Raw genomic sequence first — 51,110 nt, forward strand, 5'->3', positions numbered from 1 at the left:
GCCCTGGAGTCCGTTGTCTCTAAGGACCACAAGCTTTACACATTCTCTTAATAATTGAGATGCAGAATATCAGTTGTCAAGGCCCGGACAAAACCAGAGTTTAATCAAACAGGAGCCTGTGTGCTTTCATCTGCAGGGCTGTTTAACCAAACCATCCCCTCAGAGCGGAGAGCTGGGGCACATCTCTGTCTGCTGGAAGACCACCAAGCTCACCCACCTCCAGGCTGGGCCTTCATAACGAGCAGGCTACTTCCTAATTAGATCTGTGCAATGTATACCCCCATGCAGCCACCTCCTTCTTCCTCCCTAAAGGACCAACTCCTTCCACAGCTACGAGAAATCCTTGGAAATATCGAGGGGGGGGGGGGGGTGGATGCCTGGAACTGTCTCCCTGTGGAGGTGCTGGGGACAAGGACAGGGCACAGCCACAGGGGATCCCCCGAGGGAGCCACGGGGATGGTAAGGGCTGGATGCCCTGATAAAAGTATTTTTCAGCTGTTATGCTCCTGTATTTTCTATCCTGCAGTGTCTGTCTGCCTCCAATCCTTATGCACCCTGGGGTGGGGGGGATGGGATCAGTCCCAGGCTGCATCCCCTGCCCGTCTCCTACCTGCTGAGCAGAAAGCCCTGCAGCCATTCTCCTGCCCCTTCTCCAGTGCAGGATTTCCAGCCCCGGCTCCCTCCCTGCACGGTCCCTGGGGTGGGGGATGGGATCAGTCCCAGGCTGCATCCCCTGCCCCCCTCCTACCTGCTGAGCAGAAAGCCCTGCAGCCATTCTCCTGCCCCTTCTCCAGAGCAGGATTTCCAGCCCCGGCTCCCTCCCTGCACGGTCCCTGGGGTGGGGGGTGGGATCAGTCCCAGGCTGCATCCCCTGCCCCCCTCCTACCTGCTGAGCAGAAAGCCCTGCAGCCATCCTCCTGCCCCTTCTCCAGAGCAGGATTTCCAGCCCCGGCTCCCTCCCTGCACGGTCTCTGGGGTGGGGGATGGGAACAGTCCCAGGCTGCATCCCCTGCCCCCCTCCTACCTGCTGAGCAGAAAGCCCTGCAGCCATCCTCCTGCCCCTTCTCCAGAGCAGGATTTCCAGCCCCGGCTCCCTCCCAGCACGGTCCCTGGGGTGGGGGATGGGATCAGTCCCAGGCTGCATCCCCTGCCCCCCTCCTACCTGCTGAGCAGAAAGCCCTGCAGCCATTCTCCTGCCCCTTCTCCAGAGCAGGATTTCCAGCCCCGGCTCCCTCCCTGCACGGTCCCTGGGGTGGGGGGCGCTCCGCTTCTCTCCTGATGGCTACAAAAGAAAACAGGAGGGAGGGAGGGAGGGAGGGGAAGGGGAAGAGAGCAGGGAGAAGTGGAAGGGAGGGAGAGAGGCTCGGGGGTTGCGCCGGCTCTGTCTGCTGCCATCTCCTGCCCTCGCCCGGCACTGACAGCAGGAGCTCACGATCGCCAGCGATGGGACAGAGCAATGACAGGAAAGGAAAGCCTGGGTCGGGGGCTCATGAATGCGTTTGTGGAGCAGCTTGGAAGATCTGAAGCTCTGCCGAGACCCTGATGTCCCCGACCCTGGAGGAGATCAGCAGGAACGGGGAAGGATCGTGGATGTGAGGCCCGGGCAGGGCCAGGGGGCCCGCCTGGCCGATCAGAAGGGGCCAGCAGTACAGCTCTGGGTCCTAGCCTGGGTCGCTGCAGGCCGAGCCCCTCCGTATTGGTCTGGAGAGTGCATCTTTCACAGCAGCGCCCGGTGCTTAGCTCGGTGCCCGTGAGACTGTGCCGGGAAGCTGCGCTGCAGGGGCAGAGTCCCCTTCCCGTGGGGTCCCCACGCAGGATCTTCCTTTCTTTATTCCGCTGACTTTGCATGGGTGAGAGGGGAGAGCCGGGGAGCAGTGGGTGATCCCCAGGGGCTCCGAGCCACGTTCAGTGCTTCTTATAAATATTCTAACGTGCTTGGGCGACAGGAAGGCACGGCACTGTTTTTTTGGCATTTTATTCTGTTCTCCAGCCGGGCTACCTCCTCCCTCCTCTCCATTTCTCCATTTCCTTGCAGGAATTTCACCGCCTTTAATCGAAAGTGAGCCCTGTTTATCAGTTAAGTACCATTTCCACCTTTCCTCTGGTAACCGAGGAAGCAGGGGAGCACATCTGGATGGCAGGGTCAGCTCCAGAGGTGGGGGTGGGGGGAGGGTCCCTGTAAACAAGGAGCTCATCCCCCCCCCCCCCGTCCGGCTGGAGCTCATAGTAACATTTTGGAATAAGGGCAGGCAAAGACCATCAATGGTCCGGTCCAGTCTGCCCAGCAATTTATTTATTTATTTTAGGGAGAGCAGCAACTGCTGCTGCGCTCAGTGCAGGCCACAGCCCCCCATGCAGAAATGTATTTATTTATTATGTTATGCACCAGTCAGGTTTTGTGCCTATAGAAAAGTCTTCCGTGCACATTACAAGGTGAGTTTTGTGTGCACACATCCAGTCTGGGAGATTGCTCTGGCCGCCCCGGCCGTGATGTGTGAGCAGCCTGCGCCGCAGGCTCCTGTTTCCCTCGGGACGGTGGGCACATTATCTGCGGCTTGCCCATTTCGCCTCATTTCCAGGGCCATTGCCAGAGATAAGGCATGGCGGGCGGGCGATACCCGAGGAACTGCTCTCAGGGGGGGGGCCGTGCAGTAAGCCGTGGGTCTGAACCGCGCGCTCGGTCTCTTAACGCGCGGGTTAAGCGTTGGGTTTTTTCGTGAGCGCCCGCCGCAGGAAGCTAAAGATACGCAGACGTATCGGGGGAGGGTCGATGCAATACAGTGCACGCGGCCGAGCGCACCGTTTAACCCGTAGATGGACGCGGGCTGCCTCGGCGCGTCCACCGCGGCGGAATAGCACCCCGTATTTACGCGGGGTGTAGGTGCCGGGGGGGGGTGGGGGTTACAGCCCTCAGACGGAGGAGCCGTGTCAGTGTGGATTCCGCTGCCAGTTGCTTGAGCTGGGAGGGGCGAGGTGAGAGCGTGAACCCGAGCCAAGGGATGCCGCGAAAATTCTTGTAGGGTGTCCAGTGCTCGTTGGTCCGACACGATCTGGACCCACCGCTGGTAGAAGAGGAAACGTCGACTCCCCCCGTCTCCTCTTGCCGCGGATGGGTCGGCCCAACTTCACTGGGAAGCTCAGGTGGAGCCCGGGCCCGACCCTGTTCCTCTTTCGGGGTGCCGGTTTCCCAAAAGGACGGAGGTCTCCCCCAAGGGCCGAGGAGACTGGCACGACGGGTTTCTGGAGGGCCGGAAGCGCTGGGAGGCCCCTGGCCCAACCCCCTCATGGGTGAGGGGCGCTGTGACCTCTTTTTTTTCCTGTCGTCCGGTAGCCGCGGCAGTGGAGATTCGCCCCACTTACTGGCCAGCTTCTCCGAATAGGAGGGATGCCTTACAGGGCAGCTTTGTGAGGTTCGCCTTGGAGGTCGCGTCCGCTGACCAGTTCCGCAACCCTAGCTGTCCTCCGGCTGCCGCCACTGAGGCTACTCCTCTGGCCGAGGTAGGCACCAGGTCCGAGCTTGCGTCTGCCAGGAAGAGCGGCGGCGGGTTCAGTCGCCCCCCTCCGGAGTGCACCCCAGAGCTATCTGCCTTGATCTATCAGGGGGCTTGATCTTCCTTTATAAGTGAAGGTAACAAATTTCTCCCTTTGGATTAGTGCTGCGGTCCCGCCAACACCATGCTAGCGTGGGGACAGCGTCCACATCTGCTGGGAGACGGAGAGATACTGGATGGCTGAGGTCACTGCAGGGGTGTATCTAGGGTGACGTCAGTTTTTGAAACCTGACTCCGTCTCCCATCTGCTGGCAGGGAAGCACAGAAGCCACTGGTCCCGAGTCCATCTGGCTACCCGCTAGGAAATTTAAGATTGAAACTATTGTTAGTACAATCTTGATCATTATGGCCCCAGTCTGGGCTAAAGATCTATCGGCCCTGCTAGCCATGATCTCTTAGAGGTGCCCCATTTTAAATTCACTCATTTGGCTGAGGCTCGCGAGAGAGCTGTTTTCAGTTATGGCTCCTATGTAATCTAGAGCATGCCACACCGTGTTCAAGAAAGAACTAAAAGCTTATTTCTCTGATTTTCAGGGCTGCTAAATCTAACATTTCATTTATCTCCAGGCTTTTCCATATCACACATTCAGAAAAACTGGTTAGAGTGGTTCACAACAGCACAAACAAAAATCAACCTAATAAATGAAGGTTGACCGACGTGCCGCAAATGCGCAGTAGAGAGCAGCTCTACCGCGCATGTGCGGGCGAGCACGTCGGTCACGCAGAGCGTCAGCTGTTGAAAAACATGGCGGCGGTGAGGAGCGGCGGTGGCGACAGCGAGGAGCGGCGGCAAACTCGGTGGTGAGGGAGGGGGGCGGCGGCGGCAGCGGGGAGCGGCGAACTCGGTGGTGAGGGAGGGAGGGAGGTGGCGGCAGCAGCGAGGAGCAGCGAACTCGGTGGTGAGGGAGGGGGGCAGCGGCAGCGGGGAGCGGCGAACTCGGTGGTGAGGGAGGGAGGGAGGTGGCGGCAGCAGCGAGGAGCAGCGAGCTCGGTGGTGAGGGGAGGGGGGTGGCGAGGAGCAGCGAACTCGGTGGTGAGGGAGGGAGGGAGGGTGAGAGTGAGGGTCGGGGAGGAGCTGTGAACTTGGTGGTGAGAGTTAGAGAGGGTGAGAGTGGGAGAGGGAGGTGAGGAGAGGGAGGGTGAGAGTGGGAGAGGGAGGTGAGAGGGAGGGGAGGAGAGAGGGAGGTGAGAGAGGGGGGAAGAAAGAGGGAGGTGAGAGGGGAGGGGAGGGAGAGAGGGGGAGGGGAGAGAGGGGGGAGGGGAGAGAGAGGGGAGGGGAGGTGAGAGGTGCTGTGTTTGAAAATGTAATGTAGCCCGTTTTAATGGGCTTAACGGCTTGTAAAATCATAAACCAGATCGCTCTCCTATGCCCTAGGTTTAACCCCCAGTGCTATTTCTACCACCTAACTTGCTTCTCCCCCTCTCCTCTACCCCAGGCTCCACCCCATCGCAGCTCCCTCTCCCATCCATCAGACTAAATCGCCAGCACTCTCTCACTCACCCCATGCTCAAGCCCCAACAGTTCACTCCCCTTCCCTCCAGCATCGCAGGATCAGCACCCAGCTCCCAGCACTCTCTCTATAACCCCTCCCATCTCAGGATCAACACCCAGCTCCCAGCACTCTCTCTATAACCCCTCCCACCTCAGGATCAGCACCCAGCTCCCAGCACTCTCTCTATAACCCCTCCCACCTCAGGATCAACACCCAGCTCCAGCACTCTCTCTATAACCCCTCCCACCTCAGGATCAACACCCAGCTCCCAGCACTCTCTCTATAACCCCTCCCACCTCAGGATCAACACCCAGCTCCCTTCACCTCTCTCACCTCAGGATCAACACCCAGCTCCCAGCAGTCTCTCTTCTATCCCTCCTACCTCAGGATCAATACCCAGCTCCCAGCACTCTCTCTATAACCGCTCTCACCTCAGGATCAACACCCAGCTCCCAGCACTCTCTCTATAACCCCTCCCACCTCAGGATCAACACCCAGCTCCCAGCACTCTCTCTATAACCCCTCCCACCTCAGGATCAACACCCAGCTCCCAGCACTCTCTCTATAACCCCTCCCACCTCAGGATCAGCACCCAGCTCCCAGCACTCTCTCTATAACCCCTCCCACCTCAGGATCAACACCCAGCTCCCAGCACTCTCTCTATAACCCCTCCCACCTCAGGATCAACACCCAGCTCCCAGCACTCTCTCTATAACCCCTCCCACCTCAGGATCAACACCCAGCTCCCAGCACTCTCTCTATAACCCCTCCCACCTCAGGATCAACACCCAGCTCCCAGCACTCTCTCTATAGCCCCTCCCACCTCAGGATGAACACCCAGCTCCCAGCACTCTCTCTATAACCCCTCCCACCTCAGGATCAACACCCAGCTCCCAGCACTCTCTCTATATCCTCACCCACCTCAGGATCAACACCCAGCTCCCTGCACTCTCTCTATATCCCCTCCCACCTCAGGATCAGCACCCAGCTCCCTGCACTCTCTCTATAACCCCTCCTACCTCAGGATCAGCACCCAGCTCCCAGCACTCTCTCTATAACCCCTCCCACCTCAGGATCAGCACCCAGCTCTCTCTCTATAACCCCTCTCACCTCAGGATCAGCACCCAGCTCCCTGCACTCTCTATAACCCCTCCCACCTCAGGATCAGCACCCACCTCCCAGCACTCTCTCTATAACCCCTCCCACCTCAGGATCAACACCCAGCTCCCAGCACTCTCTCTGTAACCCCTCCCACCTCAGGATCAACACCCAGCTCCCAGCACTCTCTCCATAACCCCTCCCACCTCAGGATCAGCATCCAGCTCCCAGCACTCTCTCTATAACCCCTCTCACCTCAGGATCAGCATCCAGCTCCCTGCACTCTCTCTATAACCCCTCCCACCTCAGGATCAGCACCCACCTCCCAGCACTCTCTCTTCTACCCCTCCCACCTCAGGATCAACACCAAGCTCCCAGCTCTCTCTCACTCATTTTCGCCCACATCAGACCCAATACTCACCTCTTAGAACTTTTACTCTCTTTTTATTCCCCCTACAAGCCTTTCTCTCACTACCCCTCCCTACCCCAAGTTCAACAGCTACCCTCATATCACTCTCTCCCTGACCCCAGGCTTAATACCATTTCCAAGATGGTGAAAGAAATTTAATTATTCTCTCCCATCAAACCTCTCATGGGGTAATGTCTCAATCTGAGTTGATTTTACACATAGGTTGACAGGAATGATCCTCACTAGTAAGGCAGGGAATGCTGTGACTGAACTCAGCCTTTCAAATTCACTGCTAGTACCCTTCTGACACATGCATTTTTCCAAAGATGTCATAGGGAGGAACATGCACAGGTAGCGTGTCTAGTTGCTCCTGAAAATTCTTTTTAACCAAACCAGTGGCACCCAATACAAATAGGATTTTTTCTGTATCTTTCTGCTACATTTTCTTTTTTTTTTTAAATTTTTTATTTATCAGCTTTTAAATGAATATACAACAAAAAATATTGTATCAGAATATACAGAAATTATAATCTTGCTCTCTGATTGCATCTCTTGGTACTTAAGGATCTTTGCTTTCTACATACAGTCCACAGAATAATCACTGGTTAGTGACACTTCTATCAACAATGCCATTCTTCTGTTTTTCTCCTTCACCACAAAAACTCTTATCAGTGTGCAGTTTTTCATGTTTTCTGAGGACTCTTTTAGAGGAAAAAGTTTTACCACACTTAGAACATATAATTGGTCTTGCACCAGTGTGTCTTCTCTGGTGTGATATTAGCTTATTCCTACGACTAAAGCTTTTCTCACATTCAGAACATGAAAATGGTCTCTCACCAGTGTGTTTTCTTTGGTGTAATATTAGCATATCCTTACGAATAAAGCTTTTCTCACATTCAGAACATGAAAATGGTTTCTCACCAGTGTGTACTTTTTGGTGTTGCCTGAGGTCTGATTTGTAAATAAAGCTTTTACTACATTCAGTACATGCAAATGGTCTTTCTCCTGTGTGGATTTTCTGGTGTTGTGAGAGGTTGTCCTTCCTAATGAAGCTTTTTCCACATTTAGTACATGAAAATGGTCTCTCTCCTGTGTGGATTCTTTGGTGAGCTATTAGCAAATACTTAGCAATAAAGCTTTTCTCACATTCTGAACAAGAAAATGGTTTATCATGGGGACAACGTCTCCAAATGGATTTCTTTTGCACATAATGTCACTCGAATGAATCTCTTACAATCGTGTATATCTTGGTGTCTCATGAACTTTCTCTTCTGGAAGAAGCTTTCTCCACACTCAGTACATGAAAATGGTTTGTTGCCTGTGTGGATTTTCTGGTGTCGTGAGAGGCCTGCCTTGCTACGGAAACATTTGCCGCATTTAGTACATGAGAATGGTCTCTCTCCTGTGTGGATTTTTTGATGCAATATTAGTTTAGACTTCTTAATGAAACTTTTCCCACACTCAGCACATGAAAATGGTTTGTTGCCTGTGTGAATTTTCTGGTGTTGTGAGAGGCTTGTCTTCCTAAGGAAACATTTGCCACATTTGGTACATGAGAATGGTCTCTCTCCTGTGTGGATTTTCTGGTGCAATATTAATTTAGACGTGTTAATGAAACTTTTCCCACATTCGGAACATATAAAGGGTTTGTTGCCTATGTGTATATTCTGATGTTTTGAGAGGTCTCCCTGCCTAATGAAACATTTTCCACATTTAGTACATGAGAATGGTCTCTCTCCTGTGTGGATTTTTTTGATGCAATATTAGTTTAGACTTATGAATGAAGCTTTTCCCACATTCAGAACATGTAAATGGTTTGTTGCCTGTGTGTATTTTCTGATGTTGTGAGAGGTATCCCTTCCTAATAAAGCATTTTCCACATTTAGTACATGAGAATGGTCTCTCTTCTGTGTGGATTCTCTTGTGAGATATTAGCAAATACTTAGCAATGAAGCTTTTCCCACACTCATTACATATGAATGGTTTGTGATCTGTATGGATTTTTTGATGTTGTGACAGATATGTCTTCATAACAAAATATTTTCCACACTCAGTACATGAGAATGGTCCTTCTCCTGTGTGGATTTTCTGGTGTTGGGAGAGGTTGTGCTTCCTATTGAAACTTTTTCCACATTTAGTACATGAGAATGGTCTCTCCCCTGTGTGGATTTTTTGATGCCATATTAGTTTAGACTTATAAATGAAGCTATTGCCACATTCAGAACAAGAAAATGGTTTCTCCCTTGTGTGCATTTCTTGATTTTGTGCTAGGGCATCCTTGTGCATGATACTTTTGCTGCTGTCACTAGATGGAATGTCTCTCTCTTTTGTGTGCATTCTCAGGTGTACTTTTAGATTGCTTCTCTGTCTGAAACTTTTCCCACCTTCAGTGCATGGAAATGGTATCTTCACGGCATGGGATTTCTGGTGTAATATAAAATTTGATTTCCTACCAAAGTTTTTTCCACAGGTTTCACTCACATAGGATTTCTTCTCTTTCCTATTGCTCGGACGTAGGTCAGAAGTCAGGTAATTACTGTTATTATTTTGGAAGTGTGACTCTGCTCTCAGGTGTGTCTGATGCTCAGGGATGTCTGTGAGCTCCCTGTCAGTTCTCTCACACTCAGTAACTCCAGCTGGTGAGTCTCCTCCAGGGTCTCTCTGCTTCTTCTCTGACTCCTGCTGACTATTCCTTGTGTTTCTCCTCTCAGTCCCCTGGGAAACATTAGGACAGGATTTTCCTGATTCCCTTTGGATCAGTCCCAGTTTCATAGGACATTCTTCTTGATTCTCCTCCTTTTTTATATCTGGTGAGATCTCATCATTTGCTGGTGATAGAAGAAAGCATTAATCATGTATTAGTGACCATGCAATATTAATTTCTAGGTTTCAGATCCTATAATCACAGCTCTGGAAATGTGATACAGTGATAGAGCTGCTCCTCTCTGACCAGCCACTCATGACCATGGAAAGCTACCAGTGATGTGCAGTCTGCTCCAAAGTCCCTATGAGATAGGACTGAAGGAGCTAAACATGTACACCCATGAGAAGGGGGGATAAGATAGACATTTAAATACTTAAAATGCTTTAATAATGCACAAGCAGCAAACCTTTTTGAGTGGAAAAGAAGTTGCAGAACTAGGGGGGTCCAGATATAAACCTTGAAAGAGGGTGGACTTAGAAATGTAAATGAGATCTGTAATTCCTAAAGCACAGTTGATTAGGGATTTGATGGAGAATCCAAAGCTTCTCATCTTAAGTTTGAGGGAAACATGGGAGGGACAAGGGGATGTTATGTTGAAGGCTACCGATTTTTTTAAATGGCTGGAGACTTAAAAAAGGCGGGGATGGGAATTTCTATTGTTTTGTTTTTTTTTATCATGGTCTGAATCTAGAACAGGTGGCTGTTTGGCAGTGCAAGCTGGTGAGGGCCTGGTGGTTAAAGGCAGTCGTATTCAGTAGGGCTTAATTTGTAGACAGAAAGGAAGTGGAACTGTGCAGAGGGCGAGATGAGCGGGGCCAGGTTTGAATTTTCTCTCACAAACATATACCTGACACATTGCTCGCACGCTTAACCTACTCGTTGAGCACGGAGGATAACGTTCAAACATGCACACCTGCAACCATATATACGTTTATGTGTACACACCCCTGTATTTTACATCATCCAGGCCCATGTGCATGCCTGAAGTACAATACTCCTAAATGGATGCTAAAGCTCTCACACACATTGGAAAGATACAAAAGGACTGCGTTTTCAACCGGGGGTGAAGAGGCAGATGGAGGGGGGCCTCAAAGGAAGAAAAGGAGCGAGACAGATGGAGGAAGAAGGGGCTAAAACCTGCAGGAGGAGGAGGAGAGAAGCAGCTCGATCCTATCCTGGTGTTCTGCTGAGGAGAGGAGATAACCTTCATGACTGAGAGCAACAACTGAGGCAGAGTCCTCAGGGGGAAAGCCAAGTCTCAGAGAGAGAAGATGGAGAGAATGAGAGTTAAGAGGTCAGGAACGTAGGCGAGCTTGCTGGAAACAGAGCGGATACTCCATCGATAAAACCTGAGAGGGAGAGAAGAGGGAGGAGAGTGGGGGTGTAGTATAAGCTGGGAGGGGAAGGCTGAGAGTTACCAAGGAGGGACAGGACTGAGACTGATACTCCCAGCTGCCATGAGGAGGCCAGTAAGAGCAGAGAGGAAGAAAGTAAAGGTGTGATGACAGGAATGAAGATAAGAAGTGATATGTGAGTCTGAGACCAACATGGAGACTGTGATTGACCCAGAATCCTCTGCTGCCTTGGCCTGCTTACAGTTCTGGCCATGTGAACCCTAAATGCACTATTGAGCCTGACCTGGAGAAATTACAGGAGACATCTGGACAGCAGCCGGAGCTGCCTAAACTTGTGAGGAAGGTCAGAGGGTCACAAAAAAGCCGAAGGGTCAGAATCTCAGCTAAAATCTCAACTACACTGGCACCAGCCTAAGCCATGTAGATCTCCCTGAGGGTGAAAAAAATGACAGGACAAAGGACTAATGAAAGATTAATGTGACCACCAGGCAATTAGGCCCCAATTTGGGAAGGGGGATCAGGCTAACATAAGTCTAATTTGCCTCTTTTTGACATGAGAAACTGTGTACGTGATACTCCCATAGGTTCATGCAATTCAGGGACTTGTTTTCTTCAGATTGATTATTTCATCTATAAAAAGAAGAGGTAGCTAATGTACAAACTGAGACAGAGGGTAGTGCTTCTCCTGAGCATTTTGCCAGAGAACTGCTGCGACTCTGTACCTCCCAAGGGTACCTGTATTGCTTACTGATAGACAATAAAATAAATTGATATTTGTTTCTACAGATTTTGGTCTGGTATCCTCATGTCCGTGGAGAAGCGCCTTAAGCGTGTTTGGCGCTTAACAGAAGCTATAAGGATGGGGCCGTAGGAAGCAAAGAGAAGAGAAAGCTTGTCCTCAGGAGACCACAGCTGAGAGAGCTAGGAGAGGGATGGAGCTGAGCGGCAACCTAACCAGCACCAGGCCTGCTGGTCACAGGAGCCCAAGTTCCAAGCCATCACTGTGTCCAAAGGAGTCCACGTCTTAGACAACTAGAAAGTGCCGAGAAGCTGCAGCCTCCCAGGTGTGAATGTGCAGGGCCAAACTCAGTATGCTGCAGGTATAGAGGACGCTCAGACCTCCTGTAAGAGATGCAAACAACTAATCTTGGATCTGCAGTCAGGAAAAAGTCACAAACGACCTTCAGTAAATCAGGCCCTGTGCCTGCTAAAAATGAAAATCATGCAGTCCTTACCCAGGGAGCTCAGGGTCTCGTAATTCTCCTTCATCACCTCCCTGTAAAGCTCCTTCTGGCCTTCATCTAAATACCCCCACTCCTCCTGGGAGAAAGAGACAGCGATGTCCTCAAACGTCACCGGCACCTGAAACACAAACCAGAAACACTCAGAGACACGAGGAGGGGCTCAGCATGCATGAGATCTCAGTTTCCTCTATAGACCCCAAGATTTACAAGTCTCACTGTGTCACCAGAGACACAGAAAATCAAATGTCACTGCCCGGATAAATCAGCGACTGTTAATATTATTTAACTCAGCACTATCCAAAATATTGGGAACATCTGGCATTTTTTTTTAACAGGAGATCTGCTGTGCTAAACCTTAACAGAGCAGTAAGAGGTTTTGTGTCCTGGGCAGTAGTTCATCTCCCGTTTCTAGCGGTTTTCGCTGCCCCCATGTTTGTTGAGTTACGTAGTAACTTGACTTTTACGCATTCATTTTCTTATGGGTGGATGTGGATTGGAGGTCTTGAACGAGTAGATGTGACTCGATTATTTACACTTTCGAATAATAGAAGGACTGGGGGCATTCCATGAAGTTAGCAAGTAGCACATTTAAGACTAATCGGAGAAAATTATTTTTCACTCAACGCACAACAAAGCTCTGGAATTTGTTTCCAGAGGATGTGGTTAGTGCAGTTAGTGTAGCTGGGTTCAAAAAAGGTTTGGATAAGTTCTTGGAGGAGAAGTCCATTAATGGCTATTAATCAAGTTTACTTAGGGAATAGCCACTGCTATTAATTGCATCAGTAGCATGGGATCTTCTTAGTGTTTGGGTAATTGCCAGGTTCCTGTGGCCTGGATTGGCCTCTGTTGGAAACAGGATGCCTTAGTCTGACCCAGCATGGCAATTTCTTATGTTCTTATGTTACCCACCTTTCCAATCCTGAGCTACATACCAGTTGCATTGCTGGTAGAGTTGGGAGCTCCCTGTCCCCAGAGACCTCACGGGCTAAGGGCCCGGGTAGCTACGTTTCACCTCCACGGACAGAGAATGGGAGAAAAGCTGCAGCAAATCAGGCCCAGAGTTTGTACCCGAGGCCGGGTGGAGCATCAGCGGGAGAAGCCGCGTTCGAATTCTCACTTCCCCGGCTCTCACCCCCGCTTGCTTTCAGCGCGAAGCCAGTGGCTCCCCACCCGGTCCTTGGCACACTCACGGCCGGTCAGGATGGCAGGAAATCCACACATGGATATGCAGGAGATAGATCTGCATACAATGGAGGCAGCGCAGGCCAATCTCTCTCAGGCCTATGCGTTGTAGATATCCCGAAAAGCAGAATGGCCAGGTGTGGCTCGAAGGCGGGGCTACTTCACCACTCAACAAAAAACCAAGGAGGTAGGCAGCAGCCTTTTTTTTAAAAGTATCCTGAGCTCGGAATCAGCCCCCCTTGATACAGCAGCAGGTGAAGCTGGAAAGGGCCCACAGGGCACCGGGAGCAGCCCACAACAACAGGCTCAGAGCATAGTAGTTTTTCGCAAAAAGAAGAAATAGCCAGGTCGGCACGAAGATCTGGATTGATTATGTGGCAGGGCCATAAAGTGGAAATTTGCCAAGATCTGGCACTTTCCATTATGCACAAGAGAAGGGAACTCAAGAGATGCAGTAACTACGAGCTTTTCTCTAAAGCTGATAGCATTTTCATTTCGATTTTGGTTGCATTTCAATGTCTGCTCTTTAGTTTAATTGATTATTTGTTTGTTATTTTTCAATTTAAATTCATGTTTGTTCTATACTTGAATGCCATATTATCTGTTTATACTTAACCCATGTATTTATCTTCCTGGATCCCAGTTCCTTGTAACCCATTCCATGTGATGCTTTTATGCAATATCCATTTCATTGTAAACCGATGTGATATGTATATAAAAGTTCAAAATAAGTAAATAAATTACCGCCCTTCGTAATAACAATGTCAAGTGCGGATGGCTTTTCCCTTTTGGACTGAGCTTCACCATAGCAGGAGCGACCTCTGGGATTTCCACAAGTCGAGGAAGCGGTAGAAATTTGTGCAAGCAGCAGGCTCGACATCAGATGGTTCTTTGACATCTGGTGATCATGCTCGACCTCGCTGTGGTACCCCTCGACGGTAACGTGTGGAGAAAGGAGGCAGGCGGCTACGTCGCCACTCAAGCGGATCACAGCAGCTCGGTAACCATTCTGCATGAACTGGCTATCCTTTTCCGTTTTGTGTGTCATGGGAAGACAAGATCTGCAGGAGGACTTACTGTGTTGTTATTTGTTACAGGATGCACTTAGGGGAGGGCCGGGTGGGTGTGGGTCAGAGTGGCCGGGAGTAGAGATGATTTCACCCCCCCCCAGAAGGGGATCCACGTGAATGGGGTGTAGATCCGGCTCTGGAAAATAACGGGAGGGGAAGGTGGGCACAGGATCTTGTATTTGATGTAGCACGTTACAATAACTTGGATAGCATGTACACAAGTGCAGAGTGGCGCAGGGGGATATATTTAAGTTGTTAAACAGAAAGCAAGATGGAAGGGTTACGCATAATCTCTATTAACGCCAAGGGACTCAACACCCCAACTAAGAGGAAGTTATTATTTCAGGAGGCGAGAAATGGGCGGGCGAACGTTATCTTCTGTCAGGAGACACGTCTGCTAAAGCGTGCAGAGCGTTTGCTGTGGGATAGATTTTTTTTCCTCAGCAATACCTAGCCTCGGCTTCTGTTAATAGGAAGTACTGTGGGGGTGGAGATCCTGTTCGCTCACTCTATAGTAATAGATGTAAAAGACGTTAAACGAGATGCCGAGGGCAGATATATAGACCTTAAAGTTCTGGTGGGTACTTCATTGTTCACACTTCTCACACTATATGGTCCAAATGTTAAGAACATAAGCACATAAGAAATTGCCATGCTGGGTCAGACTAAGGCATCCTGTTTCCAACAGAGACCAAACCAGGCCACAAGAACCTGGCAAGTACCCAAACACTAAGATGATCCCATGCTACTGATGCAATTAATAGCAGAGGCCATTCCCTAAGTCAACTTGATAGCATTTAACATTGACCAGAAATCATTCTTTCTCCACGTCTTTTCCTTGTTAGAGACGTGGGCTGAGGGATAAGTTATTGTCGGGGTGACTTTAACATAACCAGGTACCCTTATTTAGACAACACAGCTCTAATGGGGGCTGGCTGAGGTCTCACAGACAGGCCTTAAAAAATACTTGTTTGCAGCACGGGGTTTGGTTGATATTTGGCGGCTGCGGTATCCAACACAGCGCAACTATATGTTCTTCTCTCATGCCACAAGTCATATTCTCGTATAGATTCGTTTTCAGTCGACAAGGCTCTAGTTGATCAAACCTGGTCAGACTACGCCCCAATTTGGTTAGAGGTCTGGCTCCTTACCAGGGATGCCGGTAAACATTATTGGCAACTAAACGATAGCCTATTAAATGACAAGACCTTTGTGGAATCCCTGATGGGTGACATTCAGGAATATTTAGATCTCAATTGAAGAGAGGGGATTTCTCCAGGTACAATCTGGGACTGCTTAAAGGCGGTCGTTAGAGGGAAATTAATTTCCAAGAGTTAGTTTCCTTAAAAGAGAAAGAAGGGCCAAACGATTACATCTCCTACGGCGTAGCGCAAATCTAGCTCTCAGCCATAAACGTTCCTTAGGCCTAAGGAGGCCACAAGGAGAGAGCTTCAAGCTTCAGATTTGGCAAAGGTAAGCATTCCACCTTGACCTGCTGCGACAGCAACACTTCGAATTGGGCAATAAGGCTGGACGCATGCTTGCTCGAGAGCTAAACGAGAGGGCGGCTTGGTCTTATGTTGCCCAGGATCAGGGATTCCACGGGGACAATTTTATATGAAGTCGGTGAAACGTGTTCTCGTTTTACTAAATTTCTATGCGGAATTACATGCATCTGACGATAATGTGGAAACCCAAGATATTGACGGATTACCCTGCAGGGGGTGGGATTTACCGTCTCTCCCAGACAAAGCGCGAGAGGTCCTGAATGCTGAGATCAGCCACAGCGAGATTTTTCAGACGATTCAGGGCCCGGGTTCACGGCTTAAGTTCTATAAAGTGTTCCAGGTGGTAGTAATTCCCCCCCCCCCTTACTTGAGATGTTTAATGCCTTGAGTTCGGAGGGTCCGCTATCTCTTGAATCTAAATTTGGCTGGCATTACTATCTTGGTTAAGAGTGGGGAGAGATCCCACACACTTTGTGGCTGTCGCCCTATATCACTGATAAATATTGATCTAAAACTCCGAGCCAAGATATTAGCTACCAGACTGGGGAAAGCAACCAATCGGGTTTTGTTCTGGGCTATCCAGCCGACTGGTTGGTGGGGCCCCAGGACAGGGTTGGGGACCACTGATCTATAGGGGATATCTTATGAAAGAAATATATTGTTATAGAGGTGATATTTCTCATACTAAATTGTTGTATACTAGTAGCGAAATGAGATTGGATTGTGTATCTTGTTGTTTGTCTTCTTATAAAAGAAGAAGAAGAAAAAAAAAAGAACAGGACCAACTCGATTACAAAAAAAAGAAATAAAATAAAATGCACAGACAGCAAAGGTAAAAAAAAAAATATATTATTTTAAGTTTTGTGATTGGGAGATGTTAGCATTGGGAAATGTGCGTTGCTGACAGGATTGTGCAAGATGCAAAGGCAACAGGAAACCCTCCCCTTCAAACAGGCTGATGCGATATCCTTGCATAAAAAAAGTGCCTGCAAACTGGATGCCCGTTTTTGGTTTTTTTGAACGGACCTCTCCTGGGTGCTCCATGCAACAGGCAAAGGAAGTGCTGTGCTAATAGGGCCATGCAATGGATAGTTTGGGTGTCCCTAGGGCTCTGCCTTGAAGAACAGCCTTCTGAAAAGGGACCGCACCTTTCACGGACATGTGACGGTGAATGGTCCAAGTGGCAGCAACCGAAGGGAGTGCACGACCCTTAATATTAAATGTATTCATGCCTTCAAAATCGGGCCAGAACCTGGGGACGAGGCTGTCTGCGGATCCTCCTACTGTAGTATCGCTAAGAGGAGGAATCTCAGAAAGCAGGAGGGGTTTTTTTTGGTATTTTTTCATGAGCCTTTGAGCGCAGCATGCTTTAACGCCTGGCTCCTGGCCGCATGGCAATTGGGTTTTTTTGGCGCTGTGGGGTAATAGCTAACAGCCTCACTTACGTGGAAATTGCATGTGCTGAGCGCCATTAGCTATGCAACCCAACCGGACGCGCGTTCTGGACGCCCTAATTCCCGTGGTGCATGGGGTGCGAGTCTAGCGCGTCCGACTGCGTGGAAACAGACGCGCTGACCCGGGCGCCCAAGATTACATCGGCCCGAAAGTGAATGCAAGGCAACCTCCGCCAGAACAATCACTTTCGGGCCGATACAGTACAATTGAGGGAGAGCGGGCGAGCGTCGCTCTCCTGTGCGTGCGATACAGTAATTTAATTTATTTAAATTAGGGCCGGTAGTAAAAAGAAGTGCTAGGGACAATAGCACGTCCCTAGCGCCTCTTTTTTGATGGAAGCGGCGGCTGTCAGCGGGTTTGACAGCCGATGCTCAATTTTGCCTGCGTCGGTTGTCAAGCCCACTGACAGCCACGGGTTCGGAAACCGGACACCGGCAAAATTGAGCGTCCGGTTTTCAACCCTGGAGCCGCGGGCCTATTTCAAATTTTTTTCTTTTTACCCTTCTGGACCTCCGACTTAATATTGGCATGATATTAAGCTGGAGGGTGCACAGAAAAGCAGTTTTTACTACTTTTCTGTGCACTTCCCGTCGGCAGAAATTAACGCCTACCTTTGAGTAGGCGCTAATTTCTTAAAGTAAAATGTGCGGCTTGGCTGCACATTTTATTTTCTGTATCGCGCGGGAATGACTAATAGGGCCACCAACATGTTGCGGGTGCTATTAGGTTCGGGAGGGTTGGATGCGTGTTTTCGGCACACTATTACCCCTTACTTAATACGGGATAAAGCTAGCGCATCAAAAACGCGTGTCCAATCGCAGGTTAACGGTGTGCTCCGCCGAACTGTACTGTACTGTATGGGCCTGTTTGATGTTTATCAATCACTGCATGCATAAACTTGTACAGCAATGAGATCAAAGAGAGAAGGGGAGCTTTTCATGTTTGGCTGCCGTTCAAACCGTCACAATGGATGCGCCCAGGTAGAATCCCCCCTCTGATAAATCCATTCTTTTTTTTTTTTTTCTTTTACGACTGCAATTACAATTACTCAACTGGCAGAGCTGTGGCACAAAGTCCACCGTCTGGCCACCGTGATCCCCGAGCTGAAAGCAAACGCGTCTCCTGATCCTTCCTCATCAAGGCTTAACCTGTTAACACTCGGCTACTTTGCTTGAGCTGTTCTGTGAGGGGAGGAGAAGCAGGAAGAAGAGCCTGAGGGAAGCGCAGGGATTAAAGTGCGCAACTTTCTTTCCTATAACCCAAGGATTGGATTCAGCGCGTGGAAAGGATAGGAGCAGTGCCAGGCTCATTTCTTCATCTATTATATCAGAGGCTGGAAGGCATCCCCTGCCCCCCTCCTACCTGCTGAGCAGAAAGCCCTGCAGCCATTCTCCTGCCCCTTCTCCAGAGCAGGATTTCCAGCCCGGGCTCCCTCCCTGCACGGTCCCTGGGGTGGGGGCAGCTTTGGGCTCTGCTGGGCGAGCAAGATCTCTTTACGGCCACAAAGGGAAACAAAATGGAGGGAGGAAGAATGGAGTAGAGGAGCAGGGAGAAGTGTAACTTAGAGAAAAGGAGGGAGACTGGGAAGGATCAGGGAGAGGGTAAGGAAGAGAGAGGATGTGAGAGAGAGAGAGCCCCCTCTGACTGCTGCCCTCTGCCTCCCCCGCCCAGCACTGACAGCAGGAGCTGAGGCTGCACACAAGGCTGCAGGATTCAGGATCAGCTGGGACTGCGCTCTCAGGAATATTGGGACTGGCAGACTGGGAGCTCAGATTCATACATTATACCTGGAAGGAGAGCATCAGCTTGATGAGGAAGGAAGCAATCCTGGAGCTAGGACCTGCCCTCAGGATGATGTGGTATCCTCTAGCACTGAGAATAGTTCTCCAGGAGCAGGGACCCAGGAGGGAAGACTGGGAGCTCAGATTCATACATTATACCTGGAAGGAGAGCATCAGCTGATGAGGAAGGAAGCAATCCTGGAGCTAGGACCTGCCCTCAGGATGATGTGGTATCCTCTAGCACTGAGAATAGTTCTCCAGGAGCAGGGACCCAGGAGGGCAGACTGGGAGCTCAGATTCATACATTATACCTGGAAGGAGAGCATCAACTGATGAGGAAGGAAGCAATCCTGGAGCTAGGACCTGCCCTCAGGATGATGTAGTATCCTCTAGCACTGAGAATAGTTCTCCAGGAGCAGGGACCCAGGAGGGAAGACTGGGAGCTCAGATTCATACATTATACCTGGAAGGAGAGCATCAGCTGATGAGGAAGGAAGCAATCCTGGAGCTAGGACCTGCCCTCAGGATGATGTGGTATCCTCTAGCACTGAGAATAGTTCTCCAGGAGCACAGGCCCAGGAGGGAAGACTGAGAGCTCAGATTTATACATTATACCTGGAAGGAGAGCATCAGCTGATGAAGAAGGAAGCAATCCTGGAGCTAGGACCTGCCCTCAGGATGATGTGGTATCCTCTAGCACTGAGAATAGTTCTCCAGGAGCACGGGCCCAGGAGGGAAGACTGGGAGCTCAGATTCATACATTATACCTGGAAGGAGAGCATCAGCTGATGAGGAAGGAAGCAATCCTGGAGCTAGGACCTGCCCTCAGGATGATGTGGTATCCTCTAGCACTGAGAATAGTTCTCCAGGAGCACGGGCCCAGGAGGGAAGACTGGGAGCTCAGATTCATACATTATACCTGGAAGGAGAGCATCAGCTGATGAGGAAGGAAGCAATCCTGGAGCTAGGACCTGCCCTCAGGATGATGTGGTATCCTCTAGCACTGAGAATAGTTCTCCAGGAGCACAGGCCCAGGAGGGCAGACTGGGAGCTCAGATTCATACATTATACCTGGAAGGAGAGCATCAGCTGATGAGGAAGGAAGCAATCCTGGAGCTAGGACCTGCCCTCAAGATGATGTGGTATCCTCTAGCACTGAGAATAGTTCTCCAGGAGGGAAGACTGGGAGCTCAGATTCATACATTATACCTGGAAGGAGAGCATCAGCTGATGAGGAAGGAAGCAATCCTGGAGCTAGGGCCTGCCCTCAGGATGATGTGGTATCCTCTAGCACTGAGAATAGTTCTCCAGGAGCAGGGACCCAGGAGGGAAGACTGGGAGCTCAGATTCATACATTATACCTGGAAGGAGAGCATCAGCTGATGAGGAAGGAAGCAATCCTGGAGCTAGGACCTGCCCTCAGGATGATGTAGTATCCTCTAGCACTGAGAATAGTTCTCCAGGAGCAGGGGCCCAGGAGGGAAGACTGGGAGCTCAGATTCATACATTATACCTGGAAGGAGAGCATCAGCTGATGAGGAAGGAAGCAATCCTGGAGCTAGGACCTGCCCTCAGGATGATGTGGTATCCTCTAGCACTGAGAATAGTTCTCCAGGAGCACGGGCCCAGGAGGGAAGACTGGGAGCTCAGATTCATACATTATACCTGGAAGGAGAGCATCAGCTGATGAGGAAGGAAGCAATCCTGGAGCTAGGACCTGCCCTCAGGATGATGTGGTATCCTCTAGCACTGAGAATAGTTCTCCAGGAGCAGGGACCCAGGAGGGAAGACTGGGAGCTCAGATTCATACATTATACCTGGAAGGAGAGCATCAGCTGATGAGGAAGGAAGCAATCCTGGAGCTAGGACCTGCCCTCAGGATGATGTGGTATCCTCTAGCACTGAGAATAGTTCTCCAGGAGCAGGGACCCAGGAGGGAAGACTGGGAGCTCAGATTCATACATTATACCTGGAAGGAGAGCATCAGCTGATGAGGAAGGAAGCAATCCTGGAGCTAGGACCTGCCCTCAGGATGATGTGGTATCCTCTAGCACTGAGAATAGTTCTCCAGGAGCAGGGACCCAGGAGGGAAGACTGGGAGCTCAGATTCATACATTATACCTGGAAGGAGAGCATCAGCTGATGAGGAAGGAAGCAATCCTGGAGCTAGGACCTGCCCTCAGGATGATGTGGTATCCTCTAGCACTGAGAATAGTTCTCCAGGAGGGAAGACTGGGAGCTCAGATTTATACTTTATACAATGAGCAGGAGAAACTCTCTGTAATCTCATTGTATAACTATAAAGAAAAAAACAGCAGCTATAGCAGCAAAATATGAAATGTGACCACGGCCCAGTATTAAAAGGTGATAAATGGCCCTGATCCTGCAACTGCTTCATTTATTATATTTTTGTGATTTTTTAATTTCATTTCTAATCCTTTTATTGTAATATTTATTTAGGTTAGTTAAGCAATACAGGCACAGCTGTCATGCCAATAAAGAGATCTGAATCTGAAATACAGAAATAAAAATGCGTGGGATCTCGGTGCACTCCCAGCTGCTGCTGCCTTCCTTCTCCCAAGCTCACCCGTTTCCTCTCTCATGGGCCGATACCGTAAGGACGCGTAAGAAAAAGTGCGGCAGTGCCGGGCGCCCGCGCGTTTGACGCGCGTACATTTTGGTTTACAAGCCGCTCGATTCAGTATTCAAATTAGATGCAAATCCAAGCGGCGGCAAACGAGCGTCCAAACCGTGTTCGAAATCCATTTTACTGTATAGAGCGGTATACAACGCCTATACAGTATCCTGGGTGCGCTGGTACCTGTCATTTCAAATGACATTCCACCAGGTAAGTGGATGGTTCTTTTCTACAGACCCCGCATGGACCTTCCCGCCTGGATCCAGGCGTCCATGATCGGAGGTCCCGCTGCCCTGAGCGCCCGGCCGGACGTCCAAGGTCGTGGCTTCCATTCATGGACCTTCCCGCCTGTATCCGGGCGTCCATGATCGGAGGTCCCGCTGCCCTGAGCGCCCGGCCGGACGTCCAAGGTCGTGGCTTCCGTTCATGGACCTTCCCGCCTGTATCCGGGCGTCCATGATCGGAGGTCCCGCTGCTTTGAGCGCCCTGGCCGGACGTCCAAGGTCGTGGCTTCCGTTGATGGACCTTCCCGCCTGTATCCGGGCGTCCATGATCGGAGGTCCCGCTGCCTTGAGCACCCGGCCGGACGTCCAAGGTCGTGGCTTCCATTCATGGACCTTCCCGCCTGTATCCAGGCGTCCATGATCGGAGGGACCCGCTGCTTTGAGCGCCCGGCCGGATGTTCAAGGTCGTGGCTTCCATTCATGGACCTTCCCGCCTGTATCCAGGCGTCCATGATCCGAGGGACCCGCTGCTTTGAGCGCCCGGCCGGATGTTCAAGGTCGTGGCTTCCATTCATGGACCTTCCCGCCTGTATCCGGGCGTCCATGATCAGAGGTCCCGCTGCTTTGAGCGCCCGGCCGGACGTCCAAGGTCGTGGCTTCCTTTCATGGACCTTCCCGCCTGTATCCAGGCGTCCATGATCGGAGGTCCCGCTGCTTTGAGCGCCCGGCCGGACGTCCAAGGTCGTGGCTTCCATTCATGGACCTTCCCGCCTGTATCCAGGCGTCCATGATCGGAGGGACCTGCTGCTTTCAGCGCCCGGCCGGACGTCCAAGGTCGTGGCTTCCGTTCATGGACCTTCCCGCCTGTATCTGGGTGTCCATGATCGGAGGTCCCGCTGCTTTGAGCGCCCGGCCGGATGTTCAAGGTCGTGGCTTCCATTCATGGACCTTCCCGTCTGTATCCGGGCGTCCATGATCGGAGGTCCCACTGCTTTGAGCGCCCGGCCGGACGTCCAAGGTCGTGGCTTCCTTTCATGGACCTTCCCGCCTGTATCTGGGTGTCCATGATCGGAGGTCCCGCTGCTTTGAGCGCCCGGCCGGACGTCCAAGGTCGTGGCTTCCGTTGATGGACCTTCCCGCCTGTATCCGGGCGTCCATGATCGGAGGTCCCGCTGCTTTGAGCGCCCGGCCGGACGTCCAAGGTCGTGGCTTCCGTTCATGGACCTTCCCGCCTGTATCCAGGCGTCCATGATCGGAGGGACCTGCTGCTTTGAGCGCCCGGCCGGATGTTCAAGGTCGTGGCTTCCATTCATGGACCTTCCCGCCTGTATCTGGGCGTCCATGATCGGAGGTCCCGCTGCTTTGAGCGCCCGGCCGGACGTCCAAGGTCGTGGCTTCCTTTCATGGACCTTCCCGCCTGTATCCGGGCGTCCATGATCGGAGGGTCCCGCTGCTTTGAGTGCCCGGCCGGACGTCCAAGGTCGTGGCTTCCGTTGATGGACCTTCCCGCCTGTATCCGGGCGTCCATGATCGGAGGTCCCGCTGCTTTGAGCGCCCGGCCGGACGTCCAAGGTCGTGGCTTCCGTTCATGGACCTTCCCGCCTGTATCCAGGCGTCCATGATCGGAGGGACCTGCTGCTTTGAGCGCCCGGCCGGATGTTCAAGGTCGTGGCTTCCATTCATGGACCTTCCCGCCTGTATCCGGGCGTCCATGATCGGAGGTCCCGCTGCTTTGAGCGCCCGGCCGGACGTCCAAGGTCGTGGCTTCTTTCATGGACCTTCCCGCCTGTATCTGGGTGTCCATGATCGGAGGTCCCGCTGCTTTGAGCGCCCGGCCGGACGTCCAAGGTCGTGGCTTCCGTTGATGGACCTTCCCGCCTGTATCCGGGCGTCCATGATCGGAGGTCCCGCTGCTTTGAGCGCCCGGCCAGACGTCCAAGGTAGCGGCTTCCGTTCATGGACGTTCTTGTCTCTTTCTGGACATCCATGACTGAAATGCCCCGCTGCCTGTACGGGGCATTTCAGTCACGGTCAGGCACTTAGGATCCCTCCATCCCTCCTCCCCGTTTCCTCTGTACGTCTGTCTGGTCCATTTTACCTTGGTATTGATGAGGGCATCCGTATAGGCGTCGGTAGAGGCATCCATGCTTCCGCTGGACCCCAGAGCCTCAGGACGCCTAGAAGACGGATGAAGGCCTGGCACGCCTCCCATCTCTCCGGCGTCCGTAGAGGCGTCCATATCCGAAGCCTCAGAGACGCCCAGAGATGGATGGTACAGCTGAACCAAAACAGAACACATACGTCCTCCGGTCTTGCTGCTGGGTTCTCCGGTTGGATGGGTTTTCCTTGCCGCTGGGCTCCCCTGTTGGCCTCTCCAATCTGCTGAGCATTTCTCATTCTGCTTCTCAACTGAATGAAAAATAGCGCCAGAGCCAATATATACATGTACGAAGCTGACCGAGCACCACACTAACGCCAGGGTCAGGGTAGGCGGACGTCCAAGGTCGTGGCTTCCTTTCATGGACCTTCCCGCCTGTATCCAGGCGTCCATGATCGGAGGTCCCGCTGCTTTGAGCGCCCGGCCGGACGTCCAAGGTCGTGGCTTCCATTCATGGACCTTCCCGCCTGTATCCAGGCGTCCATGATCGGAGGGACCTGCTGCTTTCAGCGCCCGGCCGGACGTCCAAGGTCGTGGCTTCCGTTCATGGACCTTCCCGCCTGTATCTGGGTGTCCATGATCGGAGGTCCCGCTGCTTTGAGCGCCCGGCCGGATGTTCAAGGTCGTGGCTTCCATTCATGGACCTTCCCGTCTGTATCCGGGCGTCCATGATCGGAGGTCCCGCTGCTTTGAGCGCCCGGCCGGACGTCCAAGGTCGTGGCTTCCTTTCATGGACCTTCCCGCCTGTATCTGGGTGTCCATGATCGGAGGTCCCGCTGCTTTGAGCGCCCGGCCGGACGTCCAAGGTCGTGGCTTCCGTTGATGGACCTTCCCGCCTGTATCCGGGCGTCCATGATCGGAGGTCCCGCTGCTTTGAGCGCCCGGCCAGACGTCCAAGGTCGTGGCTTCCGTTCATGGACCTTCCCGCCTGTATCCAGGCGTCCATGATCGGAGGGACCTGCTGCTTTGAGCGCCCGGCCGGATGTTCAAGGTCGTGGCTTCCATTCATGGACCTTCCCGCCTGTATCTGGGCGTCCATGATCGGAGGTCCCGCTGCTTTGAGCGCCCGGCCGGACGTCCAAGGTCGTGGCTTCCTTTCATGGACCTTCCCGCCTGTATCCGGGCGTCCATGATCGGAGGTCCCGCTGCTTTGAGTGCCCGGCCGGACGTCCAAGGTCGTGGCTTCCGTTGATGGACCTTCCCGCCTGTATCCGGGCGTCCATGATCGGAGGTCCCGCTGCTTTCAGCGCCCGGCCGGACGTCCAAGGTCGTGGCTTCCGTTCATGGACCTTCCCGCCTGTATCCAGGCGTCCATGATCGGAGGGACCTGCTGCTTTGAGCGCCCGGCCGGATGTTCAAGGTCGTGGCTTCCATTCATGGACCTTCCCGCCTGTATCCGGGCGTCCATGATCGGAGGTCCCGCTGCTTTGAGCGCCCGGCCGGACGTCCAAGGTCGTGGCTTCTTTCATGGACCTTCCCGCCTGTATCTGGGTGTCCATGATCGGAGGTCCCGCTGCTTTGAGCGCCCGGCCGGACGTCCAAGGTCGTGGCTTCCGTTGATGGACCTTCCCGCCTGTATCCGGGCGTCCATGATCGGAGGTCCCGCTGCTTTGAGCGCCCGGCCAGACGTCCAAGGTAGCGGCTTCCGTTCATGGACGTTCTTGTCTCTTTCTGGACGTCCATGACTGAAATGCCCCGCTGCCTGTACGGGGCATTTCAGTCACGGTCAGGCACTTAGGATCCCTCCATCCCTCCTCCCCGTTTCCTCTGTACGTCTGTCTGGTCCATTTTACCTTGGTATTGATGAGGGCATCCGTATAGGCGTCGGTAGAGGCATCCATGCTTCCGCTGGACCCCAGAGCCTCAGGACGCCTAGAAGATGGATGAAGGCCTGGCACGCCTCCCATCTCTCCGGCGTCCGTAGAGGCGTCCATATCCGAAGCCTCAGAGACGCCCAGAGATGGATGGTACAGCTGAACCAAAACAGAACACATACGTCCTCCGGTCTTGCTGCTGGGTTCTCCGGTTGGATGGGTTTTCCTTGCCGCTGGGCTCCCCTGTTGGCCTCTCCAATCTGCTGAGCATTTCTCATTCTGCTTCTCAACTGAATGAAAAATAGCGCCAGAGCCAATATATACATGTACGAAGCTGACCGAGCACCACACTAACGCCAGGGTCAGGGTAGGCGGTAAATATTCAGGATAAAGACGTGGCAAATAAGCCGGTTAAAAATGCAATAATTTGGGCGCACGTTACTGTATTGGAGGGAATAGCTAAATCGATCATTAACATATCATATACATGCCGCGGGCGGAAAGGGATACGCGTCTTTTTCGGCAAGCGATAAGGACGCGTAAAAGCCGATACTGAATCGTGGGTCCGCCTTACGCGCTCAAAACGTCCATCCAAAGAGGGTTAAAATACGAGCACTCGCAGCCGCACTTTACTGTATCGGCCCCTCACTTAGGATCCCTCCCTCCCTCCTCCCCGTTTCCTCTCTCACTGAGGTTTTCCTCCTTTAGGACGGGCACTTAGGATCCCTCCCTCCCTCCTCCCCGTTTCCTCTCTCACTGAGGTTTTCTTCCTTTAGGACGGGCACTTAGGATCCCTCCCTCCCTCCTCCCCGTTTCCTCTCTCACTGAGGTTTTCAACCTTTAGAACAGGTACTTATGATCCTGCAGGTTCCTCCCTCCCTTTTTCCTTTTTTAGTTTTGTTTCTGGGGAGTTTGGTTTTTCCTCTATTTTTCCCCAGACTGAAGGAGTTTTCTCCAATGTGCTCGGAGGCCCATGAGGCCTGAGTTTAATCTCTCCTCCCTCTTTTATGGCCCTTCCATCCTCTCTCCCAGGTCTCTTTCCCCTCTTCCGATCCTCTTGTAATTTTAACAACTTTAATTAAATTTTGTGACATCAACAAATCTGATTGTTACTCATTGTTCCTATTGCCAGGTCATTTATAAATATATTAAAAAGCATTGGTCCCAGAATAGATCCCCGGGGCACTTCACTATTCACCTTTCTCCAATAGGATAATTTAGAATTTGGCCCTACTCAGTTGTCTATCTTTTAACCAGTTGGGTATCCACAAGGCCATGACTTTCTCCTTCCCCTGACTTTTTAATTTCGTAAAAAGTCTCTCCTGAGGGAGTTTGTCAAATGCTTTCTGGAAATTCAGATGCATTATATCAACTGGCTCACCTTTATCCATATGTTTATTTACACCCTCAAAAAAGATGTAGCAAATTTGTGACGAAAGATTTCCTTTGGCTAAATACACTTTGGCTTTGTCCCATTAAAGTATGACTATGGATAAGTTCAGGAATTTTGTTCTTTATCAATAGTTTCAACCATTTTTCCTCGCTCTGATATCTGGCTCACCAGGCTGTAGCTTCCTGGAACCCTTTGTAAAAACAGGCATGATGCTGGTCTTTCTCCAGTCTTCAGATACTATAGCTGACTTTAATAATAGTTTACAGATTACTAATAGTAGGTCTGTAATTTCATTTTTAATTTCTTTCAGCACACTGGGTTGTATGGCATCTGGTCCAGGTGATTTGCTACTCTTTAGTTTATCAATTTACCCTAGTATATCTTCCAGGTTCACTGTGGTTTGTTTCAGTTCCTCCGAATCATCATCTTTAAATAACATTTCTAGCATGCATAATTCTTACATCTTCTTTGAATACTGAAGCAAAGAATAAATTTAGGCTCTCTGTTATGGCTTTGTTATCCCGAAGTGCCCCTTTTATTCCTTAATCATCTAATGGTCCAGCTGACTACCTCGCAGGCTTTTTACTTGAATGTACCTGAAAACGTTTTTTTTTAATGAGTTTTTGCTTCCACAACAAGCTTCTTCTCAAATTCTGTCTTTGGGGCTATTTCTATAGCTATCGGCAACATTTTCGTGGTCTCTGAATCCCGTAAGGAGCTTTGCTTTCTCCTTATGAGCCACAGAGAGTCACTGGGACTGCCACCTCCATCAGCAATGACACTTTTGTGTTTTTCTCCTTCATCACAGTATCCAGTTTTCTAGCATCCATCTTTCCATCACTGGGAATAGGAATGTCCCAGGTGATTCTTTATTCTCTTCTATTCTTTTATTGTTGTGCTGCCCGTGTTTGTTTAGTACATCAATGTTATACTGCTTACAGTTTTCAATGAATAAGCCATGTTTTTTATTCGTGCAGTTCTCTATTACAGACCTTCTGATAGTAGCACATTACAGCCAGTGGTGGGATGTGTAATCCAATTCTGTTCTACACAATCTGTATTTATCTATTTTACCAGTCTTTTCTATACTGGCTATGAACCATCTTATCCGCATTCCACTATCCTGTGCTGCAATTATAAATCTCTCATCCATAGGTCTAAGTTCACCTCTCTTTAACCACTGCTGTGTCAAATTTTCTTGAGTAGCTCTCTGCACGTCCCACTGTATTTATGCTTCTGTCATTTATCCTTCCTTGTTTGCTGATCTGATTCTTTAAAAAAGCTTTTTCTCTTCTTTTGCTAATTTGCAGTTTCTTCCCCTTCATATGCTAGTGGATTTTCAATCATTCCCTCTATTCGCTGGAATGACTGTCCAAACCTAAGGACCAAGATCGAGGATACTTCAGCACTATTTGAGCATTTAGGGTCACTGATGCCATTAAGTACACCTGAAAAGCTATTATGGAGCTCTATGGGTGTAATAAATTTCTATATGACCCACATCACCTTCAGCTCTAGGAATGTATAACTTCTGAATACATTGGTTCTTACAGATCACCTGATGGGCATGGAGGGACTTTCCTGCTTTTACATTCTATTCTTCAAGATAGTTATGGGACCAGTCTACTATTCCAAAGCTGTATGATAGTGCAGGAATTGCAAACCGATTAATAGCTAGAATCTTATTTCATGCTGTTAAGGTACTTTTCAATAATCAACTTCACTCTTCTATAGTACTTTAATGATATTTTCTCTTAGTATTGTATGCCAAATTTTTCCATCTTCCTCTACTTCTAGATATTTATATATGCCTTCCTGCTCCAGTTTCTAGGGAGGTGTTTTCAGTTTCGCTTAATTTTCCTTTAAGAAAAGTCACCTTAGCACATTTGTCCAAACCAAATATCATCCTGATGTCATCTGTGAAACTATTCATTACATGGAGTTATTCTGCTAAATCAGCTTCACAGGCGCTGTAGAGTTTCAAATCATCTACAAACAGTAGGTGATATGTACTTGGTAGGGGATTGGTATCTCTAGAATTAAGGCTATTGATATAACCCAAGGAGAAAATTAGAGTACTCAGCGGATTTCATGCCAGACAAAAACAAAAGCAGTATCAGGTTATCTCCCTTAAATAGTCCTGGCTGGATCTTAATGTTAGGAATGACGAATTGTCCATTTTCATAATTCAAGTGGAGTGTAATCTGCCATATTTTCATTGTGAACTTGTACTAAATCAGTTCAAGGTTTGCATTGTACATTTCAAGACAATATTTTATCCAAGAGTGTGGGATGCTTATAGTCAATCCATGCTATACTGAGGTGTCAACTGGAGTTTCATATGTCTTGTGAGGTCACTCTTCAGAATGAAGCTTTTACTACATTCATTACAAGAATATGGTCTCTCTCCTGTGTGGATTTTCATATGCCTTGTAAGGTAATTCTTCAGAATAAAGCTTTTATTACATACACTACATGAAAATGGTCTCTCGTCTGTATGTGTTTTCATGTGCCTTGTGAGGTCGCTCTTCAGAACGAAGCTCTTATTACATTCACCACATGAAAATGGTTTCTCCCCCGTATGTATTTGTTGGTGCTTTTTGAGTTTTTTCTTATAACTGAAGCTTTCACCACATACACTACACGAAAATGGTCTCTCTCCTGTGTGGATTTTCTGATGCAATATTAGTGTATACTTAGCTGGGAAGCATTTCCCACATTCAGTACATGCAAATGGTCTCTCTCCTGTGTGGATTTTCTGGTGCGATATTAGTGAATACTTAGCAAGGAAGCTTTTCCCACATTCAGGACATGTAAATGGTTTGTTGCGGGGCAAATGAATTTTCTGGTGTTGTGAAAGATCTTGCTTCCTAATAAAGGTCCTTCCACATTTAATACATGAGAATGGTCTCTCCCCTGAGTGGGATTTCTCATGTCTTGTGAGGCCACTCTTATGAGTGAAGCTTTTATTACATTCAGTACACAAGAATGGTTTCTCTCTTGCATGGATTCTCTGGTGAGAAAGTAGCAAATATTTAGTAACAAAACTTTTCCCACACTCAGTGCATGTAAATGGTTTGTCACCTGTATGGTTTTTCTCATGTTGTGAGAGGTACGTCTTCCTAATGAAACGTTTTCCACATTTAGTACAAGAAAATGGTCTCTCATGGATTTTCTGGTGTTGTGACAGGTTTGTCTTCTTAATGAAACATTTTCCACATTCAGGACATGAGAATGGTCTCTCACCTGTGTGGATTCTCTGGTGAGATATTAGTAAATATTTAGTAACAAAACTTTTCCCACACTCAGTGCAGGTAAATGGTTTGTCGCCTGTATGGATTTTCTCATGTTGTGAGAGGTTTGTCTTCCTAATGAAACATTTTCCACATTGAGTACATGAGAATGGTCTCTCTCCTATGTGTATTTTCAGGTGTTCTAAGAGATTTGTCTTTCTAATGAAACATTTTCCACATTCAGGACATGAGAATGGTCTCTCTCCTGTGTGGATTTTCTGATGAGAGATTAATATATACTTAGTAATGAAACTTTTCCCACACTCAGTACATGTAAATGGTTTTTCTCCTGTGTGGATTTTCTGGTGTTGTGAGAGGTGCGTCTTCCTTATAAAACGTTTTCCACATTTAGTACATAAGAATGGTCTCTCTCCTGTGTGGATTATCTGATGTGATATTAGCTTATACTTACTAGCAAAGCTTTGCTCACATTGAGAACATGAAAATGGTCTCTCCTTAGTGTGTAGTTTTTTTTTATGTCTTAAGGCCTCCTTGCCTATGAAACTTTTGCTGCAGTCACTGCTTGAAAAGGGTCTCACTTTTGTGTGCTTATTGAAGTGTAGTTTTAGATTGCTTCTCTGCTTGAAACTTTTCCCACATTCAATGCAGGGAAATAGTGATTTGAGGGTGTGGGATTTCTGATCTAATAAGTATGATTCTTTTCCAAAGCTTGTTCCACGGGTGTTACACAGAAAGGATTTCCTCCCTTTCACCTCTCTCTGCAGATCAGAAATTATTTGATCACTGTTGTTATTTTGGAAGTGTGTTTCTGATCTCTGCTGCTCAGGGCTGTCTGTGAGGTCCCTGACATTTCTCTCACACTCAGTGACTCCTTCCAGTGAGTCTCCGGCATGGGCTTGCTGCTTCTTCTCTGATTCCTGCTGACTCCGCCTTGTGTTTCTCCTCTCAGTCCCTTTGGAAGCATTCTCACAAGCAGTTTCTGATTCTCTTAGGATCAGTTCTACTTCGAAAGGATATTCCACTTCATTCTCCTCCTTTATATTCTGTGTTATTTCAGCACTTGCTGGTGATAAAGAAGGCATTAATCACGCATTAGTGAGCACGCAAACATTTCTGGGTTTCTGATCTTTTTATTACTGTGCTGGAATTGTCACACAGTGATAAAAGTGCACATTTCTGACCAATTACTAGTAACCATGAAATGCTTATCAATGATGTAGGGTCTGCCCTAAAAGCCATATGAGATGAGATTTGAGAACTTAAATATGCATACTCTAGAAGAGAGGGGAGATAGGACAGATATTTAAATACCCATAAGTATTTATAATGTACACGAAGCAAATCTTTAAGAATGGAAAATAAATTGTAGAATTAGGGGTCATGATATAAAGCTGCAAGGGATTAGACTCAGGACCATCAAGAGACCTGTTTTCACAGAAAGGGTGGTGGATGCCTAAGTACTCCATGGAAGAGGTGTTGGAGACAAAAACAGAAATACCGCAATGGTGCCCCAAAGGAACAAAAAGGTTGCGGTAAATGAATAAATACATTTAAAAAATATTATATATTTGTATCCCACAAAAAGGTACTTAAACATATCTATTAAAAAGGCCTTTATTTATTAAAATGTAGAAAAATCCCAAAACATCTTAACAAAAACCAGACATGATCATTTTTCAGCATAATGCCTGCCTCAGGGGTATGGACAAGGATGCTGGTACACTGTGAGGGGGTTTAAAAAAAACAAGCCCAGTACAAATAATCAAAAAAACCTCACAACACACATCATACATTCAACAAAGCAACACAGAAGAAGAAATATATATTTCAGAACTGAGATGAGCCAACTTTACGTTAGTAAAGAAAACAGTATAAAATCTCCATGGCTCCATAACCAATAAAAAAAAATTATATACATAATAATAACACAAAAAAGTATAGCAAATGCCAATAAGAAGCATTTCTGACCTACCTTGCCATGCCAAGTGAGGCCAAAGTACCTTATCAAGGGCAAACCCTTGCAGCCCTCACAAGGGAGGCACAGAAGTGCCACAAGGCTAGGGACCCAAGGCTCTGGAGTTAGAATAAAGGAAAGATATAGATAGATATGTATGTGGAACCACTCTAGATCATCAAACCAATATATAAATACAAAATAGAGATGGCAACTTTCAGACCGGCGCGGAGGCGCACACTGGCACGTCTGTCCCCATGCGCACCCAGCAACGCAGCCTTTTTTTTTTTTTAACTTGCGCACTTCTATCTCGTAAGCGGGGGGCGTTTTAAGAGGGGTGCGCATTCACGCTATTGCCAGTTTCAGCAGCTCATCCAGCAGTTTTCCCAGTTGACTACTCCTCCACTCCCTGGCTGAACAGCTGACATGCTTCCCCCCCCCCCCCCCAGTTACTCCAGACCATTAAAACCCCTCAGTATTGAATACACTTTCATTTATTTATTTTTTTTAAACTTACACCTTGTTCCTAGCGGAAGTAAAAACCCCACGCGGCAGTGGGCCTGGCCACAAGGCAGTCGTGGAAGCAGATATACGGGCAAGACTCTGGGCCACGCCCAGGCCTTGCCACTTCTGAAATCTAAGTGAGATGGGCACATAGCCCGGCGGCTTCTAAAACTTTGGCGGGCGCGCATAAGCATGACTCTTGCGTGCGTCTCCTGATTTTGGCACTCGCCAAGCTTTCAAAATCTACCTCAGAGCATATAACAAAACATAGTAAAACAAATAAAAATGAAAAAATAAAAATGAATAAAAAGTACATTAAAAAATGAAGAAATTAAAGGGGCAGATATTAAAAGCTACGCGCGCATGTTATAAAATCCGGGGTCGGCGCGCGCAAGGGGGTGCACACTTGTGCAACTTGCGCGCCCCGAAGCCCTAGGGGAGCCCCGATGGCTTTCCTCGTTCCCTCCGCCCCCCCCCACCTTTCCCTCCCTTCCCCTATCTAACCCGCTCCCCAGCCCTACCTAAATCCCCCCCCTTACCTTTATTTTGTTTTTTTATGCCTGCGCACCTGTGCGCGCCGGCCGGCTGCGGGCGCGCGATCCCCCGGCATGGCCGCTGTGCCGGAGGCCTCGGTCCCGCCCCCGGACCGGCGCCCCGCCCATGCCCCCTTCCCACCCCTTTTTCAAAGCCCCGGGACATACGCGCATCGCCTGGCCTATGCAAAATAGGCTCGGCGTGCGTAACCCCCCAGTAACTACACCATAGAAGGTGTAGTTATTGGGCGCGAAATAGCCAGCGAAAAGGGCCTTATCTTTACGCTGTGCGCGCCGTCCTCGTGGAGTCGGCCCCGCAGACGCCCCCGACTCCTCCCCGATTTCAGTAGCGCAGGCCTGTGATAGCTTTGGAAAATGAGGCCCTTAGTCAGCTAAGTCTCAAATACCGCTACTTATCCGGCTATTTGAAAATACATTCCTGCATAGCTTTTCAATGCACGTGAATGTTTTAGCATACATGTATTTTGCATTTGCACACATGTAAATGGGTGTGCACGTGCATGTTTTTGAAATGTTTGGCCAGTTGTGGGGAGGTCCTGTGACCAGCCGCACTCATTCGAGCTCTCATCAGCCTGCCTCCTCCTGCCGGTGCTGCCTCTAGGCGCATGGCGACCTGTGAAAGCTCTGTGGCAGGAAAGTCCTGCTGGATCACAGAGGCACAGAGGGAAGCGCCTTGCTCCAGTTTTGTTCCTGACCAGCCTTGCCTCAGTCCTATCCTGGTTCCCTGGTACTGACCTCTGCTACGGACTCCTTGCTCGCTGCCTGCCTCGACCTCAGCTCTGGACTTACTCCTTCTGACTGACCTCAGGGACTCTCACCTAAGTCCTGCCGTCCCCTGGAACCCAAGGGCTCAACCTGTGAGGAACAGGGCAGGTATAGCTGAAGGTCCAGCTCAGGCCCAGCCAAGGGCTAGTCCGCCAGCTGTCACCATGTCCCTAGTGGGTTCGCCCACTAGGCTCAGGCAACCACGCCACAGCACAAGGGCTCACAACCATGATAGTTTCCTGAAGCCATTAACCCAGTGGATCCGCCCCTCAGGTCAGGCCATATCTGGATTAGTCCAGCGAATCCAGCAGCAGCAAGAGATGCTTAATCAAGTAAATGGCCGACTTGAGGGTCTTGCTGTATGGATGGATGCTATGCAGGCCCAACTTCCGGCGCTGGCTCCAGCCCCAGCTGCTCCTCCTCCAGCCATGCCTGTCTATGTTTTTCCGATTCATGCCGCACCTACCGCTGCTTCCCAGGTATCTCAGAGACCCCAGGGAATGCAGGAGTTTTAATAATCAATGCAAAATGCATTTTGAGCTCCAGGTAGCTCTTTTCCCATCAGGTCACACTAAGGTGACCTACATACTCTCCTTGATGGGTGGCCCTGCTCTTACTCGGGCCTCTTCTTTGTGGGAAAGAGAAGACCCACTCCTCGGGAACTTGGAAAGTTTCTTATGGCAGTTTTGTTTGGTATTCGACGAGTCTGGTTGTGCCTCATCCGCAGCCATGGAATTGTTGCAGATCTGCCAAAGTACTCACACTGTGGGCGAGCATGCAATACAGTCCCGCACCCTGGCTTCAGAGCTCCGCTGATGGGAGGACAGCCAGATGGACATTTTTTGGCAGGGTTTATCAGGGCGAATAAAGGATGATCTGGCAGGCCGGGATATTCCATCATACTGGAAGGCCTGATTGCCCTGGCCATCTTGGTGGACTTGAGGTTTCAGGAACATACACAGGAAAGTAGATCCTCCCGTTCCCCCATCCATCTGAGTTCCCGATTCCAGCGACCCCTGGCATCCTCACTTGTTCCTGAATTGGCAGATTCCCCTGAAAACCCATGCAGTTGGGCTACTCTAAGCTTACGGATGAAGAGAAAAGGAGACAGATGATTAAACCTATGTCTCTATTGTGCCAGCCAGGAGCATTTTGCTGGCCACTGCCTCGAGAAGTTGGGAAACTGGCAAACCTAGGGTTGGTCGGAGAGGCAACCCTAGGTCAAACTCTTCCTTCTCCACAACTATTGGTGCCTGTCTGCCTCACCATTGGGAAAACCATGGTTCACAGTTAAGCATTTTTGGACTCTGGGCAGGTGTAATTTATCGAGGAGTCACTGGCTCGCCAGCATAACTTGCCTTCACCATTTCCGTCTATGGTGAGCCTCTTCACAGTCATTTGACCATGGTCACTACCCCCCTCACCATGCACGCAGGGCTTCCTTCACACTGAAAGCAGTGATTTCTATGTCCTATCTAAGGCTGTATATCCTGTCATTCTCAGACTGCCCTGACTCAGACTTTACAGAGCATCCATAGACTGGAAGATGCTGCAAATTGCCCATTGAGATCTTTCCTGTGCTGAGAACTTCCTCACTCAGGTCCTGCTACCAGTCACTGTGGCTTGGGCTACTACCCTTGACCTGCTGGGCTTGCTACTCCAGTAATGCTGCCTTCATGGAAGTTCTTAGCAAACAGTAGGCTGAGACCCTATCGCCTCACTGATCATACAACTGCACGAAAGATGACCTACCTGGGAAGATGCCCCCAAGAGGTTGGGTGTACCCTTTATCAGCAGCAGAGATGGAGGCCATGTCCAAATATATTCAAGAAAATTTGGAGAGAGGGTTCATCTGGCCTTCTTCATCCTTGGCAGGAGCAGGCTTTTTCTTTCTAGGGAAAAAAGATGGCTCACTCTGACCCTGCATAGATTACAGGGGTCTCAATGCAATCACTTGGAAAAATCAGTACCCTCTGCCTCTCATCACCGAGTTATTTGATCATCTCAGGGGAGCACAGATCTTCACAAAACTCAATCTCCTTGAGGCCTATAATCTTATACATATACGAGAGGGTAACGAATGGAAGACAGCCTTCAACACCAGGGACAGCTATTATGAGTACTTCATCTTGCCATTTGGCCTTTATAATGCCCCATCTTCCAACATATGGTCAACGAAATCCTCCAAGATCTTCTGTACTCTCACATGGTGGTGAATCTAGATGATATTCTCCTCTTTCCACAATCCCTGACACAGCATCATGAGCACATAAAGCAAGTCTTACAGTGACTTTGGGAGCGCCACTTATACACCAAACTTGAAAAATGTACATTTGAACAGGAAGAATTGCTGTTTCTGGGTTACATCATTTCCCGGCATCGGCTTCAGATGGACCCTGAGAAGTTAAAGGCCATTCTGGAGTGGCCCTAAACTGTTAGATTCAAGGCCTTACAATGCTTCCTGGGCTTTGTGAATTACTAAAGGTAGTTCACGCACAGTAACTCCTCTTTGGTAGCTCCCCCCTCCACTCTTAATAAAAAGGGCTACAACACCAGGCACTGGCCAGAAGAGGCCATCCAAGCCTTTAATCATCTCAAACAAGAATTCCTGTGGGATCCTTGCCTCCACCACCCAGATCTGTCAAAACCCTTCATCTTGAGGTAGATGCCTCTGCCACTGAGGTAGGGACTGTCCTCACTCAACATAATGAACAAGAGTCTCTCGTGCCATGCTCTTACTTCTCCAAAAAATTCACCCCTGCTGAAAAGAACTATATGATCGGAGATCATGAACTTCTGGTGGTGAACTTGGCATTGGAGGAGTAGTGCCATCTATTAGAGCAAGTTAGACACCCAATCACCATTTATACAGATCAAAAGAACTTGGAGTATCTGCAACAGGCCCAGGAGTTAAATCCTCAACAGGCCCGCTGGTCGTCGTACTTCAACCATTTTGGCTTCGAACCATGCTACCACCCATTGAAAAAGAACCAATGGGCGGATGCCCTTTCTTGAACTTTTGAGACCGAAGATGCCCTGCAGCTCCCTTCGCTACATCATAGACCCAGCAAGGATCGTAGCCACTGCTGCTGTACCTGTACTGCCCACAAAAACAGTGGTTTCCAAATGACTTAGGGAAAACATATTCAAATGGGCTCATTACTCCCGTCTGGCAGGATACCCCGGCATCACCAGAACCTTGGAATTAATTATCTGCCATTATTGGTGGCCTCAAGTGAAACAAGATGTGAAGCACTTCATGGAATTGTGTCCCACTTGTGCATTACAGTTTTCTATCGCAGTTATTTTAAAGTTTTTATAATTGTATTATTCAATTTAATTTTCAGACTAATGCAACTCCCTCTTACTAGGCCTACATTCTAGCTTACTAAAACCACTACAATTACTCCAAAATGCCTCTGCTAGACTATTACTAGGGACAAGGAAATTTGACCACATCATCCCCTCACTGATGGCACTGAACTGGGCTTCCTGTGCAACTTTTGTTCAGGGGATATTTTTAAGGTTATTTTTGACTGGTAGGAAGCCTTAAATGTAGGAGACTTTTCTTTCTAACACATTTTCCCCCTGCTCTTATCTCTGTATGCTTTTAGTATTTGTAAAGAGAATGTAAGGTGACTGTATTGGTTTGGGTAGAAAGCTTTTTTTGCTTTGGTTGCAGCTGTGTAGTCAACAAACCGTGCAGACATAAGGTGATTTCTTTTCACTTTTAGAGTCATTTTCATTTAAATATTTTTCTGGAAGTTTTTTCACTCATGTTCATTATGAGCTTTTTATACATTTTTAATATATTATATATATATATATATATAATTTATTTTTAAATTTTTTATTATGTTTATGTATTAATTTTTATTTTTTTCATTAATTTTAATAAAACATTTATTAAAAGGGTACTATTATATTATATTTTTTATTATTATTTAAATATTGTGTTGATGATTTAAAATGGCTCACACACATTTTTCCTTTATTCTAACTCCAGAGCCTTGGGTTCCTAGCCTTGTGGCACTTCTGTGCCTCCCTTGTGAGGGCTTCAAATGCTTGTCCTTGGTAAGGTACTTTGCCCTCACTTGGTACGGCAAGGTAGGTCAGAAATGCTTTTTATTGGCATTTGCTAGATGCAGTTTTTATTTTAATACTTTTTACAAATTATTTAAATTATTTTTTTTATTGGTAATGGAGCCATGGAGATTTTATACTGTTTTCTTAAGGTTATACAAGTCTCCTCCTCTATACTAATGTAAAGCTGTCTCATCTCAGTTCTGTTATACATTTCTTCTCTGTTGCCTTGTTTAATGTATGAAGTGTATTATGAGGTTTTTTTGATTGTTTGAACTGTGCTTTTTTTTTTTTTTTTTTTTAAAGACACCCTCACATTGTACCAGCATTATTGTGATTTTATTGTCCATACCCCTGAGGCAAGCATTACGCTGAAACATAACCTTAGGATCCAGTCTGCTATGCAGCCTCCCTGCCTCCAGAGGTCTCCATCTGCTCTCGCTACAGCCATAGTCTCCAGGGGCTCATGACTCAGCAGGGCTTGTCTAGCCTAGTTCTGCGTGTGCCCAGCCCTTGTCTCCAAGTTCCAGCCTGCATCTTGATTCCAGCCGCAGCCTACGTCCTGCCAGCCGCCAGAACCCAAGGGCTCAACCTGCAGGGAGGTGGCTGACACAGGCGGAAGATCCTCTCTGCCCTGCCTTGAAGTCCTAAGCTGCCCCGTGGGAGCTCCCCAGCTCTAGCTGGACCCTCAGTTGTGACACCGGACCATGTAGGTTTCTGTTAAGAGGTATTTTTGTTTGTATTTTTATAAAGGCCTTTTTAATGTATTTATTTATTTTTAAGTATATATTTGTGGGATACATATATTTTATTTATTTTGTAAATGTATTTATTTATTTACTCTTTGTTGTACTGCTCCTTTTGTTCCTTCCTCGAAGACAAAAACAGTTCTATATTTTAAAAATCAGTGGGATAAAACACAGAGGATCCCTGGAGCCAGAGAACGGCAATGAAGCACTGGGTAATCTGCACAGGGCCACTGTGGCACAGCAGCATCGGGCTTCTGAGAGGGCTGGTGTGCCTTGCATGGAGGGACCACAGTTAAACCCAAACTTCAATGACCATGGGGAGGCTGGAATTTTTTTTTTTACCTCAGAATCGATAACCTTCATGGCTGTGGGGATTACTGAAGCATTTGGCAACCAGGCAGGGAAGGGAGTCTGGGTGCTTTGCAGCCACTGACCTGGTTTGAGACATAAGACCCAAAGCCAGAAACCTAAAAAGTCTCCAAGAATAAGAGAAAGGGAAGATGGGACAAGGAAGAAGAAACCCTGGAATCAAACTCAGTGAGGAAGGGGGACTTCCCAGGGAGGCAATAGATGGCAAACCAAATAAGCCTGATACTTCACTTTCAATGCATATACAGCATAGTTCTCTGCTTCAACGGCAGGGGAGAAGAAAAACTGATACTTCACACATCCAGCATAGCTCTCTGCTTCAACGGCAGGGGAGAAGAAAAAAGGGTTCGCACTCACAAAGCGAGGAGTAGCTGGCTTGTTACGGCGGTTACTACCCCAAACCAAATGTGCCTGATACTTCACTTTCGATGCACATCCAGCATGGCTCTCTGCTTCAACGGCAGGGGAGAAGAAAAACAACCGATGGGGGCTGTATGGCATGGTCTGGGTAAAACAGGTGGGCATGGCTGTAGCTTGCTTATTGTGGCGGTTACTTCCCCTACTACCCCTAACTAATCAAGCTAGATATTTCACTTGGATGCAGCTCCATCACTGCTCTCTACATTAAAGGTGGGGGTGGAAGGGAAATAGAACCAAGAGCTAAGAGAAACAGATAAGTATGAGAGAAAAAAATGTGTGAAGCTTGCTGGGCAGACTGGATGGGCCGTTTGGTCTTCTTCTGCCGTCATTTCTATGTTTCTATGCAGCTATCCAGACTGAGAGCGGGTTGCAGAGGCAGATGGAGGGAGCCTCAAATGAAGAAAGGAATGGGAATGGAGGAATAAGGGGGCTGAAGCGTGCTAGGAGGAGGAGGGGAGAAGCAGCTCGAACCATCACTGTGGTCTGCCGAGGAGAGAAAACTGCTTCAGTTACTGCTCTGTCATGGAAGTCGAGTCCTCAAGGGAAAGCCAAGTCTCAGAGAGAGAAGACGGAGAGAATGAGAGATAAGAGGCCAGGAACGTAGGCGAGCGTGCTGGAAACAGAGCAGAGACTCCATAGATAAAACCTAAGAGGGAGGAGAGTGGGGGTAGGATAAGCTTGGAGGGGGAAGGATGAGAGTTACCAGGGAGGGACAGGACTGAGATTGATACTTCCAGCTGCCAGGAGGAGGAGAAGAGTGGAGAGAAGAGAAGTGGAGGTGAGATGACAGAGACAAGGATGAAATGATCGCGGGGTGACAGGCGCTGTCTGAATGAGAGGATAGAAGACAGAATTGCCGGTGAGAAGTAAAATACAGAGAAAGGGGTCAGCGGGCCTGACGGTCCTAATAAGACTGCGGTGGGATATAAGAATGGGAAGGATTTGCATCAGGAAGAGGAAGGAGATTGGAGGCTTAGGAAGCAGAGGATGGGAAAATGGTTCTCAAGAGTCCACAGCTGAGAAAGTTGGAAGAGGGATGTGGCTGAGCTGCAACCTCCCCAGTACCCGGTCGGCTGGTCAAAGGAGCCCAGGGTGGCAGAAGCCCAAGAACCAGGGGGTCAGGATGTCCTCAGTTGAGACAGGATGCAGACAAACTGTAACTTCCCCTCTATATTTGTAGATGGCTAAGTGTGCTGCAGATGTGTTGACAGTCATTGAGGAAAGTCTGCTAAACATGCAGATAATGCAATTTTTACCTAGGGAGATGAGGGTCTCATAATTCTCCTTCATCACCTCCCTGTAAAGCTCCTTCTGCCCCTCATCTAAATACCCCCACTCCTCCTGGGAGAAATAGACAGCGATGTCCTCAAACGTCACCGGCACCTGAAACACAAACCAGAAACACTCAGTGACACATGGAAGGGCTCAGTGTGCATTAGGTCTCAGCTGGATTTATTCTCCTCACGTTTTATCATGGAAAAGAGGACACCAGGACCCCCTCTCCCACGGGGACTGCCAGACGTCGTCACCCACGTGTAGTCCTAGAGGCAGTTTTCACTATGCACCCCAAGGTGTGCAAAACAAACCCTGGAAAGATTCTCTAATATCAGATACAGCGGATATTAAATGTCACTGCCTGGTTACATCTGTGTATAATAAAACCAGATCTGTAACAGAGAATTTATCCAGAAGCCCTGCTGATGCTTTTAAAGCAGGAGGACTGTCCTGAACCATAACAAGGCAGAAAATGTTCTGTGTTCAGGACAATTACTTATCTCCCATGTCTAGATTTATTTATTTTTCTACATTCTTTTTATTTGGAAGATGCAGAATCTATCAATTCAAGTCCACATAGGCCAAAATGATACCTAGTTGTTAATACAGAGTTAATAACGAAAGAGGATAATAGTCTGTCTACGGCAATAGAACTGCAACCTGCAGTTTTGCTTCTGCCTTTTGCATAGAGACCACTTAATACCAAAACTAACCAAGCTACCCTCTATCCATCTCCTTCCAATCTCACACGTGCTTCCGTATCTTTAACCCCGACTCTCCCCTGCAACCCAGCCCGCACATCACACAGGCTGCCCACGGAGGTTACAGATTCGAGCAACACTCAGCGCATGGCAATAGTCTTTTACTCCTAATACTGCCAGGACGCATTCCTTACTCGGGAAACGTTGCTCCAGTCTGTAGAAAGGTTTTCCTTGATTGCTTTCTCCCTTTTTCTGAGACTTGCACGGGGAACTTAGAAAAAAAATTCTGGTACCGGGGCAGCCAGTTCTAGAGCATCCTCTCGACGAATCACCTCCAGGACTCGCCGGTCCCCTGTGACTTGAACCCACTCCTTGAAAAACAGTGTTAGGCGACCGCCTACTGGGGCTCTGGGGACTTTTATCTCTGACCCAATCCTGGGCCGCCCAAAATGGCTGCCTTTGCTGTGGTCTGAAGCCCGGGGAGCCTGACGCTGCTGGCTGTCCAAGCCCCTTAAATTCTCTAGTCTGTGACTTAAACGACCCTCTTGCTCCCCTCCCTCTATCCTCGGGAAGCCTCTGTGGGTTCACGTCTACCAGACTTTTCAATAAGGTGTCCAGCTGCTGTCCAAATAAGAGAGGCCCTTTAAAAGGGCAAAATACTAAGCTTTGCCCTTTGAGGGAGCATCTCCTGCCCAATGCCTGAGCCACAAGAATATCCTTGACACTACCGCAGAGGCCGAGGACCTGATTAGATCATGAAGTGTATCTGCCAGGAAAGCTGGTCCTGACTCTTATCTTGGCCTTGCCCAGGGATTCTTCCTACAGCTGCTGAAGCCACTTGACTAGAGATCTGGCTACACGGCCTCCACAAACCGTTGCCTGCAGAGGACAGGCTAGCTGTCTCGCAGGCTCTCTTCAGAAAGGCTTCTACTGTGCATCTCTTAAGGATGTGCCCCCTTCTACAAGAATAGTTTTGGGTTTTTTTCAATTTACACTTTTATTGGAAACCATGCAAATCAACCATAAACGTATGTTATAGAACAAACATGGCAATGCCTCAGCCCTTTTTTCCATTCCATAGTTGTGACCCCACTCCCATTACCAACGCCCACTCACCCAGCCCTCCGAAGGAAGTAATACATCCCAAAAACAACACAAAAGAAGTGCATTAGTAAAGTAGTACCAGCTATAAACAATTCAATAGGTAGCACAAGTAAGCCACACTGAAAAAAGATAGAAAAGATGCCTGTGAATGTAACAATAAAATAAAAGTAAAAATTAAAATTAAATTGAACATAAAAGGGGCCAATCACAACTTAAATTGAGGCAAACCATCAGCACTGAATGGTATGGATCTAATCTTGAGTAGAGGTGCAATTGTGTCTCTCCCAGCAGGAAGTACAGGGCATCCATGTTTTATCAAATATTGAGACAGTATTATAATTGCAAAGCAGGAATCCTGGCCAAGCGATAACTTTTAAGGACTCGACGGAGGAGGGCATCCAAGGAAGGGGGATAGGCACTTCCAGGCAGCTGCAACCTCACACCTTGCAGCTAGAAATATTTGCTAACAATTTCTGCTTGCTCCCCTCAATTCGGGCATTGGTGGATATTCAACAGAGCGTGTTTGGGGTTACAGTTGCCTTTACCCCTAGTGCTTTAAGCATCCAAGCACATACAAGTTTCCAATAGGCCTCTATAATAGGACACAACCACTAAAGGTCATAGAAAGAACCCACTCCTCCTCAACCCTGCCAGCATCTGTCACTCATTTCAACACTGAATCGCTACTTCTCACCCTATCTGACCACCTCCTGAGAGGAATGGACCAAGGTCACAGCTACCTCCTCGATATCTCTGCGGCTTTCGACACCATCTGCCCTAATCCGTCCCCCATCCTCTACAACAAGGAGTCCCACAAGGTTCATCACTCTCATCCACCCTTTTCAACATCTACCTCACCCCACGCTGCCAGCTTCTCTCTGAACTCAAACTAAAGTTCTATCTATATGCAGATGATGTCCAGATCATCATACCTATTCACAACTCTATCTCTGACGCCCTGAGGCACTGGGAAAACTGCCTCGCGGCCATCAACTCCCTACTCACCAACCTCCACCTCGCACTCAACACCAACAAAACTGAACTTCTACTTATTTCCCCCTACTCTCCCCCTCCCCCCCCTGTCTAATGACCCCAATCTCAACATCACCACAGCCCAACCCTTCGTAAGGGACCTTGGAGTTCTCCTGGATGTTAGCGTGCACTAACATCCAGTTTGCACGCACTAACTTCCATGGTCCCTGGGGTGAGAGATGGGAGAGTCCTAGGCTGCATCCCCTGCCCGTCTCCTACCTGCTGAGCAGAAAGCCCTGCAGCCATTCTCCTGCCCCTTCTCCAGAGCAGGATTTCCAGCCCTGGCTCCCTCCCTGCACGGTCCCTGGGGGTGGGGGATGGGATCAGTCCCAGGCTGCATCCCCTGCCCCCCTCCTACCTGCTGAGCAGAAAGCCCTGCAGCCATTCTCCTGCCCCTTCTCCAGAGCAGGATTTCCAGCCCCGGCTCCCTCCCTGCACGCTCCCTGGGGTGGGGGGTGGGAACAGTCCCAGGCTGCATCCCCTGCCCCCCTCCTACCTGCTGAGCAGAAAGCCCTGCAGCCATTCTCCTGCCCCTTCTCCAGAGCAGGATTTCCAGCCCTGGCTCCCTCCCTGCACGGTCCCTGGGGTGGGGGATGGGATCAGTCCCAGGCTGCATCCCCTGCCCCCCTCCTACCTGCTGAGCAGAAAGCCCTGCAGCCATTCTCCTGCCCCTTCTCCAGAGCAGGATTTCCAGCCCTGGCTCCCTCCCTGCACGGTCCCTGGGATGGGGGATGGGATCAGTCCCAGGCTGCATCCCCTGCCCCCCTCCTACCTGCTGAGCAGAAAGCCCTGCAGCCATTCTCCTGCCCCTTCTCCAGAGCAGGATTTCCAGCCCCGGCTCCCTCCCTGCACGGTCCCTGGGGTGGGGGATGGGATCAGTCCCAGGCTGCATCCCCTGCCCCCCTCCTACCTGCTGAGCAGAAAGCCCTGCAGCCATTCTCCTGCCCCTTCTCCAGAGCAGGATTTCCAGCCCCGGCTCCCTCCCTGCACGGTCCCTGGGGTGGGGGATGGGATCAGTCCCAGGCTGCATCCCCTGCCCCCCTCCTACCTGCTGAGCAGAAAGCCCTGCAGCCATTCTCCTGCCCCTTCTCCAGAGCAGGATTTCCAGCCCTGGCTCCCTCCCTGCACGGTCCCTGGGATGGGGGATGGGATCAGTCCCAGGCTGCATCCCCTGCCCCCCTCCTACCTGCTGAGCAGAAAGCCCTGCAGCCATTCTCCTGCCCCTTCTCCAGAGCAGGATTTCCAGCCCCGGCTCCCTCCCTGCACGGTCCCTGGGGTGGGGGGATGGGATCAGTCCCAGGCTGCATCCCCTGCCCCCCTCCTACCTGCTGAGCAGAAAGCCCTGCAGCCATTCTCCTGCCCCTTCTCCAGAGCAGGATTTCCAGCCCTGGCTCCCTCCCTGCACGGTCCCTGGGATGGGGGATGGGATCAGTCCCAGGCTGCATCCCCTGCCCCCCTCCTACCTGCTGAGCAGAAAGCCCTGCAGCCATTCTCCTGCCCCTTCTCCAGAGCAGGATTTCCAGCCCTGGCTCCCTCCCTGCACGGTCCCTGGGGTGGGGGATGGGATCAGTCCCAGGCTGCATCCCCTGCCCCCCTCCTACCTGCTGAGCAGAAAGCCCTGCAGCCATTCTCCTGCCCCTTCTCCAGAGCAGGATTTCCAGCCCTGGCGCCCTCCCTGCTTTGGGCACAGACGATCGGTCTCCTGTTTCCAGATCTCAGTAGTGACCCGTACAAGCCCCGCCCCTTACAGCAGGAAGTGACATCACTAGAAGGAAAGGGAAGTGAGACGACGCAGTCGGAGGTAAGGTGCTGTGAGAAGGCATTGTGGGAAGTGTAGTCCCAGTGCTCGGAGGTTTCAGCGTTGCCAAGCGCCGTCTCTCAGCTTCTTTCCAACGTTTTCGTTCCTCAGCCCTGCCCTGTAAAGCAAACCCCGCCCCTTCTGCAGGAAGTGACATCTTCACACCGGAAAGGGAATTCAGAGCGACAGGTGCTGCGGATAAGGAGCTTTTAGAAACAGAAACTTGACATAAATAAAGACCATTTAGCCCTACTTGTAGAGACAGATGCCTAGAAATGTCGTTCTTTACTGCTTTTTCTCAGGCTATGGGTTAATTGGGAATTGAGGGAAGTGTAGTCCTAGGACTTGGATTGTTGCATTTATCTGATTAATAGAGACAAGCCCAATTCCCTTTATAAAAAGCAAAATCGTTTACCTCTGTTTCTCCTGAAAGAGCCTGGAGACTGAGTGCAGGCTCTTGCAGGGAGAGAGAAACAATAGAAAAGAAAGAATAAGGAAGGGTGGGGGGGGAGCAAGAAGAGGGAAAGGAGGAGAAAAAGAATGAGGGAGAGGGAAAGGAGGAGAAAAGAAAGAATGAGGGAGGCTGGGGGAGAGCAGGGAGAGGGAAAGGAGGAGAAAAGAATGAGGGAGGTGGGGGAGAGCAGGGAGAGGGAAAGGAGGAGAAAAGAAAGAATGAGGGAGGTTGGGGAGAGCAGGGAGAGGGAAAGGAGGAGAAGAGAGAATGAGGGAGGGTGGGGAGAGCAGGGAGAGGGGACACAGGAGAAAAAGAATGGGGGAGGCTGGGGAGAGCAGGGAGAGGTGAAGGAGGAGAAAAAGTGAGGGAGGGTGGGGAGAGCAGGGAGAGGTGAAGGAGGAGAAAAGAGAGAATGAGGGAGGGTGGGGGAGAGCAGGGAGAGGGGAAGCTGGAAAAAAGAAAGAATGAGGGAGACTGGGGAGAGGGGAAGCGGGAGAAAAGAAAGAACAAGGGAGGCTGGGGGAGAGCAGGGAGAGGGGAAGCAGGAGACAAAGAATGAGGGAAGGTGGGGGAGAGCAGATAGAGGGAGGAGAAAAAAGAATGAAGGAGGGTGAGGGAGAGCAGGGAGAGGGGAAGGAGAAGAAAAGAGAATGAGGGAGGGTGGGGAGAGCAGGGAGAGGGGACGCAGGAGAAAAAGAAGGGGAGGCTGGGGGAGAGCAGGGAGAGGAAGGAGGACAAAAGAAAGAAGGAGGGTGGGGAGAGCAGGGAGAGGTGAAGGAGGAGAAAAGAAAGAATGAGGGAGGGTGGGGAGAGCAGGGAGAGGAAAGGAGGAGAAGAGAATGAGGGAGGGTGGGGAGAGCAGGGAGAGGGGAAGCGGGAAAAAAGAAAGAATGAGGGAGGGTGGGGGAGAGCAGGGAAAGAGGAAGCGGGAAAAAAGAAAATGAGGGAGGGTGGGGGAGAGCAGGTAGAGGGAGGAGAAAAAAGAATGAGGGAGGGTGGGGAGAGCAGGGAGAGGGGAAGGAGGATAAAAGAGAGAATGGGCGAAGGGCCGATATGCACACCGGGAGAGTGGGCGTTCGTCCGCTCTCCCGCGGACTTTACTGTATCGGCCCGTAGATTAGGTCAATCTTTGGTCTTTGCCTTTGAAGCTTAGGACTAAGTCAGTCAGATTTGCCGGGTGGGAATTGGGAAGAGAGACAGGGAGTGAATAATGATAGCCATCCCCAAGAGTTGGGGGTGTGGTAGCCTAGATAGCCAGAAGGATGGAGTTGGGTAAGGGCCACTGTGTCACCTTCTTCTATACAAGTCTCTGTTAGGCAAAGGATGTGGAAGTTTAATTTTTTGATGAGATCAGAAATAAGATGGGATTTGTTGATTGTTACTGTGTGGAAAGGAGATGTAAGAAGATAATTTTAGGCGGCTTAGCTAGATTCCTGGAAGACTTTGTGATGGATTAGAACAGGATCTAATGACTGATGATTGTGGATCAATATTTTGCATATAATTTAAGCACAAGGATTGTTTAAGACATGACACTATCACTATCCTTATTCCCTTCATTCCTGCGACTTCCTGGCAACAATGAGCTGCTAAAGAGCTCAAATGGCCCCAGGGGACATCTGGTGTTTCCTAAAAACTGGGGAGATCAAAGATTAAGACATCTGGTGTTTCTTAATACTTGGGAAGATCAAATACTAAAGACTAGTACTGATACCAATGAGCTGATAATGAGTTAAGACATTTGGTGTCTCTTAACAAAAGGGAAGATCAAAGATTAGTACTGAAATACCTTCCTGGATAAAGTGCAAATTGAAACACCTAACTTGTAGAGGGATATATAAGGAATTGCATTTGACCATTTTCTTTGGATGATCTGAAAGGAGCAAAGAGGGGATACAGCTGGTTCTTTTGGGGTCCTCGAGCTCGCAGGCTTCTAGATTTTTCAAGGATACTGTTTTATATTGGGAAGATACATAAGGAAGGTGTTCTTTGTATAATATTTCTGTCTGTTTTCTATTTATCTGTATTGATTTATGTATGTTTACTGTGATGCTGTATTTATTTTTGATATTACTTATCTTTACTGATTTATTACCCATATATTTACATTTTGTTAATTAAGTTTTGGTTTACCAGATTGTGTGTAGAGTGTTATATGACACAATATAAAATATATCCCCATATGGCCATCGTGCACATTTGGATTATATACATAATTATGTCATTGGAACACTTTATTGGGGATGGGATTGGTGATTTCTAGAGTGATTAGGGATTTCTAGAGTGTTAGACATATTCAGAAAGTGACAAACATAATACATGTCCTTTTTCCATGTTTTTGATAGCATGACTGGCTGGACCAGTTACGAATACTTTAATGTTCCAGCACAATTACTGAATCAAATAGACACTGCAGATTTAAGGGATCTTATAGCATTAGGACAAAATTCTGATTTGATTTCAGAGATTAACTGTCTTTTCCAGCAAAGGCTGGCAAATGTTAGGAACTGTTTGGAATCAGATCTTGTTTTTTTCTGATTGCCATTACAATTTTGACTATCACTGCAGTGAATAACTGTTGTCTGCCCAATTTCTGAAGCAGAGAACAGTTCCAGAGTAAGGAATCACAGCCCAGTCTCAATTTACACTAGTACTAGACATGCACAATTGTGTAAGGATTCAGAATTAGGTCATGGGGGAACATGGGGCTCCTCTATTGGGGATATTGACAATTTGGTTGCTGTAAAAGTCATTACTAGTTTTAAAGTTTTAGAACTTGAAAGGACACAGGGAGTTAAGGGGTTAACAGCAGAGAGAAAGGGAGGCAAATGGGAGATGTAGGAAAGTGTTTCTCATATGCAAATACAAATAGAGGAGAAAACTTGTTTAAGTATATTGATTTTTCAGTTCAAAAGTTATGAACAGACTGATGGGGAATTAAATTGTTGAAAATGAATTTGATTTAGCAAGAATGTTTCTTTACAGTGAAGTGAAATCTGTATCTTGTCAAAGTGAAAACAGGGAATGTATACCCCTCTTAATGACTAGCATTGAATTTGTACAGAAACTAATAAGGTTGGTTTCTTTAAGCGTTGGGTAAATACTTGGGTGACATGGATCAGCATTGCTCTATGGAAATATAATACATATTTTGTTTAAACTTCATTTCAGCAATAAGCAGATGTGCAATGTAGTCTGTATGTCTGATAGCAAAGATCCTGCTACAAGGAAAGACGAGATTAAAATTCTTCTGGTCCTGAATCAACAGACTGGAACACCTGTCACATGATTAAATGTGTTCATAAGTATCTTTTATTTTATCCCAATTAAATGTAATGAAATATTATAGTTTATTTAGTGAAAGAACCTGATTGGCAGAATGAGTTGAAACATGCAGTTAGTTTTCTGAGTGCCTTGATCTTGAACAAAGCAGATGTTTGTAGCTGTTTATACGGAGATCTGATATGAGATAAGCTTCTTTCTTATCTTATTGCTTTTTACTTCAGAAATTATAGAGAAAGATTTCTTCCTATCATATAGTTTCTTTTACTTAGTTTTACATTTTGTTTATTTAATATCAGGTATTAATTTGTACACATGCATCTAACTTAATGATGGGAGTGGAAAGGTTTTGCTTTAATGACAAGCTTCGAAAACGCTGCCTTGAGAGAACTGTACATTTGCTTTGACTGGGAGAAGGGAAAACCATCACATTCTTTGCAACAGAAAGACCATTTCAAGCTTTCATTTTATGGACTGAAGTGCTTAAAATGTATGCATAAGCTCTGTCTTCATATTTTCTTGTTTTTATTTGTTTTATGAAGCAATATGTCTTTATTTGAAAAGTAAAAACTATCAAGATGAAATATTTTTATGATACACTTAGTTAATACTTAGCTATATAAGTACTTGCAGATGCCACTTTTGTTTCTCACAAACATGATAAAGTCTGAATTGATGCAGTTTATTGGTTCTTAGTTGCTATTCTCTGTGCTCCTGGTATATGCTGTCTGAATGCCCATCTAACATTCAGATAGTACCTTTTCTTTGTAAGAAAGAACTAGGATAGATTTTTTAAACAAGGGTTTGTTTTTGTTTTTCACCTCTTGTACCGCTACTCCTGGGTTTAACTGTTCCAGATACCCAAAAATAACTATTAGCAAGCTGTGCACTATCAATGGGATACGCTAATAGGACACACGATCATACTTCATCGCAGGGTGGAAAGACACCCAAATAACTGCACATGTGGAGCTTTTGTTATGCAGGCTACGCTGAGCCTGACAGAGGCCACCTTTCATTGTGTGTTCAATGTCCCCTGACAAGCAGGTGTCCTCCAAATGTCAGAACAGTCTAACCATGTGTGCAGCTGCCTGAATGGAGATCACATCGGATGACAGTAGATACTGAGACTAAGCTGTGGATATTTCTGGCAGATTAGAGGTATACTCTGCTATTTTAGATTGGCTAGTTTCTGGGTCAATTAAACTCCAGGTATACTTGAGCTTAGTGCCAAGTCCGTCAGTCGCAAATGGCTGCAACCGCTCCGTCTTACCTCTTTTATTCCTCTCTTCTCCTCCTTGGGCAAGATGGCTGCCTCCGGTGCCGAGTGCCGAAGGCCTCGGCGTCTCCAAACGAGCATGGGCGTCCCAGTCTGCCATGCTCATTCCCGTGGCCTCCTAGGGCACGTGCGCGCACAACTCCTGCGCTCAAATACACGTCATGGCGGGAACCTCGGGGGCGTCCCCACCGCATGATGTCAGTACCTCCGGGTATATCTAGCCTCCACTTCCAATACCAAATCGAGTTAGCAAAGACTTCAGTTTAAGCTGCTCTGACCGCTCTAAGCTGTTCACTTAGACGCTGCGTTGCTCCAAGGGCCTCGCTCCTCAGAAGCTCTAGACACCCACTCCTCGGGGGTCTCTTGCTTCCATCTTCCCTTCGGGGTTTCACTAACAAAGACAACTGCTCCTCGGGGTCTTTCTCTCTTTCTACCTTACAGGATATCGGACTTCAG

General features: G+C 48.7%; 2 protein-coding genes and 1 pseudogene across 2 annotated transcripts; all 3 read right to left on the reverse strand.

Moving 5' to 3' along the window:
• Positions 1–6,997: 6,997 nt before the first annotated feature.
• On the reverse strand, positions 6,998–7,728 carry LOC115083595 (gastrula zinc finger protein XlCGF71.1-like; the record flags this gene model as incomplete). The annotated part of the gene is made up of 1 exon (XM_029587510.1): positions 6,998–7,728. A coding segment is annotated over one exon (579 nt), but the record flags the coding sequence as incomplete, so codon positions are not given.
• Position 7,729: 1 nt separating this feature from the next.
• Positions 7,730–18,732, reverse strand: LOC115086267 (annotated as a pseudogene).
• Positions 18,733–27,411: 8,679 nt separating this feature from the next.
• LOC115083588 (zinc finger protein 260-like) lies at positions 27,412–41,041 on the reverse strand. Its single transcript, XM_029587503.1, has 2 exons — positions 40,986–41,041; positions 27,412–31,394 (listed from the first exon to the last, which is right to left on the reverse strand). The coding sequence occupies exons 1-2, from the start codon at positions 41,017–41,019 to the stop codon at positions 29,380–29,382; spliced, it is 2,049 nt and encodes a 682-aa protein (XP_029443363.1). The 5' UTR covers positions 41,020–41,041; the 3' UTR covers positions 27,412–29,379.
• Positions 41,042–51,110: the final 10,069 nt, after the last annotated feature.

The sequence above is a fragment of the Rhinatrema bivittatum genome, chromosome 2 (assembly GCF_901001135.1).
Source record: "Rhinatrema bivittatum chromosome 2, aRhiBiv1.1, whole genome shotgun sequence".
Classification (NCBI taxonomy): domain Eukaryota; kingdom Metazoa; phylum Chordata; class Amphibia; order Gymnophiona; family Rhinatrematidae; genus Rhinatrema; species Rhinatrema bivittatum.

Excerpts from the sequence above, each read along its gene's own strand:
- LOC115083588 (XM_029587503.1), bottom strand. The coding sequence starts at position 41,019 with ATGAAGGAGAATTATGAGACCCTCATCTCCCTAG. Across the intron at positions 31,395-40,985 it reads TGAGACCCTCATCTCCCTAG|CAAGTGCTGAAATAACACAG; the intron begins GTAAAAATTGCA and ends CTTTATCACCAG.